At 46.5% G+C, this 72,089-nt stretch overlaps 1 protein-coding gene across 1 annotated transcript; it reads left to right on the top strand.

The window, feature by feature from the left end:
• The first annotated feature begins 33,015 nt into the window (after positions 1 to 33,015).
• LOC138568962 (olfactory receptor 1f45-like) lies at positions 33,016 to 33,951 on the top strand. The gene has a single exon (XM_069646712.1). It carries the CDS (start codon positions 33,019 to 33,021, stop codon positions 33,949 to 33,951), a length of 933 nt encoding a protein of 310 aa, XP_069502813.1. The 5' UTR covers positions 33,016 to 33,018.
• The last annotated feature ends 38,138 nt before the right edge of the window (positions 33,952 to 72,089 follow it).

Raw genomic sequence — 72,089 nt, 5'->3', positions numbered from 1 at the left:
GGGGCCTGCTGGAGGCTGCCCATGGTGGCAGGGGGGTGGGGGTGGTGGGAGACATGAGTGGGGGCCTGGTGGAGGCTGCCCCTGCACTGCTGGGGGGTGGGGTGGTGGGAGACATGAGTGGGGGCCTGCTGGAGGCTGCCCATGGTGGCAGGGGGCTGGGGGTGGTGGGAGACATGAGTGGGGGGCCTGGTGGAGGCTGCCCCTGCACTGCTGGGGGGTGGGGGTGGTGGGAGACATGAGTGGGGGCCTGGTGGAGGCTGCCCCTGCACTGCTGGGGGGTGGGGGTGGTGGGAGACATGGGTGGGGGCCTGGTGGGGGCTGCCCCTGGTGGCTGGGGGGTGGGGGTGGTGGGAGACATGAGTTGGGGCCTGGTGGAGGCTGCCCCTGCACTGCTGGGGGGTGGGGGTGGTGGGAGACATGAGTGGGGGCCTGGTGGAGGCTGCCCCTGCACTGCTGGGGGTGGGGGTGGTGGGAGACATGGGTGGGGGCCTGGTGGAGGCTGCCCCTGGTGGCTGGGGGGTGGGGGTGATGGGAGACATGAGTGGGTGCCTGGTGGAGGGTGACCCTGGATGCTGGGGGGTGGGGGTGCAGGGGGACATGAGTGGGGGCCTAGTGGAGGGTGGCCATGGTGGCAGGGGGGTGGGGGTGGTGGGAGACATGAGTGAGGGCCTGGTGGAGGGTGACCCTGGATGCTGGGGGGTGGGGGTGGTGGGAGACATGAGTGGGTGCCTGGTGGAGGCTGCCCCTGCACTGCTGGGGGGTGGGGGTGGTGGGAGACATGAGTGGGGGCCTGGTGGAGGGTGGCCATGGTGGCAGGGGGGTGGGGGTGGTAGGAGACATGGGTGGGGGCCTGGTGGGGGCTGCCCCTGGTGGCTGGGGGGTGGGGGTGGTGGGAGACATGAGTTGGGGCCTGGTGGAGGCTGCCCCTGCACTGCTGGGGGGTGGGGGTGGTGGGAGACATGAGTGGGGGCCGGTGGAGGCTGCCCCTGCACTGTTGGGGGGTGGGGGTGGTGGGAGACATGAGTGGGGGCCTGCTGGAGGCTGCCCATGGTGGCAGGGGGGTAGGGGTGGTGGGAGACATAAGTGGGGGCCTGGTGGGGGCTGCCCATGGTGGCAGGGGGGTGGGGGTGGTGGGAGACATGAGTGGGGGCCTGGTGGAGTGTGCCCCTGCACTGCTGGGGGGTGGGGGTGGTGGGAGACATGAGTGGGGGCCTGATGGAGGCTGCCCCTGGTGACTGGGGGGTAGGGGTGGTGGGAGACATGGGTGGGGGCCTGCTGGCAGGTGCCCCACAGTGCTGGGGCGTGGGGGTGGTGGTAGACATGCATTGTTGATCAGTAGTGCAAGGTGACATGTGGGTTGGCTGGGGGGCATGCCCATGGTGGATGGGCTGCCTGCGGGACATGAGCAGGGGTGCAGGGTAGTCCCCCGTGGTGTGGGCTGCCTGCAGGGGCCGTGGAGGTTGTGGAGCGTACACCTGGGAGGACCCACACGTCCAATTCACGTGTAGTACTCCCCAGAACCCCTGAAATACACATTCCCTGCTGGTATCGCGTGTGCAACTTACCGCGCACACCTGAAATACACGTACCCTGCTCGCACTGGGACAATCGTGTGTGGAACTTCCCGCGCACCCCTGAAATACACGTACCCTGCTCGCACTGGGCCAATCGCGTGTGGAACTTCCCGCGCACCCCTGAAATACACGTACCCTGATGAAATCGCGTGTGGAACTTCCCGCGCACCCATGGAATACACGTACCCTGCTCGCACTGGCCCATTCGCGTGTGTAACTTCCCGCGCACCCCTGAAATACACGTTCCCCGCTTGGCGTTAGCTGTTTGCCAGCCCGGTAGACTGGTCCAGGGTTAGCGCAGCACTTTGCGATGATTTAGCGATTTTGATGGCTTTTCCTTGCGCGAGGGCGTTCTTGGGGGCGTTACTGGCGCTGCTGCAGGGTCGCTGGGATTCTCTGCGCCACGGCTGGTTTGGAAGCCTGAAATCCATGAATACGCTGTGCGCGGAAATCGGTTTTAGCGCACGTGCCTGGCGCAGTCAATCGCACGCGGACACTCTGCGCCAGCCGCTTGCGACACTTTTCTGTGAAATTCTATGAATTACCCTGTTTATTTTTAGTACGTCTACATGAGTTGCAAAAGCTGGTGGTAACATTAGATTGAGATTAATTGAAGAGCTATTAAAATGCTATTAAAATGTATTTGCAATGTACAATAGCCCAACTAACATACTGGTAGTTACTTATGTTAACAGGACCCTGGCAGATCACCCGTGAGAAAATACATAGCTGTGAAATTATGCGCCATCAATACTGATGTACAGTTTGGTTTAATCACTTCATGGTAATTACTCGTCAGGGAGCAGCCAACACTCTGAATTTTAAATGCTCTTCTATAACAGACACTGCTTAAAAAGGAGAGTAAGAGAAAAAACACCTAGACATAAGAACTGTTACCTAAAGCCACACTGACCCATATGAGAGGGTTGGAAGACACTCACAGCAAGGCTCAAGAGAAAAACATTGAAAAACAGCATATCAATTAGTGTAGTCCACAGTAAGTACGATGGTTATTAGCAGGGGCGTTGCTAGGGGGGGCTGAGGGGGCTATAGCCCCGGATCTTTTGGCTGTAGCCCCGGATAGAAGTTCAGGAGCTACAGCCAAAAGACTAGCTAGCCCCGAGTCCTGACAGCCTGGACATTAGCTTAGCCCCGGATCTTTTCCAGACCTAGCAACTCCCCTGGTTATTAGGATCTGTGGAGCTACCTCCATTCCTGCACGTATCTGACTGTGATTCAATGTCTAATCACCTAAACATAAAAATATTTCCCAGTTGACCAGTTAACCTCTAGGAAACATTAAAAAACACTGTGCCTCTGTTTTTCAACACTGGGGAAATCAGAAACGATGAGTCACTCTGGGGTTTTCAACCAAAATGCATCTCCCTGCAGCAGGTGAGCTCCAGATATAGCAGCCTTGGGGATAAAGGAACACTTTAAGTCTCCTGCCAAGGGAATTTTTGTGTCTTTACATTTCAGGCTGTGGCTTAGCGTATATCTTCTGCATCAATGAAGCAAAGAAGGTTTATGAGGCATATCTGACAATTGCTTTGGATGTTAGTTCTGCCAGGTCCTTCGGAATGCCCTTGTAGCATGTGCTAGAGAGCGGACATCCTCAGGGCACTAATATAGAGGCAAATGCAGAGAGATGCATGCTTTATCAGCGAGAGCCTCCAGCAGGAAATGTCCCTCACTGCTTTGTGTGGCATTCTGGGCTTGAGTTCCCTCCTCCCTGCGATAGATGAGCAGCATCACCCAGCTTCTATATGCCAGCAGTAACACGACCTTGGCTCCAATTTACACTAGGCATGGATCACTGCCGCGTTCTCGCCTGCCTAACACGCCTAACCAGCTGGCAGGACTGAACACCAGAAAGGCATCTCTAGGAATGGGGGGAGGAAAGGGGGAGGTTTCCCTGCCATTGGCAATCGTTCTAAAGACACAGGGGCCCTGTATCCAAAATCCTACTTCTGCAATTAAGCAATCGGCTTGAGTCTTGACAGTCGCAGGTTAAAGAGCGACTGGAGTAGCGCAAGAGTTGCTAGTGGTTCCAGCAAATCCTGCATGACGGGTAAACCTTTCTCTTCATTGGTAAGACTTTGAAAACAATATTATTAACAAGGGCATGGCACATGACTGAGCCAGCCGGGGCACAGCCAACTTTTTTAACTGGTAGTATTTCATAGTATTTTGGCAACACGTATATGGCTGTGTTATTTTCTTGCTTGTCTAGGGTATGCATGCGTTTTGTATATATCATGTATGTGTGGGTGCATGAGTAAATATTTGTATGGTGTGAGTCTTGTGTGAAATGTATGTTTTTTTAATGTTTTGCAGTGTTGAAATGACAGCATATGCCAAGATATTGTCATAACATGTCCAGGTAATAATGATCCTTTTCATATGCCATGTAGTGCCATCATAATACTAAGTAGACCCACTAGCTGTCAGATACTGTCATTTTATGTCGAGATGTTACCATAATATGCCATACTCCTGTCATGTACCAGCTATTGTCATGATATTGCCTGCTGCTGACACCATATGCTAAGTCATACCATTGTGTGCCATGGTATGCAGAAACATGACAGATACGGTCATTGAATACCGAGGTACACTCAAACATACGCTCTGGGGAAATAATATGCTATGTCTTTCCATCATATGTCCATGTCTTTGCACCGGATTCCCAGGAAGTTCCAGCCGATACATCCTTCATATGCCATACATTGGCACGACAGTACTTCCAACATACCCACACATGACTTCATACAACTGCACAAACACGCCCACTCAGAGTGATACAGACATGCATGCTTAGATCTGTATGTATCATTGGTTAAGGGAGTAGCGGAGTGGCTGGGCACACATTCGGCTTGTTGGAAAGTTAAGCAGGTGCATGGATGCAGGTGTACGTGGATGTGTGACTGATATATGGGTGAGTTTGTTGGTGGATAGATATATATAACGATGTGTAGGTGATTTGTAGGTTGTGTGCATAGATACAGGCCCACCTGCTTAAGGTGCTTAAGAAGGTCCAGCTTCTCAACTATGAAGCTGGCCAATATTAATAAACTCTTCAAAAGTCAAACAAAATCTAATGCCCTCAACTGTTCAATAACTGCCCCAGATATTTGCCTATGCATAGCCATATGGAAGGACCCGCAGGGGAACATGTATGATCATTCCAACCTGTCCCCAGCGGGAAGAGGAAGGTCGAGGAGCAGAGATGCCGAGCAACAAAACAGGAGAAAACTCCTAACTACAAATAGAGTACAACGTGATAATACTCACATAATACACTTATTTAACGTATGTAACAATACATTGATCAAAGAATACAACAAGTAGCGCCTATCCCCAATCAGGGACCACAGAGGTGTGTGGTCACATGTTTAAATTGCAATAGGTTTAACATCCCTGCTTCCCCATTTAGCAAAAGTGCGTGATACTTGGCAAAATATTGAATCTCACTCTGAGATTGAAAAAAGGCATTCTAACAATGGGGCAGATTTTATGATTTTTAGGGACCGAATAATACACCCGTAATGGTCCCCAATCTTATTACGTAAAATGGCATTATTGTTGCATTGGCTCTCCATCAGTCACATATCACGTGATTCAATAGGCAGATATATATATGGGCAAATTATCAAAAATTAGTGCATTTGTGCTATTTTTAGAAAGGCGCAGGTGACCTGCACATTTCAGGAGGGGCTGGACAGTGGCGCAAAGATGTTATGTCCATCCTGTTTGCATGTGTATTAAAGGCTCCTACCAAGCACGTGGTTGCTTGGAGCGCATTTCACCAAGACGTGCCATTAAGGGGCCTGTCTCTGCAAAAGGTCTAAAAAAAAAAAAGCATGTCCATCCACGTTTGGGGGCTGGAAATGCTAGTGTGACAGCCACATTATACCCCGCAGCTGTCACACTTAAAGAACAAATCATGGCAAGGTCAGAAATTACCCTGCCATGAGTTGCGCCTCGCCCTGTGCCTGATTTAAAATGCACAATGGGATGCCCCACATTTCAGGGCATATAAAAGCACATCACATTTGTGAATTCTGGGGTGCACATTTAAATGCCCTGAAATGCACTTTCAAATGCACAAATTTGCAAAGGGAAAAAGGGCATCTGGATGAGCGCATTTAAGGTACGCTAATTGGATGCTCTTTGTGAATTGGGCTGTCACATTTTTTTGCGGAAGCGAGGAAATGCGCTAGTACATCGCCTCACTGGAGCCCAAACAGTTTTTAAATCTGGCCCAAAGTCTCACCAGTCCTTTATGAGGACATGTCATGGGAGGGGCGCAGAGGCTTCATCAGTACAGTTATCATAGCCTCACGCATTGAATCTGGGAGTGTACCACGGTCCATAGCCTCTTCCCACACGTTCAGCAAGATGGCGGCTAATTTCTAGTGGCATACCTTATATAGTTCCACACCGAGACCATCGGACCCGGGAGCTTTGCTGGAAGACAGGGCATTGAGTGTGCTAGTTATCTCCTCTAGAGTAATCGGCCGAACCAACGTGGATCTGACCTCGGGCGAGAGAGCAGGGAGCCCAAGTCCATGTAAATATTTGAATGTTTCTTCAGTGGATTTCTCGTCGCCATTAGAGTATACTGCTGTATAAAACTGGGTAAATGTGGCATTTATTTCTTCCTTCGGGTTCACCACCTCCCTCTGTGTTGCTTTAATACTAACAATAGGGTTTCAATAGCTTTCCAATTTCAGCATATTGGCCAAGGATTTACCCGCTTTATTGCCCTCACTGTACCTAAAGCTCTGACTAGGGCAGCCATATATTGCACCTCTCTATCAGCCAGCTTGTGAAATTCACTCAGTAGTTTATGAATGTCTGCAAGGGTATCTTTATTGTGTGTGACACTATCCCTCTGTTCAAGTTTCAGCAGTTGAGACTCTGCCTGACCCAATTCCTTCCTGACTGATTTGAGCAGCCCGGTGGTCTTGGCCATAACGATACCACAAACCCACACCTTGAATGTTTCCCATAGTGTTGCATAGGTGCTAAAAGAGCCTTCATTAAGCTCAAAGAACTCTTCAATCTCCATGTGTAGGGATTCATACACATTAGGATCATTGAGAACATCAGAGGGCATCTTCCAGCGCTTGGTGCATGGGCGGACATTGCACAGTTCAAGGCATAGGGAGATCGGAGAATAATACGAGAGTATACATGGGTGGATGTCGCATGCCGACACCTCATTTGAAAGCGAGGTAGTCAGGAGCCAGTAGTTGATCCAAGACTCAGAGTCGCCGACCGTGGAATAGTATGTGTATTGACTGTTTGTCGGGTAAAGCATACACCAAGCATCCATCAAAGGTGGCTGTAGCAATATCCGATGTAAAGTGATGTCAGCCTTCGTGAGAATGCGGGGGGCAATGGACGAGTGCAGTGTTGTGTCAAGAATTGAGTTAAAATCTCCACCCCAAAGTACTAAAGTTTTGTCCAGCAGGACGAGCATGTCCAGCACAGCCTGATAGAAATCCGGGTCATCTACATTCGGCCCGTATGTATTGACCAGGACCACTGAGTTACCAGCTGATTCCCCCCACAGCAACACAAATCTTCCCATAGGGTCTATTTTAGTATTTGTATACCGGAAATCTAGCGATGGATGGACAAGGGTAAGGAACCCCCTGTGCAGAATTTTCCATATAATATCGGAGTGGGCCCCAGCGCGCGTTGAAGTTAACATTTACTTCCTTCAAGGCATGCGTTTCCTGGAACATCAATATATGTGGGATGTGTCTTGTCACGCATGGAGCTACGTTTCTGGCCTTACCTGGGTTGTTGAGACCCCGTACATTCCAGGAGAGCAGCCTAACTGTGAGCTCGCTGCCCCTATGAGTGCTGTGGGCCATTTGTGATCACAATGCTTATCATATGTTATACATGCATAATCCTGTTCAGTACTGTTCGTAGCGACATGACTCTCACTTTTAAAACCTTTCACATCCCCAACTCGGCCCCATCCTCTGTCAATGGTTGAACATCATAAACCACACCCCCATCTCCCACCCGCACCTTCAGCCCCAACATGATGATGACATTCCCCCCTGAACTTGTGGAACCTTCCGGAGGTGAGTATGCTGCCGTTTGCACCTGCCTCAGCTGGACGCTACCGATCGGGTACAACCTTACAGTTTAGTTTGGTGCCAGAATATGCACCCTCTGACACATTCAAAGTATATTGCAATCAGCAACAGACAATCTGCTGGGTCTCTCCTCGCCTCATTGGGTCGATGGATTCTGTTCTGGTCTGCTTCATGATCATGTGGTGGTAGTGGAATTGAGGCTTCGATGTAGTCCGTTACTGCCGCTGGATTTTCAAAGAAGTGACCTCTGCCGTTGTGCTGTAATCGCAACTTTGCCTGAAAAATTAGAGCATATGGGACGTACCTGTTAACCTGCTCGTAGCATCTCCTTTGAGCCTGCACCCCTGCAGCAAAGTCTGGGTAGATATGTATGTTGTCTCCTTCATGGCGCAGGGCCCCATCTCTCTGGCCAATCTTAGGACTGCATATCTGCCTCTGTAGTTGAGTAGCTTGGCAATGATTGTACTAGGAGGAGCCTCGGGTTTAGGCGCCGGGGCCAGTGTGCGGTGGGCTATTTCCAAAAGGAAATGGTCTGAGAATGATATAGCCCCGGAAAGAGATTTCAGGATGGCCTCGATATACATCTCTATGGGTCCTTTGCAAGAGGATTCTGCCACTCCCACTATATAAATGTTATTTCTCCAGGACCTGGATTTTAGGTCGTCACATTTGCCTCGCATCTTGGCAACCTCTTCCTTTAACAGAGCAATGTTGTGGCTATTTTGGCCAATTGTGTCCTCGTTAGTGCCTATCCTGGTCTCGGCTTCGTCACCCGGGCGCTTTCCCTATCCAGGCGCGCCTTGAGGGACCCAATGGTGGAAACAATGTCATCCAGTTTTACATTGACGGATAGAAATCCGCTCTGCATGGTGGCAAGAAGATGATTGTCCCTCGAAGTATTTGTGGACATTGTCGGGGCGTCTCCGGTTGTTAGCGCCATAGCTGCTGGGGTTTGAGTGTTTGTGAACATGTCCATTGGACCTATTTTCCGGGTGCCAGAGACTTTTGTCATTGTCAAAGGGTTGCTGTACTTGTGCAATCCTGCACACTGCATGGTGGGAGAAGCTAGGTTATGCAATGGTGGATATGTGCCCAGAAGTTGAGTGCTTACTGTGACATGGTTATTCATGTGTTGTCACCCCGTTGGAGCTTCTCATCGCGTCTGGCTTGGTATAGTTAGGATAATTCCTCTCTTCCACAGCCACTCCCCAGCTTAGCCGGATGGCAGGCACCAAGTTGTCAGGGCGTAGGACTGTAGCACTGGTGGAGGGTCCTATGTACAGACAGAGACAAATGGTGGCAGCCTGGTATCCACAATGTCAACCACCGGATGGATCGGCCTTAATTCAACTCCTCGCCTGCGTATCAGCATTTCCGAATTCAGGGCGTGGCTTGTAATATGGTCAGGCAATGTTCTCCATAGGATGAAGAGCCCCTATTTGGCCGACTATGACAAACCTATTGGATATATTCTTGTGGTTCAGTCACAGTATCCCTTAATCGGCTTCCCGCTGAATCCGGTGCATTGTCTGTGGAGCACCAAAATGTAGTGCCGGCTAGTAGTTTGTTGGTCAGCCAGGATTGAGCACCTTGTTGTCCTTTTGTATGCCTCCTCTACTGCACACTGTTTGAAAGGGTGGATTGTGCTCTTCCACATCCAAAGATACTGACTGCGTCTCTGGATCAAGCACCTATATGTATACCACGTTCCTCATCCATGCTTCCCCCTTATCTGACTCGGAGCACGTTGTGCAACACCAATGTGTTTTGTACCACCTTATATCAGTGATTGGTAGCGTGTCTTTGATTGTGTCCTAGGTTTTATGCTACCAGGGCCAGGCAGAGTTTGTAGTCAGCACGGGTAGGGGCACTTACTTGAGAGCGGACAGCGTTTGACGTTGCATAGGCTCACGCAGCTGGAAGGCTTCCGAATTCCTGTACCAATGTAGAGGCATGAGCGGAATAACCCTCTACTCCTGCTGCATTCGTAGTATCAGCGAGTGGTCTTGCACGTGGCTTCCTCCATAATACACATGTGCGGCACAATGTGTTCAAAAGCTAACATTGAGTGTTAGGCGCTGCAATGTCACCAATTAGCAGTCATTGGCCATGAGCAGTCCAGCAAACATCAAAGTATGAGTATCAGTAACCACTCCGGAATGTCCTCTGTTCGGGGACCGAGATGAATTGTGTCCTCCCACGTTGTATGTCCGTCTCTGCAGCAAGCTGGCCTTTGAAGTTCATGTAGGGGATGAGATAACACCCGTCCCCCTCTGCTATCGCGGATCTCAGTCGGGCAGTGTTGCCCAACAGGCTTAGGGTCGCCAGCGAGCTGGGGAGGGCCAGTGCAAATTAATCCAGCTCACGTCGCTGGGTTCGACTCTCCCTCCCGCTTGCTGTCGCAATGGCCCCCTCAACCCTTCAGAGTAATTCTACAGGGATTAGCGGCACAGATGTGGCCGACCATTAAACAGCCAGACAGATGGCTATGGCCCAGCGTTTTCCATGTGGCCAAGCGTCTCGTGTGTGGACCAACTCTGGTTGCATCCTCACCGGGCAGTAAAAGACACAACCTCCTCAGCCGGTGTCAGCACGATGCTGCAGCCGCCAGGATGTTAACAAGCCCGGCCAGCACAGCCTTCACATGCTGGGGCCACAGGAGTGTTATCGCGGCCTCACTGCATGAGCGGGAGGTCATATCACGCTCAATTGTGAATTGGCAAACCTTCTGGGCTCATCCCTCTGCACGGCCCAAGGGTGCAACTCCCGCTGCGGGATAAAGTGGTTTTCTTATGGTGCCTGTGGCTGGCCGCCGAAGCCCGTCTCCTTCACCCAGTTCTTACTGCATGGATTTCTTAGCCAAATGTCGTCGGACTAGCTTAATTATTCCATCGGGAGCTCTTCAACACTTTACAGTTTGATATGAAGCTGGATCACTTCACTGGGTGGCTCCAAAACAGGATTTTTCACAAATAAGGATCTCGTCCGGAGCGGATCTCGACAGCTAGGCAGACATCACGTGCGTGTGCAAGAGTGCCCCCCAGGATATTTATATGTTATCATATTTTTACATGACCCAGGATTTGACTGTTGATGCGTTTTGGTGTTGCTGTTTTATGGATATTTTCTACAAATCCAACATGAACAAACTAAACGAACTGAAGTAATGCGACTGGGGTATTATTGCCATTAGCTTCCTAGCGATACATACCTGTGTGCTAAGAGCAATGGTTTTGTGTCAAATGTCTGGCCATGAGAACCATACAACCAATTATTGTACCAAAAAAAATACTCTTAAAATGGCCAAAATGGAAATGGATGGGGTGTCCCATTTTGATGCTGAGCAGGTCGGATGTGAGCCGGGGTGAGATGCAGTGGCTCCGTGGCTCATTTCGAGGTGAGAGTTGGCTGGGGAGGGTGAGGGTGGTCGAAGAAGGAGATGAGAAAAGTGTCAGTATGAGTGGGAGAGAAAGAAGATAGTGGATGAGTGTGAGCAATGTACAGCTTCATCAGCCTTCAGGCTTGGATCAGTAGACTCTGCTAGAGTTTGGGGAAACCTGATTGGCTTTCACACTCACTCAGGTTGCTAATTGTATTTTTATTAAAGGTATTACATTTGAACTTTCCACACACATGAGCTGTGAACGATTTAAATGATAATCTAGATGAAGTAACAGCCTCTGGAGTCAGGGCCATCTTAAGTACTTTTGGGGCCTGGGGCACAGACACCTTTTGGGCCCCTCTCCACCGTACCAAAGGTATTGAAAGATCCGAATATCTGTTTGTGCCAACGTCATCACGATCACTAACCATACCCATAGCTTGATATGGTGCCTATGAGAAATCAAAATTTGTCAGCAACAGAATAGGTATAGCCTCACCAGCACGCCATAAAATGTCCTGACCTGTGCTATTTATGTTTGGTGAACAATGGAACCTGACTTCTTTAGCTTAGGCAGCCTTGTGGGGCCCACCTCCAAGGTGGGGGCCCAGGGCAGGTGCCCCTTTTGCCCTCCCATAAAGACGTCTCTGTGACTGGAGTGTAAATTATTGTTGTCAAGGTCAGGCGGTCTCAAAGTAAACATTTAACTGGAGGCGTGACTGCTGCCAATGAACTGAAATACAAGGTAATTCCCGGATGCAGAGTTACATAGCACGTTTGGTGGCGAAGATGCACAATCCCTGGAACTTGTCACTCCCCTTACCACTATGGCCCTAATTGACAATGATTTGACCTGAAGGACACAGGGCGAGGCCTGTGAGCATCTCAGTTTGCACCTGCTACCTTATTCCTGATTCACATCACCCTAAGTAGGCACACATCTGGAAATGTCCAGAGAACCTCTGAGGTGCTTTAGTGAATCGGATTTGCACGTCTGCGTTTCAAAACTGTCCCAGGTATCTCCATATTTGCAACAAAAAAAACAAGAGGACCTAGTCAAGAGATGCCATTCCTCCATCTAAGCAATATGTTTCCGCATTGTTAAGGGACTGAACATGCAAACGTCTTTACTCAACCAGTTAAGATGGGTGTTGGGGGTCGCCATCCGCGCCCCCGATGCGGTCCCGCAAGCCCCACAACAGACAGCACACGGAGACACGGTGTTGTTCGTTCGGGCTTCCCGGTCGCTCTCCTGCGGCCGGGAACGCCCCCTTTATTTAAACACCACGCGGCGGCGTGACGCGTCACGCCGCCGCGTTCGCCCGTCATCGGGCAACGCCACACTCCTCCTTTTCCGGGAGGATCAACAAACATTGCAAACTCGTCAACTTTATTAACTTAAACCCACACTTATAAAAACTTCACTGCACACCCAAACTCGTGGACCCCTTTAATGACAGCCACCCCCATTCGGATCCCCAGACTCAGGGGCCATCTGCCCCACAACATAGTCACTGAGGTAGGCGGGCTTCCCACGCCCAGGTCTCTGGGGGTACCTCCGGCCTACCTCTGGCACTTGATGCCCCTCGGCTCCTTCACCTCGGATGGGAGACTCCGGCACTTCGGCCGGGAAACTGTCATTGAACAACGTGTAGGGGGGATCAGGCTCAGGGGGGGTTTCAGTTCGCGAATCACCCAACTTCTTAAAGAAACTAACGTTCCGGGTGACGGCCGACCTGCCGTCCGAGGCCGTGATCATGGAACCCTTCACCGCCACCACGTCCAGGGGGTCGGGTTCGTAGGGGAGTGAGAGTTTGCCCTGGGGACGTCTATTCCGGATTAAAACCTCATCCCCTGGCTCAAGACTCTGTGGTTGGAGGCCCCGTCGTAGATTTTCCTGCTCAATCCGAAGCCGTCTTTCACTCTCAACACGATTATCATCGATGACCCCTGGTTCCCTGTCCCCCACTTCCGGCAGCAGTCCTCGGGGGCACCTCTGGAACAACACCTCCGCCGGGGCCACTCCAGTGGCGGCGTGGGGAGTGGTGCGATACACACGGAGGAACTGGTACAGGGCCCGTTGTAGTGATTGGCCTTGTCCCTGAGCAATTCTGAATGTTTTGTTCAAGGTCCGCATGAGTCTCTCGGCATCCCCATTGGCCCGGGGCCACAGGGGGGACACCTTCCGGTGATGTACTCCACAGCTCTCCATCAGCTCAGAGAATCTCTCACTTTGAAACGGTGAACCATTGTCGGAACAGAGCGTGTGTGGAAAACCATGGGCCGCAAATATTTTCTCAACGGCGATCACCACATGTTCGAATGCTACGGACTCCACGAACTCAACCTCAGGATATCTGGAGTATTCATCTATGATCACCAGGAAATGGGTCCCCACCGATGTCGAGCCAAAGTCCGCATGGACGATCTCCCACGGCCTCGTGCCCCGGGGCATGGCCTGAATGGCAGGCTCCCGTTGGAGGGGGGATGCCGCTTGACACCACACACATGCGGCCACGAACTCGTCGACCTTCCTCTCGAGCTCGGGAAACCAAACCTTCAAACGGAGTCGCGCCTTGGTCTTGGCAGCTCCTTGATGACCATGGTGTGCAAGGCTGATTACCTCAAGAACCTTTGACTGTGGAACGACAATGCGGTCCCCCCGGAGCAGCAGCCCTGAGTTAGAGAAGGATAGCTCTTCCTTGACCTTCCACAACTGTTCCAGGCATGCTCTCGCTCCTGGCGTGCGTCCAGCCCCGGCCTCCAGCACGGACTTCCAGGACCCACTGTGCATGGCTTGTTTCAGAATTCGGAAGCACTCATCTCCTGCGGCGGCGACTTCCAGTTCTTCTATGGACATCGCGTTTGGTGTTGCCGCCTCCACGACCATGCGTATGTGACTGTCAGTTTCCTCTTCACAGGCCTCGTCCTCCTCTCCCCCACTCGCTCCAGGATGGCGGGATAGATAGTCCGCCGCATTGTTAGCTCCTGGTCTGTAAACAAGTGTTACGGAGTATTCCAGTAGGGCCAGCATCCATCTCTCGATCCTTGCCGGGGGTTTAGATGAGGACCCCGCCAGTATTGGGATCAGTGGCTTGTGGTCTGTCACCACCGTCACCGGGCGCCCCAGCACGTAGAGCCGGAAATGGCGGCAGCCCCACAACACCGCTAGAGCCTCCCGTTCGATTTGGGAGTATCTCTGTTCCGTGTCCGTGAGAGCCCTGCTGGCGTACGCCACGGGCTTGATGGTCCCAGTGATATCAATTTGGGTCAACACAGCGCCCAGCCCGAAAGGGCTCGCGTCTACCACAATTTCGGACTCCAGCGCTGGGTCGAAGAATGCCATCGTATCCTCCCTGGCGAGGGCACCTTTGATGTCGTCGAAGGCAGCTTGTTCCAGTGGGCCCCAGTGCCACAGCGTGTCCTTCTTGGTGAGCGCCCGGAGGGGTTCCGATCTTGAGGCCAGACTTTGGATGAACCGCCCACAGTATGTGACCATACCTAGGAAGCTCCTCACCTCCGTGACAGACTCAGGTGCTTTCGCCGCCTTAATGTCTTGGACTTTCTTTGGATCTGGCGATACCCCACCCTCCTTAAATATGAATCCAAAGAACTCGATCGACGAGCGCAGGAACTCACATTTTTCCCGGTGAAGGGTGAGGCCCAGCGACAGGAGACGCTCCAGGGTCTTGTCCAGTCTCTGCATGTGGTCCGCTTCGGTCCTGGCAAACACCAGAATGTCATCACTTATATTCAGGACGCCCTCCAGATCTGCCAGCGCGCCCCTGATGATATTCTGGAATACCTCGGCGGCCGATGACACTCCAAAGCTCAGCCGCTTGTACCGGTACAATCCCCGATGGGTGGTGAAGGTCGTAATGTACCGGGACTCAGGGTGGAGTACGACTTGATGGTAGCCCGCTCGGAGGTCCAGCTTGGAGAATACGCGAGCCCCTTGAACCTCCGCAATAATGTCATCAATAGTCGGTGTAAGGTGCCGCTCCCTTCGGATGGCCTTATTGGGGAGCCTCATGTCGACGCAAATGCGTACTGAGTCAGGTTGCTTGGGCTTTCTGGCAACCACGATCGGGGACACCCACGGTGTCGGGCCCTCCACTTTCTCGATGATGTCGAGTTGTACCAAATTGTCTAGCTCTTTGTCCACAAGTTCTCTGAGGTGGAATGGCACTCTGCGGTGTTTCAGCGCCACCGGTTGCACGGACTCGTCAATATGCAATCGGATCGGTTCTCCAGCCATCTTGCCGATCCCCTTGAAGAGCTTGGCATAGCGGTCTAGGAGGTCGCTGATGTCCTCTCGGTGCACGGCGTACGCAAATTTTACGATTCCCAACGCCTCCGCAGCCGCACAACTGAGCAAGGTGTTGCTACTGATTGGTGTTACGTAGAATCGAGCCTTGATGTGCGACCCATCATGTTCCACCTGCGCTATAAATGCCCCGTCCAGTGGTATGGGATCTTGACCACCAAACGCAAATATGCGGGCCCTCGGCGTTACCAAAACTGGGGGAGGCCTGAGAGAGTCATAATGTTCCCTGGCCATCACATTGACCGAGGCACCTGTGTCCACCAGGACTGGGACCGGGGCGTTGTTGATCCCTACAATACACCGTGGTTGCCTTCTGCTCTTTCCTTTAAGCATCCCCACGCTCGAGATGATGAATATGTTTTCCTCGTCCTCTTCATCCGCCACCTCCGCCTGAGGATCACCTTCACCCTGTTCCACCTGGGCTACGCTGGGCTGCTGGTATTGGCGAGGGGCCCATATCCTAGCCTGACCTCTCGGCACCATCACGGGCAGGGCGGCCCGGCACACCCTCGAGAAATGATCTGCCAGTCCGCATCTTCCACAGACCTTTCCGGCCGCCGGGCACTCCGCGGTATGAGGGAGGTCGTAGCCACACTTTTGGCATGACTCACCGGCTCTCCCTGCCCTGTCTCTGGGTCCTCCGCCTGGACGCCTCACTCCTCGCCCACCTCGCCACACGGCACACACCTCCTCCGACCTCACTGATCGAGATCCAGACTCCATCTTGACGGCCCTGGCCTCCGCTACCTCATGGCACCGGCCTAGTTCCAGTATGCGCTGTAGCGTGATACCGGGCTCCCGGAGGATTTGTCTCCTGAGTTTTCCGGAAGAACATGCTTGAATGAGCATAGTGCGCATCATGTCGTCCGCATCACCCCATGCACATCCCAGAGAGAGACGGCGTAGGCGACCATAGAAAGTGTCTAGCGTCTCTTCCTCCTTCTGTTTGGCCGAGAGCATGATAAACCTCTCATAGTCCGCGTTGGCGAGGGGGATAAAATGATTCAGGAGTGCCGCTTTGGCCGCATCATATGTGTTGTTGGCAGGCGTCAGGGACTCAAAAATGTCTTGGACTGCCGACCCAGCCGAGTACAGCATAGTGGCAATTCGGCTGTCGTCATCCGTTACGTGTGCCGCCCTGAAATACATGTCCAGACGACTCACCCATCTCCTCCATCGAGGCCCCATGCTTGAGGGCGGACCCGATGCATCAAACTCCGGGATGGGCTGCAGAGCTGCATGTGCGATGGGCACCGGGAGTTGAGCCATGATGGGGGGTGCAGGTTGACCCAGTGGCCGACCTGGTGTTGCAGCAGCAGGCTGTTGGTTGGTCAGCGGGGCAGTCACCTGGCTCTGATCCCGGGGCTGCGACGTTAATGAAGAGTCACTGTCAGCACCATCCGATTCATCCATGGACTTGAGCGCACAGGCACCCCCAGCCACAGCGTTGGGGGCCGCAACTCAGACCCACCTGATGATGAAGGAGACGAAAAAGAATGCACAGCACACTGATGATGAGGGTGATGAAGAAAATTGCATGCAGCCACTGTGTCATGTCCCTTCCAACTCAGAAAGTTCCAAAAATTAAGCCTGGAGCATTGGATTGGTATCAGGCAAGCCCAGTCATGGCAATCCTTCTCCAGGCTTCTACACGACGTGTGAGTCCCAGGAAAACTCAAAAAACCATATCACAGGTATGGGCGTGCAGATGGAGCTGTCCGCTCCTGATGTGTCCAAAAATTAGGCCCATAAAGTGATTCCGCTCCGAACCGGAGCCTTCGAAATATTTATGGCCTTCAAACAAAATGGCCGCCGGCCGCGTGTGCGTCCTCGCGACCCGGCCTTGATCGGAGCGAATCTTCGATCCGCTCCCACGAGAAAAATTGTGATGAATACATTCACCGCCGGGCCCGGGTCTCCTCTACACCTCGTCGCCACTGTTGGGGGTCGCCATCCGCGCCCCCGATGCGGTCCCGCAAGCCCCACAACAGACAGCACACGGAGACACGGTGTTGTTCGTTCGGGCTTCCCGGTCGCTCTCCTGCGGCCGGGAACGCCCCCTTTATTTAAACACCACGCGGCGGCGTGACGCGTCACGCCGCCGCGTTCGCCCGTCATCGGGCAACGCCACAATGGGGAATGTAGGAAAAACGAAAGGCTCTCTCTGTTTTCGTATCTCACCTTCAACTGGGGGCATGCAGTCTCTCTAAAAGGGACGAGTGTTTTTGAGGTATTTCACTAGTGTGCTTAGCCACATTTCCTGTGCCCAGTGTAGAGTCACTTTGTGTCACCCAATACCCATTTGTCACAAACAAAATGAAAAATAACGCTAAAACAAAAACATACATCTACTGTTCAAAGGCAGTCCTCTAAATGATCAGTTGTCTTTGTTCGTTATTAATTAGCCATGATGAAAGACACTCAAAAATCCATTAAGAGTTAGGTGGTTCAATAAAAAAAAGTAGTAACAACAAGAATAGCACCACTTTTACCATGTCTGCCAAAAGTAGATCTTCAAAATTAAACCTGGCCAAATACCGCTTGGTTTTGTGTGAAGAGGAAATGTCTTCCTTCCATATTACCACAAGCATTGACATGAAACCCCCAAAAGAGACAAGAACCAAAGCCTGCAAACCCGCCCCCCAACTAGGCCAGCACCCCAGCAGGGGTGCATGGTGTCCCCCTAACTCTTCCCAGCACCCTCTCAACATGCGTACCACGTATTGTAAAAGTCGTCATTTTCCAGTACACATGCGTGCAAAACCCTGTAAACTGTTCCTGCAAACTGCTATACTGCTTACGAGTAACCCCAAGTACGATCGTAACACCAACTATGTCAACACACCCCGAAATCCGATACCCGATCTTGCCTCTGTGCGGAGATTCCTATGCGCAAGTGTCTGTATGCCTGCCTTCGATTGGCGGATAGATCGAGTGCATTGTGTGGCCATTTCCTTGCGTAGATAGATCCATGAATACTCTCAGTTATGAGTTTTTGTGGGCGTACGATGTACTGCCAGGGCTCCGTCCCCGTAACACCCACATGTTCCCTTGTTCTTCCCCATTTATCATATTCCTACCCCTACTACGTTCTATGCAGAGGCCACGCCCATGCCTTGCAAGGTGACTCGTGCAAGGCACTCGGCCGCTCGCAGAGATGTGCCGAGCCTGCACGAACTCCGCACAAAGTACAAAAAAGTCCTGCGAAGATGATTCCATGAAAATGCAGGCACTATGGTACAAATTACCAACCAACATATACTTACATTGGAACGTGGGCAAGGGCCAATGGCTAGGACATGGGCAAACATTGGCTTGGTGCAGAAATGCATTGAAATTATATGTTTTTTGCACAAGGACAATATTTTTCCCTAGTGAATATTGCACTTGCCCCGGTGCAAATTATCTGTAATACAACCCTAATACTTTCAATTTCCTGCTGATATTCCTTTGTTTGCTCCTCTAATTTGCTTTTGTGGGGCATTCCCCTAATATAATTCAGCTCTAAAAGCAATAACAAACTGTGGGTTCATCATTGCTCTGTACTGCTCTCCAGATTTGCTCCAGGTTTAGGCTTTGTGAATAAGGTGTATGGTATAATGTAGCAGATGCAAATGCTGATTGGCATCCTCGTTGGTCTCCATTGCAATTCTTGGGGAACCAGGCCTTATTTCTATTGTACGGATACAGCTTGAATACATTTTTAGTAGGCACAAAACAGATCATGGAGAACACTGGGGTGAGGCCATTCCATATGGCAGATTTGCTTCAATGAAAAATGTTGCTGGTGGTTTTTCACACCTGGGCTATGTGAAGAGGCATGTGCAACACTAGTTGGTTGGATAAAATGGACCAACATAGATTATTTTTCTGAACACGTGCATTCAAGAAAACCTTTCTGAGTCTGCTGGATTTCCCATATCCAACTTGGCGAATAAGAATGAGTAAATACTGGAGGGTTCTTTTTTAAATTATGGAGCAGTATGCATATACAACATGTAGATTTATAACATGAGAGCGGTTTCTTTTGATAATAGTTCTGACTTTTAAACAAATTGCTTGAATTAAGTGTGTAATTGGTACAACCATAGAGTTGAAGATGTATAATGGCTTGCTTTCTGTTACTAGTACAATAGCTAGAATGGGTTTAATCCTGAGATCCTTGGGAAGCAAATTTATAATATAAGTGTTGAAAAGGCATATCAAGTATTCAGCGATTCTTGAGTACAATAAATATACAAACATGTTTTGGTAAATGTACGTGGGTAGTTGTTCTTGTCCCTGGTGGAAGAGTGGTTGTACAGTAATACCCTGATTCCATATAGCCAAGAGTGATTTAATTCTAGGCAATATACTATGAACCATTCTATTCTTTTGTTAAGAATGGTAGAAAAGTATGATGCGGCTAGATAGTGCCAATTATATGTAGCCTTCTGTTAGCTCGCTCATGCATTTGGCTCCTTGCAGAGAGGACGTTTGTGAGTTTGGGTGTGGATCGGGAAATATTGTCACCTGTCAGAGTCGAAACATGTGGGTTTTAAGTGAAAACAACACTAGGCCTGAGGTCATACCAGGTGGGCACTTTCCAAGCGCTACTATTAGATGACCCTGCCTGTGGTGCACTAAAAAGGCAAGCCAGATAATTTAAGCTTCCATACCAACCAGGATTGTCCAATTACACTTCTGAGCTTCACAGACCTAACACTACTCAATCTCTGATTTGCAATAATCCAAAACTGCCTTGGAATCCTAGTGCCGATATTAGCTCAAACCAACTCTTTTGTGTTGCCCCTCTCTAGAGAAAGGTCTATGTGTAATGGATGAACACATATTCATACTAATGCAAGAATTTAGCACAGACCAACTCTCTCCCTGCGTCTGCAAACTACTTTTCCTCATTCTCTACCTCTTAATTCACCTTCACTCATGTTATGCTTTTCAGAAGACTATGGCCTAATGACTGCTGGTGGGAGCACATTATCCCTCTAGCAAGGATTTGGCACTTTGAAAGCTCTACTGTGGTGATTTGGCACAGTACAAAAGAAGAGTAACGTAACATAAAATAACGTACCATAAGAAAGGCCATGCCCCGAGGACCCTTGAAATGCTCGTTTGTTTTTATTCAGCTTAGTTGTGGGCAGAAATGGAAAAGGCAGCACAATTCTAGAAGTCACTTGTTTTGCCTAAATCATCCATAGACCCTAGTCTGATAAAAGCTACTTATCTTTATCCCTAAATAATTATGACGGCAAAATGTATGTGTTGTGTTCTTAGCCTTGCGCAGTTTTCTCCTTTGTGTGAACGCACATTCAGATTCTGGAATTGTTATGTGTGAAGTGAGTCATTTGCCCAGCGGACCAGCAGCAGGTGCTGCGCTCTGCAGGCTCCAATGAAGACTTGCCAAACTCTAACCTTGCAATCTTTTCAATGACAGCGAGGATGTGAAATTGGCAGACGTGAGGAGCTTGAAGAGAAACCCCTTCTCCCACGAGCAGCAGCTGCTGGCCACCGGTGCTCTGTGCCGCCAGATAAAGGCGCAGGGAGAGGGTCGATAGCAGCCCACAAACTCAAGAATCACACCCTCCTTTAGCTGTGCTCGTAGTATGCACAGCTCTCCTTGCAAGGTAAGGAGAAGAACTCCCAAAGTGGCCGTGCGGTGGGTACGGAGCAGTGGTCGTTGCACATGGAGGCTAGAGAAAAGGACTCCATGACACACTTGGTTGCACACACAGCCCTTAGTAACCATGACGCATTGCTGGGATACCAGCATTTTTGAAACCGTGTATGCAAGCCTTGGCTTAGCCAGAAGGAAGTCACCTATTTTCTGGACAGAAAGGGACATATAAAGGAAAGACAGAGCAGCAAGTGACAATAAAAGCAGTACAAGGATTAAAGGGAATACATAATGGCTGCTGCAGGTATCCCTCCTCCCCCACCTATTCTAGCTGAACCAAGTACTCCCCCAGTGAAGTGGGATAGGTGGAAGAAAATGTTCGAGATGTACCTGTTTGCCACAGTGGGAGATACATTTGCACCTGCAAGGAAACAAGCCCCACTGCTCCACAATCTAGGAATAGAAGGATGTAGTGTTTTTGATGGCTTACCAGAGCCTGATGGTGTGGGTGCTGGCGATCTTGATGATTTTGCTGTAGTGATTAGTATATTGCAAGAACACTATGAGCCAAGGAAGATTATAACATGTAAGCGCCAAACATTTTTTCCAGAGACATTAAGAATCATTTGACCCTGTTGAGGGGTATGAGGCTGTGCTTCGCACCCTCAGTCATACCTGTGAATTTGGTAATTTAGCCAACTCTCTAATTAGAGATCAGCTTGTGAGGTGCACTAACAGCATTAAAGTTGAAAAAAAATTGTTAGCAAAGGATCTTTCCCTGGTGCAGGCTCTGGAGCTGACTCGCAGCATAGAACAAACAGCTCACTATATGAGAGACATGACATTGGAGCAACCAAACAGCGCGATATGTGCCAGGAGAAACAGGAAGAGTAATGAGCGAAGGAGAGAGATGAGGTGTTTCAAGTGTAGCAATACCAGGCATCTATCTTCAAGTCTGTTCTGCCCAGCCCAGAATGCAAACTGTATGATATGATATGATATGGCATTTATAATGTGCCTATACACAAGTGTTCCAAGGCGCGAGGAGGCAAGGGAGGAGGAACAAAGGGAAGACAGAGACAAGAATTTTACTTAAATGCAAACTTAATTTAAGGGGCATTTTGGTTGGGCTTGTAAGGAAGGAGGAGTGAATTCAGTAGAGCAGGATCCACTTAAAGTGGAGCAAGAGGTGACACAGCTATCGCAAAGAGAGAACAAGCCAATCAATGTCTGACACGTTTTTGAAATTTTTGCACTAGACGGAGGCAAGAGAGGTCCATTAGATGAGTTTTCTATCAATGGAAAAACATTGGGACTCATTATAAGTGTGTCAGTTCTGGAAACAATGGTTCTGGTAAGCTTACCAACACTGTTGTTTCTGGACCGGCACACTACAACTCTGCCGGGCGGGTGACCTCCTGCCCGACAGGTCAGACCTGCCGGGCGGGATGGCACCGACCCACAGAGGTTTCAAGGATGCACCAACCGTTAACAATGGTGCCGGTGCTTCCGTGGTCCCAATCCCCATTCAGCAAATTGTAAGACCCATTCCCATAGAGTCCTATAGGACTCTATGGGAATGGGTTCTTACAATTTGCCCACACCTGACTTTCCAGTCCGCCGGGGTTGTAAACCCCCAGTGTTACTGGGAAGTCAGATGCTAGTAAATAGTTACGGGTCTGGTGGCAAACCGCCGGTATCACCAGCACAGTTACCACCAGACCCATAATGAGGCTCATTGACAATGAAAGTTGACAGTGCTTCTCCTTGGACCATTGTCTCTAGTGAGACTTTTACAAATGTCATATGCAGAAAGGTACAGGATCTCATGGAGCATGGCATCCATCCTCATGGGTATGGTGAGGAAGAAATAGAGATTTTGGGGAAGTTCAAAGCTACAATAGTTTACAAGGGTCGCAGTTGTGCAACTGAAGTTTTTGTGGCAAGAAAAGGATCGTCCCTCCTTGGATGGGATGAACAGGTGAATCTTGGCATTCGCATTCAAGCCAATTTAAAAGTGCCTGTGTCAATTGCGGAAGTTCAAGACAGGTGGGCCAGTGAGTTTCAAGAAGTTTTTTCAAATAAACTGGGAAAGCTCAGGGATTTTGAACATCTCCTTAGATAAGCAAATAATGCCATGCAAGTCATCCATAGAGTTCGCTCTGTTCCTCACCATCTACGAGAGCAGTTGAAAGACAATCCACACATGCTGCTGCAAAAGGGTGTGATTGAAAGAGTCAAAGGGACAGAAGTGGATGTTTCCAGTGGTCTTGACGGCAAAAGCAAATGGAAGTCTGAGATTGTGTGTAGATCTCACAGATCTTAACAGGAACATCTTTGTAGACCGGCATTCATTGCCAGTAATTTTGGAAGTGTTAACTCTTTTAGGAGATGCCCGGCAGTTTACAGTTATTGATCTCTCTGTGGTTTACCATCAGCAAAAGAGTGTCAGGAGCTCACATCTTTCATCATACCAGAAGGAACATTCAAATATTGCGGAATGCCTTTTGGTCTGGCTTCAACAGCTGCCATTTTTCAATGGATTATGGAAAATGTTCTTGAGGGTGTGAGAAATATAATTATATTTCAAAACGATGTGTTGATACATGCCGGCTCAGTTGAGGAACATAATAAGATTCTAAGAGAGGTTTTGCACAAGTTGAAAGAGGAAGGATTTACAGTTCAAAGGAGCAAATGTAGGATTGCTGTACAAAGTGTGGAATATTTGGGTAATTGTATTTCTGCTGATGGAATTATTCCAAAGCACAGTCTGGTTGAAGTGATTAGTCTGGACCCTGAGCCCAAGGATAAAGAGCAATCACACTCTTTCCTGGGTTTGTCAGAAAATGATCATACATTTGTAGATAATATTGCAGTTCTGTCAACAGTTCTCAGTTTGTTGCTGAAGAAAGGCCTGAGATACATGTGGCCTAAGGAGTGTAAAGAACATTTAGGAGAGGATTAAGAATGCTCCCTCTCTAGGGACATTTTCGTCTAACAGCAAGACATTCCTCACTGTATATGCTAGCATTTTAGGGTTAAGGGCTTCATTGACCCAGGGTTGCGGAAAGGGGGAAGAACATTTAGTGGCATTTGTCTCCCGGCCATTAACGGGTGCGGGAAGCAATTACTCTGTTGTTGAGAGAGAGGCATTGACTGTGTATTGTGCAATTCTACATTTAAAAGATTTTCTCTGGGGCCATCATTTAATTCTAAAATCAGATCACAAGCCGTTAGTGCAGATGATGGCTAGTCGGGGTGGAGCAACGGATCCCCCAGAATATCGAAGTGGTTGTTGGGTCTTCAGGGGTATGATTTTTGCATTTGTTACCTACCTGGTAAGAGAAATTCTGTAGCAGACTCTCTATCAAGATTACCAGGGAGCTTGTCTTGGCGGGAAGAATCTGATTATGCAGACAAATTGGTGGTATCGAGTATTGAGCAAGTTGCCATTGGTGAGGATGAATGGGAACGTGCAGTTGCGGAAGGTGTCATTTTGAAGGCAATTGTGGAATGGACAGTCATTGGATGGCCTGACAGGGATGCGTTGGATAGAAAGTTAAAGTATTATTTTGAGGTTAAAGATGAGCTATCTCTGGTTGGGACCAGAGTTAGGAGGGGAATGAAGTTTGTGCAGCTGGAAAATATCAGGAGGAAGTTAATAGAATTAGGTCACTGTAGTCATTTAGTCGTAAATGGCACAAAAACGAGATTGCGCCAGAGCTATTCGTGGCCTGCCATGGATAGTTCATTGGAACAACAGGTGGGTGATTGTGTGGAGTGTGCAATGAGCGACAAGAATAACGTAGTGTGTGAAACTCCTTCGATTTCCATGAACGTACCATCTCAGCCTTGGCAGAAGGTGGCTGTGGACGTAATCGGACCGATTCAAGGTTTAGGAGATGATTTGAAATTTTTGTTTGTGATGGAGGATTACAACTGTAAATGGGTAGAGTGGGTAGGTTAAGGGAAGCTATCATGACTGAATTGGTCAGGTTTCTAGAAACTGTGTTTTTCAGGGAGGGGTTTCCCAGAATTCTGGAACATATAACTGAGTGCAGTTCTCCTCTGAGATGATGAGGAAGTTTTTGAATGATTATTCAATATCATATATGTGTACAGCTTTGTATCATCCCAGGGCAAATGGCCTAGTGGAGCAGTTGAATAGGTTCTTCAAAGGGGGTTTGTTTGTTTGTTTGTTTTATTATTTATAGTGCGCGCCAGACCCGAGGGTATCAGGGTGCAGGGAGAAACAAGAATATGTTCAGCTTGGTTACAGCGCTAAACAACAAGTTAGAGTAAATAGTACTGTACAAATATAATCAGTCGGGTGGGATCAACCATTCCGAAGGAAGGTCAGGAGGTCAAAGACAACAGATAGAGTCAATAATTACATTAGGTATTATATACAGACAGAGGTCAAAATAGGTATATGGCGACAGATCTTAGGAGATATGAGCAAGGGCGGTATGGTGGATCTGTCCGGCGATAGGTACCAGAGATGAGATAATATATACAGAAAGGGCCTGGGGCGCTCGTGAGTTAGCGATCATTTTCGTTGAACCAGTTAATTATGTTGTGTCTGAAGTGAGGGTATGTTTGGTCTGCCCTTATGGCATGAGGTAGGGAGTTCTACACCTGGGCGGCTTTCATTGGGAAGCTGCATCCACCTGTTTTTGAGCGTTTGAACCTGGGTACTGTTAGGGTATTAGAGTTGGCCAGTCTTGTTGGACGGTTGGATGAGTGTCTCTTAAATCGTTCTATCAGGTAGTGTGGGGCGGCATTGTTTAGACGCTTTTTTAGTAAGAAGTTGTCCTTGGTAGTGAGCCAGTTGTTCAATCTCCTTGTCTCTGAAATATGTTCTTTTTTTTGCCATACCCAAGGCTGCTCTGAGGGCATTGTTTTGGAGAATCTGTATTTTATTGGTGGTATACTTGTTGGCTCCCAGATATAGGGCGTTGCAGTAGTCCAGTTTCGAGAGAATAAGGGCTCTGGCCAAGGTGATGCAACTGTGCGTGGAGAGGAATGGCTTGGCTACTCTAATAAGCATACAGGTATAAGCCGTGGCAGAGGCCATGGAATTGACCTGTTTGGTGAGCGATAGGGTGGAGTCTAAGTAGGAACCTAATGTTTTAACTTCTTTGGCGACTTTGATGGTGTTGGCATCGATGTTAAAACTGGAATATTTATGGCCTAGTTTATTGAGGTTGAGGGTGGAGCCTAGGATTATGAGCTCACTTTTGTCATCATTCAGGCATAGACCATGGGAGGCCATCCATGCCTGGATGATGAGGTACACTTTGTTCACCAAGGCCAAATCCTTATCATAATCTCCCCTCAGAGGTATGGGGATCTGGGAATCATCTGCGTAGTTAGTGTAGGTGATACCAAGATCATCAAGATCGTCAAAAAGGGGCTAAGTGAATATGTTGTACATGGTATGGGAGACACACGAGCCCTGTGGCACCCCACAGGTAATGGCGATGGGGTCGGCAGATGCAGAGGGTGAAAAGCCTGCATAGTCCTGTTATTCAGTAAGGATTGTATCCAGCCTATTGCTTCTTGTGAGAAGTGCACAGCCGAATCCAGGTGATTACAGAGGACTTTATGGTCTACCAAATGAAAAGCAACTGAGAGGTCTAGTAATAGTAGCATGGCCGTTTTCCTGTTGTCCCTGAGTGTTTCAATTTGGGCCTTGAGGTCTATCAGCGCTGTTTCTGTCCCATGTATACTGTTGGCTTTGAGAGCTGCTCTTCCATGGCACGCAATGTTGAGACAGATTGTTTGGGGTTACTGCACTACACCACACTCAGTGACAAAGAAATCTCCTTTTGTCTCATTAAAGGGTTGTGAGCCGGGGAAGGAATTGTGCCCTGGTTGCTAGGTGTGGCAGTTCCGGTTTGGGATGACCGGGTGCAGCTGATGAGGGTGATGAAGAAGGGTCAGGAGCATTACCAAAGGGTTTTTGATGTTAGTCATGGGATAAAGGATTGTACAGCATGGTCTTTTGGATATTTGGTTTTTGGATATTTAAGGTGGAGTAGGAGGCTGTGGGCATGTCTACAGAAATCAGAGGCAGCTTCAGGGTGGAAAACGAGTAAAGGGTAACATGAATAGGTTAGGGACTAGAAACATGGAACTGTAGATAAAGAGTAGAGTGCAAACATGCGACTTATAGGCCTGGAAGAAAATGATGAAGCCAAGAAAAACATGAATGAATTCTTGGTCTATCTGCTATCTGAGTTGTACGGTCCCTCAGTGATCAACATATCATACGTGGATTTCGCATACAGAGCTGGCAAGATCATTCAAGGATGGTCATGCCGTCGTGATCAGTGCTATGAAAGGTAATGATCTTGGGATGCTCTGCGGAATGCTGTATCTTGCAAATACTGAGTTTCAAATTGCCTGGCCTCACCTATGATTTTTCTTGGCCTAGTATGGTCATAAGGCTTTTTTGCCCATATTGGCTTCCTATTATCGGTCTTACGGGGTCTTTAACATTAGGTTCGATGGGCAGATTTCTCTTCATATGGAGCGATATCTCATACATACAATGCAACCTGGTTTTTGGCATGCATTAGTTCTGATTACATACTGGTTTTATTTTTGCTAGTGAATTTCCCCGTTAAAAAATGCCAAGAAAAGGAAGTTTGCTTTGTTAATCTATGTATCCGCATCTTTGTCTAATACTGTGGCTGTCATGTTGTGCCATTCATGTTATGTGTAATTGGATTAGGTAGGGGGGAACGGTATGGGGCGTTGATGGTTGGATCTATGGCTATTGGTCTCGTTTAATCTATGCTTCTTACAATCCTTTTTTTCAATTTCAATATTTATGAGCATATGGCTTTCAGGGGGAGGGATTGGTAAATTGGGATTGCTACCAGCTTTGGGTGCTGTACGATACTGTCCAATAACTGTACAAAAAGGCATGTTTTTTGCTTTTCGGGAACTCATTTCATTTCTTTCATTAATGATAGACACATATGCATACAAAATGACTACTGTAAACACATGTCTCTTGGAACATAAATGGGTTGAACTGTCCCATTAAACGGAAGAAAGTGCTTACGTCCCAGAAGAAAATGGATGTTGATATTGTGCTATTGAAAGAAACTCACCTCACCCTAGATGATGCCCAGAGGTTGGTTAGGATTGGGTAGGGAAGGCATTTGCATCAGCATACAACACAAAATCACGGAGGTGGTCATATTAATTAGGAAGAACCTACCCTTCACAGTGCAGAGCTATCATGCGGATAAAGAAGGGAGAGTGGTATCAATCAACATCCGAATACAGAGCACCGATATGACTATTTACAATGTATATTCCCAGCCTTTGGGAGATGGTTCATTTTTTTATACGACAGCTCAGCAATTTCAGGAACATTTAGTGGGAGATAGTCTTTTGCAGGGGTGGGGGATGTTTCAATGAAGTATTTGACGCATTGCTTGATAGAAGCCAACAATTCAGAGACTGACAAGATGCAAGAATAGGCAGGCCCGTAATGTCTTGCTTTTGGAGTTTGAGGCAGGCCCCGTAATGACTTGCTTTTGGAGTTTGATCTGATAGATGTGTGGAGACTGGCACACCCGACAGAGCAGGACTATAGCTTCAGGTCAGGGGTAAATAATGTGTACTCACGTATTGACTATATACTGACCTCTGGTAGAATGACTCAAAATGTTATGAAGAGTGGTATTGGGGCATTGTTGGGGGCGGAGCTACCCACTGATAACAACAAACCCAGCGCAAAGTGGTGTGCGGAGAGCGGAGTGGAGACAGAGTGGCCTGTTGTGGTACAAGCCTTTCCACTCTGCGCATTGTTGGAGGCGGAGCTACCTTGTGTTGCACACACTGATAACAATGAACCCAGCACAAAGTGCTGCGTGGAGAGCGGAGTGGAGACATAGTGGTCTGTTGTGGTCCGTTGGCTACCAGCTTGATTGGTGACCAGTCTCCTCATTTCACTCTCCAGTAAGAGTGATTTAAGCCTGCCTGGTACTGAGCCGAACATACTCCCTCCTCTCTTTGCTCTTGGTTGCCAGTGTATGGTGGGGTTGCGTAAAAATATGATGCCGGGCAATGCTACATGGAGTGCTCCCCTGGAGATGGATGTCAACCCCAAGGGGGCAAGGGAGTGGCACTGAATAGTGAAAAACTTGTAACCTCCTTGTCCCCTCAGGGTACAGTGAACAAGAGCCTGATTACCACATACTTTTAAGTAGGCACAAAGCCTGCACAGAGGTCAGCGGCTACTGAACAACCTGTGAGTGTTGCTAGAGAGGGAACACAAACTGCCTATCCTTCGTACGAAGACCATCAGTCCTCACTGGGGGACATGGATAACAATTCCCTCCTTGAACTGTGTTACTAGTTATGCAATGGGGGAAGTATTGCTCCACCCTTAGCAGATGCACCAACTAACTTAATCAAGGAGATGCCTGCGGCCCTGTCATGAATACCTCCCCCTATGAACAAAGCGGGCCCGAGTCGAGGCTATCTAATACCCCGGATCTGAGACCCCCCCTTCTTGGTTGACTGTGAGTTGCACTGCCTCAGGCCCGTTAACTAGCACCAATGATGGAATCCTCAACAGTAGCAGCCCAAATACAACGGCGGGAACTGGGGCTGAGTTGAACAACAAAGTCCTCCACTTTGCAATAAAAATCCTGCTGAAACTTTGCGGCCACATCCACAATGACATTGCTAAACAGGGGGTAGTGATTGACCAGTTAAGTGCCTGGTCTAAGGATAAGATCCAATGGCCCTATCCACAGGCTGCACCACCCCCTATGATGTGTACCGCCGAAAGGGTGCCGGCTGCTAGTAATGATATTGTGATTATTAAGTCTGAGGATGTTCGTCAACAAGTGGAGCCTCTGGCATCCTCTTTACTGTAACCCCTAAGTTACCCCACAGGGAAACAGTGATGCCTGCATAAGCGCAAACTAGCAACTGCTGGGTCCCTAAGGAGGATGCACAGAGGTTATTGATATCGTCGGACCAGCCCTTGAACTCCACAAACCTACCTGAGGTACCTATAATCCAAAAATCTAAGAAGGGCAAGAAGAAAGAATCACAGTGGAAGAAATGACAGCAACTGTCATCTGGAACCCTCACCAGTTGACTTCCAAGGGAGACCACCCTCAAGCTTGCAATCCATGAGAAATCAGATACCACTATTGTAAACTGGGAGGAGTGTGGAAGTGAAGCTGCTGTGTCACCTGCTCATGAGGTCACTCATACACATTTAAAATCAAGGGGCACTCCTAACGCCTTGACTGACGAGAAGACTAATCCTACTAGGTCAGTGCAGAAGCTACCTATAGGCACTTTCACAATTGGGGCATTATCTAAAGATAGTACAGGGAAGGTCCAAAACCGCTCATCACTCTTAAAACTATTTACCAAAATCCCTGCACGTCGGATCCTGAACTCATCTGACTTTGACTTTGTTGAACCTTTGGTCAAAGAGCACAGTAGCCTGAATAGGATTCACTGCTTTCTTTCAGCAACGGCAACCTTGATTTGTGCACAAGGAGACTCACTAGTTCATTTGGGATATGAGTTGGACAGGGAACCAGAAGGCAGAAAATCAGTGGAGAGTTGCTGCCACTGTACAGGGCAGCCAAGAACGGCGGCCAGAGCAACACACAAACAAATTAAGGAAAATAAGGCATTTAACAGGTATGACATTGTCAAGGGCTGGAACTGTCTGAAGATCTTAATACCTGGTGGGGAGTCCCTTGAGGGATGATCTTATAAAGTGGCCTTGTGGAACACGAGGGACCACTCTCACTTTGTGTCTAAGGGCAACTTGTTGAACTGGTTAATTGATCACCATATATACATGCTCCAGGAAATCTGGCTGGTGACTCATTTTCATTTGGACTGTTTTGTGATCTACCAGCAATATGCAAAGAAAGGTACCTTAGGTCGCCCCTTTGAGGGGTGTTGATAGGAGTTAGGCATGACCTTAGCTCCACTTTGGTTACTCCGATCGACGGCTCAGGAAATGTACTGGCGGTGGAGGTATTGGACGAGTTCAGGGATGGGCTGAAAAGACTGTTGGTTGGGAACCTTTATGACCGCCCGGGCGCAAAATCCTAAGACATACTTGAGTACATAGATCAGACTATTACAAAATGGGGTTGTTTTGCTGAAAGTGATATGATATTTCTAGGAGGTGACTTTAATGCGCTCTGCAGTGAGACATCTTTGTCAGCATCTCACCCACACATGTTGGCTACTAACAGTCTGGTCTTGAAATAGTCTAATACTAGGGGACGGCAATGGGTCAGATTCCTACATGAATGGTAGCTTGTCATTTAAAATGGGAGGACCAGGAGTGACATCGCTCGGAAACCTACGTGGCAGGCGGGGAATAAATAGGTGTCCCTTGACTACCTTTGCAGGAATAATCAGCTGGTCGATCAGGTTTGCGGTCTACATTTATGCCCCAATACTTCTAGTGACTATGCTCAATTGAGTTTGCATCTGAAATGGGAGAATAAGTGTATGGAGTATAGGGGCATGGTACCGTAGCAAATCAAGCTGGAAACCGACTCTGCTGGTCCCAAAAGAACATAACTAAGGCCTGTAATGCACTCAGGGACATGCTTACCTCCGGCCCTGATGCATAATGGCAGTTCTCTGGGGATGAAATTGAAGCATGGCTTTTCACAACTGCCCACCGGGTAGGACACATTTGTAGGAGGAGTCCTCTAACTGTAGAAAAGAAGAGGTCTGTCCCTTTCCATATCGAAATTCAAGCAGCAAAACGAGTACTCCGCTGAGCAATCCAACATATTAAGACCCCTGAGGTACATAGGGATTGTGTTCTCACAGAGATAAAAAAGGCCAGCAATAGTAATACAAACTGGCTAAAATGAAGGAGGGCGGTAGGGTTAACTGCACAGTGGCAGTCATCACTACACGCGATCCAAAGTCAGTGCCCGAGAACCATGTGGTGAGTGCTTACTCTGGCGAGGGGCCGGAGCGATGCCAATATGTTGAACCCCATCACAGAGTCTTGCTGGAAAGCTATTCTTGAGCAAAAGCTGGCCTGGTGTTAGCTGCATCATGCAAACAGTTTTTTTTGTCCTCTTCTTTTATAGTGTTGGAAGATCAAATTGCAGTCTCAGAAATAGGTAGCAGATAGTGGGTCAAACACCTGAGACTGTTGTTGGCCATAGGCATTGCATTTATAACAACTAACTGGAACACATTGGTGAAATATATTAAGCTACGTGGTGGCATCTAGTTTGTCATATCAGTCGCCATGAACCATCTACTTAATAGTTTGTGGGCCCCTGTTTCCATATTTCAAAATGGACTCTCATCATTCCTTATAAATAAGAACTGTATTGAATGAACTCAACCCTGCTCTCTTGCGTTCACAACTTTACTTTACTAATTGTGCTTCTGTAGCATCTAATCTACCACTTCTTGGTTTGGTATGAGCTGCAATTCATCATGCAGGATGTGGTCTGCCAGAGTTTAAGAAGCTGCACAGTCGCCTTCTGCTCCCCTCCTCTCTCCCTCCATCCTTTCCTACCCCAGTCATACTAGTTACTTTCCAGGAGCCATCCGAATGGGACCTTGCAGAAGGAAATGGACACATCATATCCAACCATTTGACTTAGGGGCATCACACCTGATTCTTCTTCATTTGAATACTGTATAACTCTGGTTAGCTTAGGTATACATTTAAGATGGATAGTGGTAACATGCTGCTGATTGTGCTGTACACTTATGATGTTTTCTTTTCCTAGAAAGGTTCCTAGAAAGGTTGGTATGTCGGTCATTTCATTGTGTTGTCTGTTCTTTAATTTGCTATGCTAGATAATTGACATAAGCTCCACCTACTGTGCATGAGGCTAGTAAAAAGTTCCAATAAGCTACAGAACATGTCACAACTATCATATGCAGCTACAAAGGTTATTATTAAACTCCATGTATGTTATGTCTTGCAGATTCCCAGACTAAATGTGATGGAAGGAAAGAACTGGACCTTAGTGACAGAATTTGTCTTGCTTGGATTTTCAGATCACCCAGAGTATGAGTCTCTCCTCTTTGCCCTTTTTCTAATGATTTACACCGTGACAGTCCTGGGGAATCTGGTCATCATGTTGGTCATCCTGGCAGACGCTCAGCTTCATATCCCTATGTATTTCTTCCTGGGAAACCTAGCCTTTGTGGACATCTGTCTCACCTCCGTCACCCTCCCCGAACTGCTGGTCAATCTCCTCTCAGAGACCAAGACCATTTCATTATATGCTTGCATGACCCAGCTATACTGTTTCATCGCACTCGGCAACATGGAGAACTTCCTATTAGCTGTAATGTCCATTGACCGCTATGTGGCCATCTGCCATCCATTGCGCTATACTGTGGTGATGAGCAGGAGGGTGTGTCTTCAGATGGTGGCCAGCTCCTGGATACTGGTCAGCTTGCATTCTTTGCTCCACACCGTGCTGACAGCCCACTTGCCTTTTTGTGGACCCAGTCTCATCCGCCATTTCTTTTGCGAGATGACCCCTCTCTTTGAACTCTCGTGCTCTGACACAAGCACCAATGAGCTGGTCATCTTTACTGAGGGGTCCTTATCTTTGGCGCTCCCCTTCTTGTTAATCTTGTTCTCCTACCTTCTCATACTGTCTACGGTGCTGAGAATCCACTCCCTAGAGGGGAAACGCAGAGCCCTCTCCACATGTGCATCCCACCTGACTGCTGTAATATTGTTCTATGGGACTCTATTCTCCATATACTTCCGCCCATCTTCCTCTCATTCCCTTGACAAGGATCGAGTGGTGAGCCTAATGTACACTGTCATTACCCCCACGCTGAATCCATTCATCTACAGTTTACGAAATAAAGACTTGAAGGAGGCCTTAAGGAAAATCATACGCAGAAACCTACTTTGAGGAAGGACCCTTTTTTGCATGAAACCATTGATCATTGGCCATATTGTCTAACGTTTTGCATCCCTCCACATTATAGAGGAAGTACATTTTGGACTGCCTTTGCTTCATAAGCAACAGAAGGAATGCTCGTCATATTCACCCTGGATTTCACAGCCCAATTGCTTATAGAAAGACTATAAATTAAGCCAAAACTTTCCGCAAAGTGTGTGCTGGTTACATAATCATGAATGAGTCAAAGAGATTGTTCTTTATTTTCCAAATGTTAAGCGGGGGGTTAGCCTCCTCATTAAACATGTCAGTACATTCTTGTTTCCTTATATCTTATTAAATAAACAGCAAAGGAAAACACACAATAAGGTGCTCAATTTGTTAGCATTGTATCACTGCCAGCTCTGTCACGAGTGTTGACACTCTCCTCCCCAGCCCTAATCTTCTCTGAGTGGATTCCTGCCTCTATCATCTCCACTCAGACTTACTCCTCTTTTGAGTGCCTGGTCTGTAGGCTCTCTCTCTCTCCTAGCCAATCTCTGACTGTTGCTACTCTAAACCGGCCCCCTGGTCAAATCACCTCTTTTCTCTCCGTGTGGGCAGACCATTCAACTCCTCCTCCTTGGTAACCTCAACATCCATCTTGATTCTCCCTGTTTCTCATCTGCGATCTTTCGCGACCTCTGTGACTCACTCTCCCTATCTATCCTTCCCTCCAGCCCGACACACTCTGCTGGACACACACTTGATGTCCTGATCTCCTCTAGCCTCCCCCTCTCTACTCCCCTCACCACCGCTCTCTCCTGGAGTGATCACTGCCTCATCTCCTCTCATCTTTCCATCTCTTCCCCTCAAGCCATGTCTACCCCAAGATTGCCACCCACCTAATCGGACATCCGGCCCATGAAGCGTGTGTCAGTGGAGAATTTCGCTGCGACTTTCTCCCCTCTTTCTCCAACCCATGCTGACTCTCACCCTGACACAGCCCTGTCCAAGCTCTACTCCTCTATTTCTGCTACTCTTGATGCTCTTGCCCCTGTCGTGAGGATCGATTGAAGTCCAAAAACAAGTGAAATTCCTGGTATGACTCTGACCTACTTAAATGTAAGTCTAGGGCACTGAGAGGAAATGGAGGGCTTTAAGCACATCCTCTGACAAACTGGCCTGCTGCCTGCTCCAAAGACAATACCGACTCGCTGTCCGCACCAAGAAGAGAGTCCATATTCAAGCCTGTCTCTCTGCAGCATCTAACAACTCAGCTGATTTCTTTAAAATCTGCACGGAGCTGGCCAATCCTGCGGCAGTCCCCACCCCTTCTCTTGCTTCCCATGCTCTTTGCAATGCTCTTGTCTCTCACTTTATTTCTAAAACCCAGCACATCTTGTTCACCCTCTCCTCTGCTCACCCTCCTCTCCCCTCAACTCCTCGGCTTGCTGACCTTCCCTCAGTTACCCCCCTGCCTCTTTCTGCTCCTTTCCTCTTTTCTCTCCTGATGAAGTTGCTACACAAGTCCGATTCATGAAAGCCTCATCAAAACAGGTCCTTCCCTATTCCTCTAAAACCATTAAGGACCACATCGATACCCTTGCTCCAGCCCTTGCCGATTTCAGCAACCTCTCCTTTGCCTCTGGATATTTCCCCTCCCCTCTGAACCACTCCCTTGTGCATCCTCTCCTCAAGAAACCCACAGCTGATCCCTCTTGTCTGGCTAACTATCGCCCAATTCCCATCACTCCCTTTTTGGGTAAGATCCTGGAAAAGCTGCCCATCTCCCAGTTTAACCTTTATTTCAACTCGGTTGGCTCTCTCCGTGACCACCAATCAGATTTCAGAGCTGTCAGAAGCATGGAAACTGCCCTCCTGAACATCTGTGAAGACCTGCTATCCAACCTCAACTCTACCATTCCCTCTGTCCTCCTCCTACTTGATCTCTCCTCTGCTTTCGACACAGTCACCCATACCACCCTGCTCAATCATCTTCATGGCAACCTGAGTGTCACCAATCAGGCTCTGGCCTGGCTGACCTCTTACCTTTCTAATCGACCCTCCCAGGTCCAATTTGGGTCCTTCCTATCTTCTATCTCCCTCTCTACTTGTGGTGTTCCCCAGGGGCCTAACCTCTCGCCCTGGCTTTTCAACCTGTACCTGGCAGCTCTTGCCTAGTGCATTTCCATTTTCTGCTCAAGCTTCCAGTGCTATGCTGATGACACTCAACTCATTTTCAGGCTTCCTTCAGCCACCTCCTCTGCTTCCCTCATCTCTGATTGTCTAACTGCCACTCAAAATTGGTGTGCCCCCAGCGATCCTTGTCTAAATGCCAATAAGACTGAGATCCTCCTCATTGGTACAACTTCTCCATCCTTTCCCCTCACTCTCTGGCTGACCTGCCTTGGCCTTCCTCCTACCCCTATATGTGAGGCTAAGAACCTCGGGTCATCTTTGACTCCAAACTTTCCTTCTCCGCACACATCTCTGACGTCTCTCAAAAGTCAAACTTCTTACTGTACCACCTCAGAGGTACTCTGCTGTTCCTCTCCTTCCCTCAGAAGCTCACTGTCTCCCAAGCTCTGGTTCTCTCTAGGTTGGACTACTGTAACAGCCTCTTTCTAAATCTACCTGCCTCCACTCTCTGCCCTTTACAACTAGTCCAGAACAGGACTGCAAGTCTTGTCCTTGGCCTCCATTCCTGGGATTGTATCTCTCCAGCTCTGAAATCCCTTCATTGGCCCCCAGTGGATGCAAGGATTGCATTTAAAACCCTCTACATTGTCCACAATGCTTTCTGGGGCCTTAGTCCAAAATACCTTCAACTATCCCTCATAAATACCTCCCCTCTCGAGCCCTTGGCTCCTCTACTTCTAAGTCCCACAAAGTCAGTCTTTTCTCAAAGAAACGAGCTGGGGGCAGATCTCTGTCTTCAGTAGGGGCCCCCTTTGGAACAGCCTCCCGGCCTCCTTGAAACTTGAGGAGAACCACCTCTGGTTACGGAAGCACCTCAAGACCTTTCTCTTCGCTTCTGCATTTGCCCCTCTTCTCCCCTGCTGATCTGTTTCTCTCTCGGCACTGTGCACCTGGCCACCCTCTGCCCTTCAGGCCCAGGTACCTGCTCACCCTGCCACCTTCTTGCACTGCCTGCAGACCTCCCCCGCACTGGGGTCTGTATCTGTACCCATACAGTCCCCCTCCCACTTTTCTTCTACACTTATCAGATAAACTCTATCTGACTATTCTAGCACTTGCCACTTGCTGGCTGCACTTCCACTTTTCATTGCCTTTATTTATTTATTTTACTTATTATTTATTCTGTTTGTTTCCTCTTTTCCGCACTGTCCACTTCTCCCCCCTTCCATGCACTTCCCCCTTTTCCGTTTTCCATTCACTTGCGCGTTTTCCATGTCACTGGGCCTAGTAAAATTGTTGTTTTTGTTTCTCCCTTGTTCCACTCCCTTTTTCTGGTCACGCTCTGAAACACTTGAGTACGAGCGCAATATAAATAAAATATCATATCATGTATCATATCACGCCCTCCTCTGTTGTGAGCTCCCCGCTCCCTTTTTCTGTGTTCTTCCCCCAATGATCGTAAAGCACTTGGTGCACTTCTCGAAGCTAGGTCAGCGCTCAATAAATACCCTAATAATAATATCAGAGGTTGTTCAAGGGGCAGGTTGCTGTCTTTGCTCAAGATCTATCACACAAGTAAATTCATAATGTGCTTGCTAGTACAGCAATATGTGTACGTGCCATTCCATTTCCAGGAGTGACAATCATTGTGCAATATGGAGTTGCACCATTTCTGTCCTAGTTTGAGCAGCATGTAATTAAAGCACATTTCAGTAACATCTCAAGCCTCAGGGTATTGATTGACAGGTGTGTTACCATCAGAGGGGCACATTAACTTATATCATTCTCGAGTGACTGGCCTTTATTATACAGTCTGTTGAACATCTACAAAAACCAATAATAATATAACACCATGTTTTAGAAGTGTCTTTCTCAGGGGCAGCAAAGTGGTTTTTCCTAGTTCAAGTTACTAAAGGTTCAGGACATGGTACCAGAATACGAGGGTGTTCTAATGTAAGGGGGTGGAGCATGTATGCATCCTCCTGACCTCCTCACCCATTTATCTCTTGAAAATATCAGACAAGATGCAATGGGCCTCATTACGACCCAGGCGGTAAGTTACCGCCTGGGTCGTACCTTTACCACCATGGCGTAAACTACGTTTACGCCATGGTGGTTGGCGGACTTACCGCCCCATTCCGAGGTTGGCGGGGCGGTAAGTCCCCAATCCCCATTTACCCTTCCCCATTCCCATTTTTGCCCCATAGGGCATAATGGGAGTGGGGAAGGCGTTAATTACGCCACCGTAAATTACGGTGGCGTAATTAACAACATGGTCCCTTAGCGCCATGAATTTTAACACCTGCTAAAAGCAGGTGTTAAATCCGCCATGGCGCTAAGGGACCTCGGAATCAGGCGGTAAGGGTCGGCGCTGTTTACGCCGCCGTAATCCCCTTACCGCCTGGGTCCTAATGAGGCCCAATATCCATTTTGAAAACATGTACTAATGTTCTGATTAAAGTCCTCATTACAACCCAGGCGTTAAGGGGTTAACGGCGCTGTAAAAGGTGTCGGCGCCGTTAAACCCTTAACGCCTGATTACAAGGTCCCTTTGCGGGTTGCACTTTAACGCCTGCTTTTAGCAGCCGTTAAAAAACCAACCCGCAAAGGGACCTAGGAGCTAATTACGGCACCGTAATTTACGGTGCTGTAATTAGCACCTTCCCCATTTCCATTGAGCCCTATGGGCCAAAAATGCGAATGGGGAAGGGCCATGGCGGCATGGGGAATTACCGCCCCACCAACCTCGGAATGGGGTGGTAATTCCCCATTCCGCCATGGCTGAGTCGGTAAAATACCGGCATGGACCATGGTGCTATTAGCACCATGGTCCAACGCCTGGGTCGTAATGAGGCCCGATTCTACTCACATGTTATAACAACATGTCATGGCTACTCATCGCTACTGACCTGTAAACCATTGTTGTTAGTTTTGTATTATGACATCAGCATTCCTGCTGCTGGATATAGACGAAATACAGCCGTAAATTGACCATAATTGAAACGATGACTATCTGTTCAGGTTTCTTTCTTCTAAAATGACTTTCTGTGACACTTCACAGCTATTGCTTGATAAGGAACTGTTTGCGATAATGTGTTGTGCACTGCTGGACCTTAGCACAGGAGAGCAAGGATCTAACTGCATGTAATCACTTCTTTCAAATCACAAATAGTTTTCAAATGCATTGAATTAAACGACTCAAAACATGTTATCTAGTATATTAACAAATGTGTATTGGTGGTTTTATTATTAAATGCAAATACAACTTCAAGATGTCGTGCATCAGAATAAGCACAATAGGAGCCATATCTCAGAAAGTTTGCTTCGGTGCAAGTGTAGCACTTTGTTATAATTGCCACATTAAAATAAACATATTCCTTCAATGCATGTGTGTAGCAGGCCCAAGGACTGGGACTAGACATGCATTGCCCTGGCACTAAAATGTATTGAAATAATAGATATCTTAAACTTGAGAAATGTTTGCCCGAGTGCTAATTACACTTGCATCATTGCTAAGTTTCAGTAATACTACGATAAGTACACAGGGAGGGGATCAGATTGCAAGGAGTCATTGCAAGTGGGCAGGGAGCTAACAACGAAGGCAGGAGTGAAATTGTCAGCAAGGGGTCTACAATCAGGGAATAAAACCTCCGAGAGCAGATTGCCCAGTCTTGCCCAGTCTCAGAATATGTGGGGAGTGGAAGGGATGTGGACCTAAGTGCTAGGAAGGAGTGAGTCCTTGAAGAAGAGTATCTTGAGATCTTTCCCTAAATGTAGAAGGGCGAGGGTGAGTTGCGTGTTGACGGGAAGGTGGTTCCAGAGTCTAGGGGCATAGTAAGAAAGGCCTCTCTTCTGGTCTTTCCTTGAAGCTCTGGATGATGGTGTGGTCATGCATTATAATAAATAAAATGCCACATATTGCACTGGCCAGGGACATATTTACAATAAGACTGAATAGGCCACAGCCTAGAGTGCCAGATTGCAATGGGGCAGCACATTTGTTACTGTATTTAGCATTTGATACTTGGGACAGCATATGTTTCTATGAATTAAGTATTTATTTTTCTTTCATGGATTTATGAGAAAGCACGCACACGCAAGATACAAAGAAAGAAAAGGGGGGAACCAGTCAGGAAATGCACAGGAAAACCCAGATAGGCCTTAGAACCAGGGAAGAGGCACACAAACCAACCCAGGAGGGCCTAATCAGCAGAAGCCTGGGGTCCGAGGGGCATCCGAAGCATCAGAGGCTACAGAAAGTGAAGGAGGAGCCAGCCAGACAGGCCCTCACCCAGAGGGGTAAAGAAAAGAGGGGCATAGCAGCTGCACTCACACTAGAACATGCACGCCAAGGCCACATAAACGAGGACACCGTGCTTAGGCCACACCATGGCCCTCATTACAATGTCCATGCCGGATTCCGCCATGGTTGCCCTTCCCCATTCCCATTTTTGCCCCATAGGACATAATGGGGATGGGGAAGGCGCTAATTACGGCACCGTAAATTACAGTGCCGTAATTAGCACCAAAGTCGCTTAGAGCCTTGGACTTTAAGGCCTGCAAAAAGCCTTAACGCCTGACTTGTAATGAGGGCCCATGTCAGATGAGGACATACCAGCTACAGTCACAGTGACACTCAAATCCATACCAGGCGAGGCTTCAAGAATCCCTATTGCTACAAATCCTGGAAGTGTTTGACCTGACCCGAACCAGCAACATTGGTCCTAAATGGGCCAGATGAATAAAAGACTCTGAGGTGTATGTTGACGAGCTGGGTTCTCTAGACGACCATCTGCTCACTCTGACAGTGTGTGTGGCCACAGGAGACATTGTATATGAAGTACTTGAACACACTGTTGACACATTCAGAGGCCTAAAATCAGCCATCATAGATTCATTTATTCCACACATGAATGTTGACTATAAAAGGCATGTGTTTCACACCACGACACAAAACAGAGGTGAGGAAATGGATGCATTTCTGATGCGGTTAAGAGCATGACTGAAACACTGTGCATTTCACAATTACTCTGACAAGGAGACCATGAGGTCTCAAATAATAGCAGGGAGCGAGTCCACCAACTTAAGAAAAAAGCTACTGTAGAAAAACAAGGTAATTGGAAGAACTTCTGATGCTGGCTCACTCACAAATGGTGGTGGAACTCCAAGTAGAATCAACGAGCAAGCTAAAAATGCACTTGGCCTTCCTAGCCACAGTAAACAAAATCTCAACGTTTCCACTGTTGCAGGCACAATTAGAGCAATTCTGATTTAGATGCGATACAAGTTCCCACATGAGGTAATGTGTCTGGCCATTGGCCAGATGCGCTCAGTGTGTGGGAGGCGAACCATTTCAAAGAGGTATGTTGGACTTCCCGGAACCCACCGAAGCAGTGTCTTCCGCTGGTTCAAATAACCTGTTTAATGGGATGTATCCCACTCAGAAATGTCTTCAACAATGTTTTAGCACACTTTCCCTTTCACAGAGGTGAAATATCCTACCCAAAGAACAGATTGTTTGACCTTGTCTGTTCTCCGTAGAAGGCCTCCCTCACCTTTGCAAATTCTGTAATCATTGGGTTTAACTCTAAATTACCCATGGCAACCCACACATGAACCTCTTGTTAACTGTGATGAGAGAGGCACAGCTTCACCTCACAGAGGAAGTCCAAGAAGACTGAAAAATGTGTCTGGGGTTACTGTTGCTACTCTTGTTGAAAGTGAATTGCCTAGCCTTTTAGTGCTGGACTGACGAAGTGGATAGGATCAGACTGATCTGCAAATGGTAAGTTCTCCTCTGTGAAAGGTACAGTGAGCTCACACATAGTTGTAGACCCTCCTCAGTGGGAACTATGATGAATCCCTAGATGTTGTCACTTCTCCACAAAGGTGAGCCCCTTCCCATGAGGCCAGCTTGGAGAGGCTGCTATCAGATAATATCCCTCGGGGTGGTGCACAGCAGGGGGATCTTATGGGGGGAGACTCTCCCTCTAGGAACAAGGGAGAAAATCTTGCGAGAATGTTGTATGCCAACCCTCCACCCACACCCTGTACACCTTCGTAGCCCATAAAACCCAACTCCACATCCCATACTTCATGTATGTCTGTAAGTCTGAAAATGTAATAACTACTGAGTTTAGGAAGATCAGAGACTACCAAGGGTGACCTGCTTAACAAGTACTGGGATAAGGAGGAGGTGTGCAACAAGGAAGAGCAATGGTGTGAACTTGAATGAACAGTTTAGTCTTCTATGCCCGCTTATGATAAAAACAAAAGAAGGACATACCATGTTGTCAAGCCATCACTGGAGGAGCCACAAGCATGGGAACCATTTGGCACAGAGGACATAAGAGGCTGGGGTCCGGGATGCTGGCATGAAGGCAGAGGCGTCCCAATCCGGTCCGCTGTGGAAGGACCAACTGGAAAGCTGACAAAAGCAGAGGTTCAGGTATGCAAGGAAGCCGGACTGCATGGTCGAGTAAAGACATGCATCCTATGAAGAACCACAGGCTGCGTAGATGCTGTGGCGACCCAGATCGAGTAAAGACGCAAGAAGCCTGAAACAATAGCCAGAAGAACAAGACTGATCGAAGGATTCAGGCAAGAAGCCTACAAGTAACAGGTTTGCAGGGCTGAAACAGAGTCATGGGGGACTCTAGACCCACAGAGCAGGGGTGTAAATAGAGCCCCTGGGGAAAAATAAATATTGAGAATGTCAAAGACAGAAATAGAGAAACACAGGTGAGGGACCCACATCCACAAGAAAAAAGAAGTACAAGTCTCTTTTCCTCATGGCGGTAACTGGCAGGAGAGTGAACCAGGTCTGCCAAATAAAAGCAGTAGATAAATACAGGTCTGGGACCCACAAGAGAAGAGAAATACAAACCATCTTCCTCAGGGCAGTACATGGCTGGAGATTGAACCAAGTCTGTCCAAGTCTGGAGATGGGGAAGTAGGTCTCGGACTCTCAAAATGAAAGTCTGAAAGTGTTGAATTGTGAAACCTAAGTGAAAGAGAGGCCAGGGGAAGGAAGTCATTGCCCATGGTTTTGTTGAACTGTGTAACGAAGTGAAAAGAGACCAAAGGAAGGGAGTCATTCCCCTGGTTGAATTGAAATCTGAAGTCAAGATACCAGGAGATGGAAGTCATTCTCCTGGTAATCAAGGCAGGTTTAAGGGTGGCATCCCCCTGATTGTGTTGAACTGTAAAGTCAGGGTACCAGGAGAAAATAGTCATTCTCCAGGTAACCAACGCCAAGGGAAGGGAGTCATTCCCTATGGTTGTGTTGAACTGTAAAATTAAGATACCAAGAAAAGGGAGTGATTCTTCTGGTAACCAAAGCTGGAAAGACTTTCTGATACAAACTATTAAAGGATAAGCAGTGTGCATACGAAAGAAAAGTGCTGGAACTTTGTCTTTTGTGTTGGAGGACAATGTTGACCCAGGGGAGGGAGTAATTCCCCTAAGAAGAAGTCAAAGCCTGGAAGTGAACTTGTATCCCAGTCCAGAAGAAGGAACTCATTCTTATGGACAAAGAAGGTTACTTTATATTTAGTTAAGTTTTAGGTTTGAGGGACAGAGGTAGGGATTGATACGATATGGTGGACTAATGATTTACACAGACATTCTGACAGAACGCTTAGTGTTTTAGTTGAGGCATGGAGACCTCTCTTAGAGATAGGGAATGTTAGCTTTATCCTTGACTGATACAAGTCTATAGCAATCACCATTCCTCCTGTGTATCAGTCCCATCTTTCTGCACCCTTAAATAACCTACCCATAGAACAGTTTACTTGGCTGCATTTGTTCTCATTAGAGGGTACCTACACCTTTGCTAATTTTGCAATACTTGGGGTTTAATCTTAAATTACCCGGGATAATCCAGAAATGGACATCTTGCTCACTGTGCTTAGAGAGGCACAGCTTCACCAACAGGGCTTAATCATGTGTCAATGGTTGCTGATGTTACTCTTGTTCAGAAGGGAGTTGCCAAGAATGGGGGAGGATGGACAGACTGCTATGCAAATAGATATGTCTCCCGTGTGAAAGGAGAATTAACTAAAATGTGGTTGCAGACCCTCCTGAGTTGGTATAGTAAAGATTATTTGGCCATGTTCGTTCTTAGTAGAGGGGTTCCTACACCTTTGCTATTTTTGTTAATACTTGGGGTTTAACTTCAGCAAGGTATTTTATGGTATCTAATTTAAGGTATCTTCATTAAGGTATCTTCATGAAGGTATCTTAAGGTATCCTATGTGGTGTCCCTTTCAAGTAATCCACAAACATAAAGCAAACAACCCAATAAAAACTCAGTAGAGTGATTATAATTTAATCAAAACAGTCCATCCATCATTGTTTTTCTTGCCAAAAGTTACCCAAATGGAATGGGTATGCCTAGACAGAGGTACACACTTTATGTCCATAGAGTGCCAATCTAAACCTCACTGATGATGCCCAATTGGAAGAAGACATTTGAGGTTGCATGTGAGCTCATGCCGAAGGAATACAATCTTGCAGTCTAAGCTGAATTTTCCCTTCGTGCATGACACAAAGTCCGTCTTGCATATTTTTTCACCTTCTACAATAACAAAGCAGCCTGGAAAGTGATTGCTTGTATGGTTACCCAGAGAAATGCCAATGGAAGGGATTCATTCATATCTCTATTTGCCAAGCAAACATTGGGAAATCTAGGTAGGAACTACCCAAAATTGTACAAATACTCATGTATCCAGTTATGCCAGAATGTGATGGTCCTTGTGACTTGTATTGCTCAATACCTAAAAGGTCAGCAATTTCTTTTGAATCATCATTATTAGTTTTATTTTACAAAACATTACTTAAATGAATCCCATTTAGATGATCCATGCATTACTTCATCATTTGATTTAAAACCATCCATTGTCATATTGCATGGTAAGCTGTATCTATGGGTCAATGCCAGCATGTTGGCAGTACACAATGCCAGCAACATTCTGCCTGCACAGTGTATGCTATTCCCCTTGGTCAGATGGTACATTTCCAGCTGCTTTAAATGGCACTGCCGCCACAACAATGTTCATGCTGCTTTTGTGAGGTCCCCACACAGCACCCCATCTTTTTCACGGCTCCCCTCAGCCCCAGTAATAACGCGACTCTGAGTTCTTCCCACCTTTAAAGCCCCTTGACCCACTATAAATGTTCACATTTGCTGATTTCCGGTAGTCGTCCAGACAGGCAATATATTTTTCTGGTTGGGGAGTTTCTTGCAGTCTTCCTGTGCAGCATTTTATGCTCCGGTTGTCTGGCTTTGCCATTATGCACACTATATGCAGCCCATTGTGTTACATATTTTCACAATTTCATAACTGTAATTTAGTAGTAGAAGGAGCCTCCTTTTGCCTCATGTTAAATTTTGACAAGTGGACATGCCCCCTGTGTCCGGTCTTAGTCCCGGCCTGTTTTGATGTGCTTTAATATAAACTTAATATACATTTGATGTAAAAATTATATCAAATATGTTTGATATCGATTTTAAATAAAATGTATATTTTATAGGAAGTGTTTTCTAATGTATATTAGATTTGACTAAAGTAAATGTACATTTTATATAAAACCTATATAAAGATGCGAGCAGCGCTCAATGATGTTCCTAAGTCGAGCGCCAACGGCGAAGTGACCTCTGAAGACGGGAACTGTGAATCTAGGGTTTTGCAGAGTGATGCGTTGCTGACATCTCAGAATGGATTTGCCCTGGAATGATAGGAAGCGGATATACATTTTATATAAAATTGATAAGCCCTCAAGTTTTTGATAGCAATTTTATTGAACTGCAATAATATTTTTTGAACTTTATAGGAAGCAGAAAATGATATCAAAACATACAATATATTATTGATACAAACATGTTATGTAAAAATATTAAAAAAATGTTTTTGGTATATCAATTTATATAAAATTCAACATAAACAATCATATTGTTGGATATCTAAAGGAATATACAAGTAATGTTAAATATTATATTTTTGATATATATACATGTATATCCAAATCAATATAAAAATCATGTCTTTGGATATACAAATGTATAGAAGTTTATATCAAAATTAATATGTTTTATGTAAACTATTCATCTAAATTTGTGATATAAACTTCCCTGAAAATGCTGATTTCAAACATTTTTTATATCAATGTTGATATAAAAATGTATCCCAATTAAATATATGAACTGGCTTTGATACAGAGTTTAAATAATGAAAGCCACTTCATTTTATAAGTGAAGTGTGCTTCCCAGAGCCTGTGCAAAAGTCAAACTATTGTGTCTAAGGTTCTACAGCATCTTATGCGCTGCATACATGTGTCCCTCTGTGACCCACCAAAGAGCTGTGAAACAACATTGCAGAGGTTTTATATCTATGACAGGTCTGGGGAATCCTAGGAATGCGCTGACACACACATGGGTATTCTATCCACATCAACAGAAAGCACAGATGGAATTTATATTTACCTAGCCGGATTACAGGGTGTTTGTGCCATCTGCATAAGATACCACCCATGTAAACACACATGAGTAATGTTGACAAACTAAAACCAATGACAGTTAGCAAGGCTATTTTTAACTTATGACTGAAGGCCATCACAGAAAGCAGCTGCAGGCTGAACTAAAATTGTAGAAGTTGTTATAAGGACAAAGGAAGCCAACTGTTTACAAGCTACTCTGACATTCGCTAATTCTTGCAGTGTATGCAGGAAATAGAATGCTGTGCTTCTGTTGATGAGAAAATGGCACTGGCCCCCAGGAAACAGCTTGGACACATGAAACAGCTAAAATTAGATTTGTTACAAAACCCATACATGAATTCAGGAAATCTGTGTGTGGTGATAAGAAAAATGGCACTGGTCCCCAGGAAACAGGCCGGACACAGGAAGCAGCTAAAATTATATTTGTTACAAACCCCATACACTAGTTCAGGAAATGAGTGTGTTTTGAGAAGAATAATGGCACTGGCCCACAGGGAACAGCCAGGACACCGAAAACAGCTAAAATTGCAAGTGTTACAAACCACTGACAGGAAATGGTATATGCTTTCACCTCTTCAAAAGGACCCTTCTGACTCCAGCATGGGGTACTGTCAACCACAGTGTCAGAGCCCTGGATTGATGCATCCCTGTAGACATGGCTAATTGACCTGGGGCAATTGATTGCAACTTTGCAGGGTACTGCGCTTCTCGGCTGGCTTTGATTGTGATCCTGTGGACAATTGGTGAAACCCTGCAAAGCCTTTCAATTGGAAGCTGGGCCTGCTGTGTATTCAGAGTTGTATTTCAACAACAGCAAAAAGGTGAGTTTGGGGGGTATTTCAATACTTTAATGTACTGTTTTTGTATTTTTCTAATCTTTCTGGCTCTTGCCATGAGACAGGCCCTTTCTGAGACAGGCTGTGCAATTTTAATTAAACAGTTGTATGCCTTTAATGATGTGTTTGAAAATCTGTAGTTTACTTAGAATGCTCTTGGTTATGCATTTAGGCTAGGACAGCACATAGATGTTGGTAGCGCCAGATTCTATTTCTCTGTGTGTGCGTGTGGTGTATGAGTTTTTATTTTTTAGATTTTGACTACAACACTTTGGAAGAAGTTGAACATGGGTAAAGGGTTTTGCACCACTCCACAATCCTTCAGACACTCCCATAATCAATGAGACAGTCATAAAATCAATGACACTCACATAATGAATGAGACACTCACACATTCAATCAGACACTCACACAATCAATGAGACACTCACATAATCAATGAGACACTCATACATTCAATGAAACACTCACACAATCAATCAGACACACAATCAATCAGATACTCATACAATAAATCAGACACTCATACAATCAATCCGACACTCACACAATCAATCAGATACTCACACAATCAATCAGATACTGACAAAATCAATCATATACTCATACGATCAATCAGACACTCACACAATCAATCAGACATTTCAATATTAATGCTTGGACCCCAACCTTATAGAATTTCCAAACATTAAATTAACCATTAAATAAATCCTGACTGCACATTTGGGGCACTTGTCTTTTTGTGATACAACATATTTGCATGCGCACAATACACTTTTTTAGCTTCACAGCACAAATGAAGTTGATGACATATTCTTAGCGTGCAATGTGACTATAGTATTTGAGTTTTTGCCAAAGATCACACATGTTGCGCAAATGGTATAGCTGTGGTTTATTGGGACAAAGTACTAGAGTTAATGACATTTTTAAGGGTGGTAAGTGCCAGGGTGCTACATTTTACATATGTTTGGGGATGTGTAAACATTGGCTTCTGTGCCAGTACATGTTTTAGATTGTGCTGGATTTGTTTTGTACTTCCAAATAGGTGCTACATTTGATTTTATCCGGCATGCAGAGTGGCACACAACAAAATGTGTTGCCACACATCTTTACGTCGTTTAAACTAGTGCTTTGTTAATTGTATGCAATTTAAAATACAGTCCTAACTTTTGTAGTGGTTTATGCAATCTTGACAATGCATACAATTTTATGTTAAGTTATGTTATGTTACTTAGCATTTATATAGCGCTCTGTACATCATCGGTATGACGTCAAAGCGCTGATAGGTTGTACACCCTCAGGAACCATAGTTCTGGTCAGTAGAGAGAGAGATATAGTGTCGTAGGTTTCGTGGGTGCACCAGGCATGTGTGCAGCTGATGTAATTGCCGGATGGTAGCTGGATCCTAGCGTTAGGTGTGCTGCTGAAGCTGTCAGTTGGATGTGTGCAGTCTGGTGGGTGGACACCCAGAATGGGCTCTGGCTGCGTTAGGCCTGAAGGACGCATATGTGAACAGTTAGGCCGAAATGTGCTCAGCTAGCTGTGTTTTATTAGAGTGATGAGGAGTTCATGGGGTCGTATTCGCATGTGAACAGCTAGGCCGAATTAGTCAGGGTTATAGCTGTGTTCTAGTTGAATGATGGTGTATAGTAGAGAGTAAGCGTAGTGATGTGATATGATGGTTATCTTTAAAGCTCCCGAGACTAGGCACGTGAACAGGATGGCAGGGAACAGGGTGACACACAGACACAGAGGAATGGGGCTGGGCTTACAGAAACAGGAGGGGGGATACGGATATGTAGCAACAGCATAGGGAGCAGGAAGGCAGGGTACACAGTGATACACGAGTGAGGCATGTTAACGTTTACATTCACATTTCTATCCAGATGCGATTAGGCTAATGTTCACAGCTCCACCCAAGTGTGGGACATCCCAACATTTGCATTTCTATCAAGAAGCGACTCGGGCTAACATTCACAATCCTGTCAGGGTCTGGCGCAGGCTAATGTTCACAGTGAAGTTAGTATCTGAGTATGTGCCAGAGATCATACATGCTGCGCAAGTGTTAAAGCAGAGATTGAGTTTATCCAAACTGCCAGCTTGACAGATTATTTTTTAAGGGGACATGCAGTGAGGTGTTACTCTGGGCTTGATATGTTTGGTGTTGTTCCATGTATTGATGGAGGACTGTTGTTGTGTAAAAAAAATGTTCTCTTCTGATTGCATGTTCTTTCTATTTAGAACAGTCATGTCTTCCAAAAAACGGATGGCACAGCTGGCAGCATCTCTGGATGTGGGTTGTGGCAACCAACAAGCGGCAGCCATTGGATTAATGGATCTAGGGTTAACCATAGATGTGGATTGTGGCCCCCACACTCAACATACGCTGATGCTATGGAACTATGGCTGCACATGGATAGGGCTAAAGGGCCCTTGCAATCAAGGATGGATGTATGCAACACAGTTTTGTGGAATGCCCCGTTGAAAGGGGCCTGTTTTTCGGGATCTTCAAGCCACACATGTTTGGGGAGGCCAGCAACAATGGACAATGGCTATTGGGGTACTTCAAGGGGCTTCAACAACTGTTTTCGTGGAAATGTCTTGAGAAGAGAGCAGGGTTATTAGACTCCATCACTATCCGCAAACACAAGGTATAGCGGGGGTGATGCATCCATTGCTTTGTCATAGCGAGGGCGTATACAGCGAAGGAGCATTGGATACCATGGCTATAGGGGCCCACTGGATGTAAATTGTGTCAACTGACAACCGGCAGCCATTGGATTTATGGAGATTGATCATGCCGCATCTGTTTCTGAGGCCAGCAAGATCCAAAGGATGATGGGGGTCCGCCCCCAGTTACAGAAAGGCTCCTGGGGCATTTTAAGGTTGTCTCACAACCCACAGCATGGAAATACATGACAAGTGGCAGTGGTTTTGGATGCCCTGACTATTTATGAGCCCAAGAGCCTACAACAGCGGTTACTGATTTGTCATAATCAGAGGACATACAGCTGGGCCCGGTGCCACAGCCATCAGGGTACCAATCATGGGGTGTTGTAGGTATTGCGCTACAGTTTTTAAGTGTGAAGCATTGTCCTGCAGGTACCTGCAGGTACCTTGGGGTGGGGCAGCCATATGTTGGATGATTCTTTGTAACATCTAAATGTATGTTGTCTATCATATACAGTGGCTCTGTGTTTTATATAGTCTATGTTGTCATATTGTTGAAGAAAAAATGCAGAAACCATAATTTGTTTTTATTTGCTGTTTCTTGGAATGCTAGAGAAGACCAGGCATTTCATTTGTAGGTATTCACGTGATGCTTAAACACCAAATATAAATGCCAAGATACAGCAGTGTAACCAACCCCTAGAAGGTTGAAAGGCTAACCACCGGCTGAGATTTTTTAACCTCACCCGAGGTACTAGTGGTACATGGTTTGTTAACTCTCAAGTATTTTTCATTATGGACATCCTTTCGTGTGTATGCTGGCAGGACTTTCCAGCTGCGGCAAGTGATTTTTTTTCCAGAAGTTTAAACACCTTCGGTTTGTAGAGGTATGCCCGACAGTCTCAATGACGATCATTTACTTCCACCGAGCATGGTGAATATTATCATTGCGGATGATTTATTTACCGACCGGGCCAGAACACTGAGCTAGAAAAAGTCTTTACTCAATACTCCCACCACTGCAATCTAAGAATGTGGTACATCGTGCACAACTTGTTTAATAAGGGCAAGAGCAACCGATCCATAAAGCTAAATGCTAGTTATATAGTGTTATTTAAACCCCCCTGGGATAAACAACAGCTAGCCGTGATAGCCTGCCAGATGTATCCATCCAAAACACGTTTTCTTCTGGAGTTTTTTGAAGACGTGACCAGTAAACCCCACGGATATCTCCTGGTTGATTTAAAAACAACCACTCTAGAGGATTATGCATTGCGTACCAATATATTCCCATCAAGACATCTAAAAAAACAATTTTAATCTCATTATAGCATCAGTTGCCGGTCGTGCTTTCACCTTGTCGACACGCATATAGAGAAACATCGAGCTGCTCAAAATGCTTGTATACGACACCCCACAACAATGCCAGAACATTCTAGCCATGGCCTCTGATGATCTGGTGGCTGTATTTCTAAGATTGCTCACAACAATTAAAAAGTGACTCACGCCCCTAACACACCGTCGCAAAAGTGTGTTGAAAAAGAAAAAGAAGGTCAGTGTCATGATGCCTACCCCCGGAAGCAGGCATCATGCCCTCGGGTAAAAGCCCAGCGGCCCCTTATAGGGGCTCTTTGGACTCAGTCCTGGTGCCTTTGGCACCAGGCTCATGTTGGACATCAGTCCTGGCGCCATAGGCGCCAGGCTCATAAAGGGAGGTGTTTTGTGCACTTACCTGATGCAGACCATGCTGCACGCTTCAGGCCTCCCTGAGACCTGAAAGGGACTATTTTTTCATAGGGACTATTTTTTCACTCGGGCATGGCCAGGGAAGGATACATACCTAGTTGGGGAAGGATACATACCTGGGACTTCTTTGGAGGGTATTTAAGCCACGCCCAGACAGCAGCTCATGCTTCGCGTTGTTCTGCTTCCTGCAGCTTAACGCTCACCGTGTCTGCTCCTGCACCTGGACTCCAGCCACGCCCGCCTCGAACCTGGAAGACCTGCAAGGAAGGAAGAGAAGAGAAAGGTGAAAACCAAGGACTATTTTAAACTTCTTACCTGCATCCGGAATCTTCTCGCCAGCATCCCTGAAGAAAGACTTCCATTTAAAAGCATTGCGTTGCTCGCTGCAGCGCCACCCTTCACTCACCTGTCCTCGAGACATCTCCTGGCTCCATCGCGGCTGTCAGCATCGGACGCCACATCTCTGCAGAGAGGAAGAAACAAAAGGTGAGCAGAAGGAACACAGAAGGAAAGCCTGATTAACAGCCATAATACTTACCGGCTTTTCTTCCACATTTCGGGTCGGCGCCGCCCCGTTGGCAGGTACCGTACCCCGGCCCCTATGGGGAAAGGACAAGAGACATTTCTGGGGAATGATAAGGACATTTAGAGGGATCGCCCTCATCACTACTCACCTCGGCAGTTTAACCCCTCGACGCATCGCCTTCATTCTGCACCTGAAATAAAGGACAGATCACAGGTTAGAAAGACAACATAAAGGGGGCCTTACTTGAACTTTGAACTTTCATACTTACGGCGCATTGCTCAGGAAAGTCAAGTGGATTTTGCCAGCGCCATTCTGAAAACCAGTGAAGTAACTGGACGAATGCGCGCCCCTGCACCAGAAGCAGGATGGAGAGTTCATCCTTACAAACTATAAGGTGAGCTTAAACCGGGGTTTGGAGGAAGTTAGAGAGGAACGAAGGGGGAAAGGAGGGAGCTAGCACACTATTCTGCAGACTGTTAATCCCCTTTCTCATCTGCAGAAGGATATTCCTACGGGCCAGGCAAGCACGATTTGGAGGTCCTGTCCAATCAGTGTTCTGGGTCCTGCACATCACGCTAGAAGAGGCCACAGCAATCCAGACTAGACCAGCGCCCCCGTGGGAACCAGGTGAGCGTTACAGAACGCAAAGCCTTCCTACAAATTCCCACCCAGGTGCTATGGAAACTTCCGAAACTGACCAGTTGGCCCAATTACTGGGGGAATTACGGGCCGAAGTACACGCCGCTCGTCAAGAGACTAGTGCCCTCAGGAGGGAAGTGATTGTAATAAAGGATAGAGCTGATGACCTGGCTAGACAGCTTTTGCAAGGTCAAGCTGGACAAACTCCTTTACCCGGTTCCGGGGGGAACCCCGCTCCTGTGGTTTCCAGTAACCCGGTGCAGATTAATCTACCTGGAAACATGCCGCTGGCCCCACCTGAACGCTTTGCTGGGGACCCCAAATGATTCGCCGTATTCATGAATCAGTGTCGTTTGCACTTCCTATGCAGACCTGGGGCCTTCCCTAATGATCCGACCAAGGTAGCCTTTGTGTTGTCATATCTCAGCGGCTGTGCTGCCGATTGGTCAGTCCCACGGGTAACTCAAGATGACCCGATTCTTCGTGATTTTCAAGGATTTCAAACAAGCATGGAAAGGTTATTTGCTCGACACTCCCAGAGACAGGCTCTGGATGACGAACTTCTATCTCTGCGACAGGGCAATCAAGACCTTCTATCCTACATTTCAACCTTCTATAGACTAATTGTGGAAACTGGTTGGCCAGAGGATAAAAGAATCACGTTATTCTTACGAGGTCTACGCGGAGAACTTAAAGATGTCCTGGCACAAGTTGTAAATCCGCCCCAAGAATGCACTGAATATATAGACTTAGTGGTCCAATTGGATCACAGGCTGCAAAACAGAAAAGCAGATCGGTCCAAGTTTGAAACCCGGGTGTTGGCCAAGACCCACGCTAACCCCAAGGGGGCTGATGGCTCGGAGTCTATGCAAATCGGAGGGGTTATAGGACCCCTAACTCAAAAAGAACGGGAAAGAAGACGACAGATGCAATTATGCCTTTATTGTGGGTCCTCTGGACACTTTCTACGAGATTGCCCGGTTAAGCCGCCCAAGAAGGTGGTAGGAGCCGCTGATAAAATCCATGGAAACTTTGTATCGGGAAACGACCACGCCCGGCAAGCGTAGGGGTCCGCTTGCCGAGCTTGAAAACGAACTCTCAGACCTCGCATTTCATTGTGCCAATGGTCCTCGAAGATCCGGAACAGCCTAAACGGTTGCATGCTATAAAGGCATACATCGATAGCGGGGCTATAGGAAACTATGTGGATCGAGAATTGGTCTCTAGGATAAACCTCCCTCTGCGTCCTAAAACCAACAAAGATGTCATCACCACAGTAGATGGAACCGAAATTGCCTCTGGACCGGTAACACATTCCACAGCTGAGGTGACACTTGTAGGTCCGGATGGCCATCAGGAGGCAGTTGTGTTTGATGTAATCAAGGCTCCACAGTTTCAGCTTATTCTCGGAATCCCTCGGTTAGAGACACATAATCCTCGAATTGATTGGCGAGCGAAGAGGATAACCTTCCCGGATTGTGCACAAACCTGCTACCCAAAAAATCCAAAGATTAATCTAGCATCAGTAACCTCTGTCCCCGTGCAACTAACTCCAGAGTACCAAGACTTTCAGGACGTCTTCCAAAAGGAACATGCCAACACGTTACCTCCCCACAGATCGTACGATTGCCAAATCGATCTGGTGCCCGGTGCACAACCCCCTTGTCGCAAGATTTACACCCTTACTGAACCAGAGAATCTGCATTTGAGACAATATTTAGATCAATACCTCGACAATGGTTTAATTCGCCCGTCAAAGTCCCCGGCATCCTCAGCTTTGTTCTTCGTGCCTAAAAAAGAAGGCAACCTTAGAACTTGTATCGATTACCGCGCATTGAACCAGATAACTGTTAAAAATCGTTACCCTCTGCCTCTGATCCCTGAACTCCTTGACCACGTGAAGGACGCTTGCGTATACACCAAGTTAGATCTCCGGGGGGCTTATCATCTGGTACGAGTAAAAGAAGGCAACAAATGGAAAACGGCCTTCCGTACAAAATATGGACTATTCGATTACCAGGTGATGCCTTTCGGGTTGTGCAACGCGCCTGCAGCCTTCCAATTCTTCATGAACGATGTCCTTCGGGAACTCATCGATGTCTGTGTTGTCGTGTATATTGATGACATTCTTGTGTACTCCTCTTCGGAATCTGATCACAGAAAGCATGTCAGGGCCGTCCTAGAGAAACTGCGCCAGCACAAACTGTTTGCCAATCTGGAAAAATGTGTTTTCCATACCACCGAGGTTGAGTTTCTCGGATTCATCCTGACACCTAAAGGGGTCCGAATGGATTCCCGGAAAGTGGATGCCATCCTCAAATGGCCATCACCTAGTTCGGTGAAAGGTGTCCAAAGCATGCTTGGTTTTGGCAACTTTTATCGCAGGTTTATCCCAGAGTTTTCACGTGTGGTGCAACCCATCACTGCACTCCTGCGAAAAAATAAACGTTTTGAATGGACCGAGGAAGCCGAACAGGCCTTTCAGGAGTTGAAAGCTAAGTTCACGTCCGCACCTATTTTGAAGCACCCGCGTCCCGATCTCCCATATATAGTCGAAACCGACGCGTCCAGCTTAGCCATGGGGGCTGTCCTGTCTCAGAGAGACCCTGAAACCAACCAACTCACCCCGTAGCATTTTGGTCCAGAAAGTTCTCGCCTCCGGAGATAAATTATGCGATCACCGATAAGGAACTATTAGCCATTAAGTCCGCCTTTAAGGCTTGGCGGCATTATCTCCTCGGCACCCGGCATACCATCACCGTGATCACTGATCACCGAAATTTACAATATTTAAAAACTGACAAGGCACAATCGTCTCGACAGCTCCGATGGGCTTTGTTCTTTGCTGAGTTCGATTTTGTAATCACCTACCGCCCCGGCTATAAGAATGGTAAGGCGGACGCTCTATCCCGAATTGGAATGGAAGAAATAGACACAAACTCAGAACCTGTGCCAATAATTCCCGAACAAAGAATTTTGGGGATAACCACTTTACAAACCCTTGAAGACATTCAAGCACAAGTGAAACAATTCCTTGACTCTTCAGCCTTGCAGGATTGGATCAAAAGGGGCTCTAACTTTTCAGTCAAGGATGGCTTACCTTACTTCCAAGGACGCTTATTTTTGCCTGAAAAGGAATTGCAAGAACTGGTTATTTCCCGTCATCATGATACCCTGATGGAAGGACATCCTGGCATTGCCAAAACAGAGGAAAAGGTTAAACACCAATTCTGGTGGCCTTCCTGGCGAAAGGATATTAAATCTTTCGTGATGTCCTGTGGAGTTTGTGCCCAAAACAAAGGTCAAAAGACAAGACCCGCCGGTCTTCTTCAGCCCTTAGACATTCCACCAGCACCTTGGCACACCCTGTCACTAGATTTTATCACGGACCTGCCCTCTTGTAATGGTTACAATACTATTCTGGTCGTGGTGGATTTATTTTCCAAAATGGCCCACTTTATTCCGTTGAAAGGATTACCTTCAGCCTTTGTTCTTGCCAAAGAATTCCTCGAAAATATCATCCGTTTGCATGGATTCCCGTCCATACTAGTCTCCGATCGGGGAAGCCAGTTTATTTCTCATTTTTGGAAAAAGTGTTGTCAACTGGCACAAATCGACGTAAGACTCTCGACCAGCCACCACCCATAGACCGATGGTCAGACGGAGAGAACGAACCAGACCCTTGAACAATATCTACGATATATGTTGCACCAATCGGAGGGTAATTGGAAGGACATTTTATGGGTGGCTGAATATGCATACAATAACTCGATACACTCTGGAACTGGTCAGAGCCCCTTTTATACCCTATATGGACATCACCCTCGTACTTCAGACTTGGACTCACCTCTGAGCCTTGAAATGCCCGCAGTGGACCATTTGCATTTTACGATTACTCAAGGCTTCAAGGATGCAACTGCACATTTGCAACATGCAAAAGGGAAATACAAAAAGAATGCGGATCTGCATTGAAGAGAGGCGCCTCCATACCAAATAGGGGATCAAGTATGGTTGGCTACCAAACACCTATCACTCAAGGGGCCTCGAACTTTTAATGCAAGGTATTTAGGCCCTTACTCGATCAAAGCTATAATCAACCCAGTGGCAGTCAAGCTCGATCTACCAGCTAACATGCAGATTCACCCTGTTTTTCATGTGTCACTTTTGAAACCAGTGCACCCAGGAACCAGATTAACAAAGCCACCAGAACCGATTCAGATAGATGGGGACCCTGAATTCGAGGTGAAGAACATTTTGGATTCTAAGATCTCAAAATCAAAACTTTTCTATCCAATTGATTGGAAAGGGTACGGGCCTCAGGAAAGGTCTTGGGAACCCAGTGATCAAGTACATGCACCTCGGCTGGTAAAAAGGTTCCATCGGAATTTCCCAAACAAACCGAAACCTCCAGAAGGAACGACCTTGGGAGGGGCCTTGGGGGGGAGTGCTGTCATGATGCCTACCCCCGGAAGCAGGCATCATGCCCTCGGGTAAAAGCCCAGCGGCCCCTTATAGGGGCTCTTTGGACTTAGTCCTGGCGCCTTTGGCACCAGGCTCATGTTGGACATCAGTCCTGGCGCCATAGGCGCCAGGCTCATAAAGGGAGGTGTTTTGTGCACTTACCTGATGCAGACCATGCTGCACGCTTCAGGCCTCCCTGAGACCTGAAAGGGACTATTTTTTCATAGGGACTATTTTTTCACTCGGGTGTGGCCAGGGAAGGATACATACCTAGTTGGGGAAGGATACATACCTGGGACTTCTTTGGAGGCTATTTAAGCCACGCCCAGACAGCAGCTCATGCTTCGCGTTGTTCTGCTTCCTGCAGCTTAACGCTCACCGTGTCTGCTCCTGCTCCTGGACTCCAGCCACGCCCGCCTCGAACCTGGAAGACCTGCAAGGAAGGAAGAGAAGAGAAAGGTGAAAACCAAGGACTATTTTAAACTTCTTACCTGCATCCGGAATCTTCTCGCCAGCATCCCTGAAGAAAGACTTCCATTTAAAAGCATTGCGTTGCTCGCTGCAGCGCCACGCTTCACTCACCTGTCCTCGAGACATCTCCCGGCTCCATCGCGGCTGTCAGCATCGGACGCCACATCTCTGCACCTAGGGGAGAGAGGAAGAAACAAAAGGTGAGCAGAAGGAACACAGAAGGAAAGCCTGATTAACAGCCATAATACTTACCGGCTTTTCTTCCACATTTCGGGTCGGCGCCGCCCCGTTGGCAGGTACCGTACCCCGGCCCCTATGGGGAAAGGACAAGAGACATTTCTGGGGAATGATAAGGACATTTAGAGGGATCGCCCTCATCACTACTCACCTCGGCAGTTTAACCCCTCGACGCATCGCCTTCATTCTGCACGTGAAATAAAGGACAGATCACAGGTTAGAAAGACAACATAAAGGGGGCCTCACTTGAACTTTGAACTTTCATACTTACGGCGCATCGCTCAGGAAAGTCAAGTGGATTTTGCCAGCGCCATTCTGAAAACCAGTGAAGTAACTGGACGAACGCGTGCCCCTGCACCAGAAGCAGGATGGAGAGTTCATCCTTCCAAACCATAAGGTGAGCTTAAATCGGGGTTTGGAGGAAGTTAGAGAGGAACGAAGGGGGAAAGGGGGGAGCTAGCACACTATTCTGCAGACTGTTAATCCCCTTTCTCATCTGCAGAAGGATATTCCTACGGGCCAGGCAAGCACGATTTGGAGGTCCTGTCCAATCGGTGTTCCGGGTCCTGCGCATCACGCTAGAAGAGGCCACAGCAATCCAGACTAGACCAGTGCCCCCGTGGGAACCAGGTGAGCGTTACAGTCAGCAAGAAGCTAGTCAATAAGCAAATATTGCTAAGTGCTAACAGAAAAGCAGTTTCACAGGCTGGCTGATTCAAAGGGTCTTTGATAGGCATAGCCCCACCACTAATCACCAGTTTGCTAGTGGGTCAGTGATGGAGCACACCCATTAACTGTATTTGGTGGAAGACTAGCAGTTAGAAATTCTGAAGACCCCCACGCCCGTGCCGGATTGGGATATATGTAAAGTTGCCACCATGATTCTTTACTCGGAAATGAAGGATGTTTTAAACAGACCAGATTTATTGGTGCATGATAAAGCGGTTTATGTATAGATATTCTGCATAAATACACAAACCACATCCGACAAACTAACTTTATAAATGCCGCAGAGGAATCTAACAGTGTGAAGGCCCCACCAGGGCCATATCCGGGTTGAGGCTGATTTGTTGAAGACCTTTGCCTATGCTATAAACCTAACACAGAATTATTGCTATATAAAATGGAACTTGCAAAGGATGTGGCCAGCTGGACCGATATGAGCAAATTTATCTACAGAGGCAGGGTTGTAAGGAGTTTGAACCTGCACAATCTAGTATGGGGTCTTACGAACTAACAGCCCACATCTATAATAAATGTCCCCATCAGCTTGAAAGAGATCATGCAGACAGTCGCCGATTTAAATATCCCAACATCCACTGTGGGTGATGTCGCCCATCGACACCTTCCAGAGCGGCTAAAAACTGGTGCCCCTGTTACTCCTCGTCACCAACCTAGCCCTCTAAGATAGCCATATGAGCAGAACCTGTTCCCCCAGTCACGGTGACGGCTGGAGTACCAGATGGTTTAAGGACTCTTTAGCCACCCCTCACAAACCTATGACACTCCCATCAGCCATATGCTGAACAGTCTAGGCCACACCAGAGAGGCGTGTATATGTTTATCTGATTACATTACGCCCCATCATTGTCTGTATGCATACATTTCTTCTTAGCTGTATTGGCATGTTTGTGGTATAACTTTCAATCTTTCCGTTTTAAGTATGTCCTTTTTATTTTTTATCAATAAATGTTTTCAAATCATAAAACCAACAGGTTCTTTATTACATTGCATTATTTATTATGCGTAATGACACACAACGCTTGGTGAATTTAAAAAAAGGTATACGTGTATCAATGGCTATATGAGCCGCATTTACATTTTTGACACACTGTGAACATTTTGTGACATCTATACATATATACATATTATGTAACGTCTTGTTAACAAATATGGTTACCATTTGATTGTTTTGAATGGGATTGCTCGAATACATTTTCAAAACAGCCGACAGCAATTTCCATTCAGACAATTGACTGGTAAAGAATATACAGTGGCGGCCAAAAGTCATGGCTTTAAAGTCTTGAACTGGCACAGTGGTATAACATAAATACTTTGCGAGGCTTTTCACATAGTCCATTAAAACTAAGGCATATATGGGGTGTTGCAGGAAGTACTCCAAGCTATCAAGCATCCCCCACCAACCTCAAAGCTATCCAATGTGTTCCACCACGGGTCTGAGGATTGATATTCACCACCAGGCTAACCGGCCAATTCCTGGGTAGACGCTTGGGAAATGTTTTCCGAGCGTGTCTATGCTTACGCAAAAATCTTTTTATCTGTAGTGTATCCATTACATATTGAAAAGTATGTTTCTTTGTGCGTTATCTCAAGAACGCTATATATATATATATATAACCACTGTATGTAACCACTGTAACCATTGCTTCCAAGATATGCGCCCGGTAGCCTCCGGGCCTGTTCTGCGCTATACAAATAAAATACATACAAATGCTATCAAAATCTCTCCACACTAGCAGCCAGTGTGTTTGTTTCAAACTTTGTTCCAGGGCATAGGTTTCCACTCCTCATGAGGTTGAAATTACCAGCTGATGCATTGTTGGATCTTAGATTGAAGGCCATTAGGGTATAGCCAAGAGCATACACGTAGCGTGTGATTGAGATTGGTGCATCAGGCATGTGTTCCCCGTGAAAGCCACCAGGTCCATGTATTCCCTGATTATGTTCGGAACTTCAAAGTCAGGAGTATATGCTTTGGCAGGGATCAGGACACCGTCCTTATGCAGCTCTGCAAGGTTCATATTACAGCGTTTGAAGTCAAAGGGATTTCGATCGTATGCGTCGGTCATCGATACTGTTCCACAATACCCATGATGATTATTTTTGGAAGCAGTCAAGTTGTCTTAACTGGTACCTCATATCCGGTAGGAATGCTGAAGACTTTAAGGGGTTACTCGATCTACAGGATAATTCACAATAGATATCTGCAGCGCCTTTGCATGTGGTAGTCTAATGGTCGGCGAGACGCTTACACGTTTGTCGAATGAACTAGCCGATAGGATGACTAGTTGGTATTGTTCAGCGTCTCAGCTAATAAGACAGAAAGCGTCCGTGTTTCTGGATAGTTTCACTTTAAGGTCAACGCCATTCATCAATAGTTTATCCTGAAAGGATAGGTCAGCGTGTAGACAGCCTCGTAACTGAATACTCTACTGGTTCTGTCGTGAAGGGCTCTCTTCACAAAACCCTTGTTATCGCCGTCCAGAACGGTGTTGTCGAAATGACCCACAATGTCGCGATAAAAGAGGCATGCTGAGAGCTGCTTATCCAGGACATTGTGGCCATAATTTAATAGGCTCTCTATATAGGCCCTGTAGGCGTATATATTATCACTCTGCATTATCATTTGATCACCCAAGGTCATGTCCACCTGGTTGAACATAGTGGCTGTTGGGTAGGCGATCATGTCCACTCATGCTGTACCCGCGATGTCGGTCGCATCCGCCTTTTTTATTTTAAAGGTTAGATGTGGCACTGTGTTGTTCAAATCCAGATACATGTCAGTCAACCCTGATACAAAGAACTCTATGGGAGCAAGAGGTGATAGAGCGACCAGAGGCAATACTTCAATGTAGAAATTGTTATTGATGCTTTTTTTGGGTCAGGGTTACGGAGAAGAGATTGAGCTCTGATTTCACACATTCTGCAGATGTTCAGTGTAAGAAGGCCATTATTATTTAAAAGATATCACCAACCTTGTGTCTTCTAGTAATAACACGCTTCTTCTACTTACATGGCTGTCCACGTCAGGCTTTTGATCTGCTTTTCTTGATGGGTTTTGGGAGGCCGCGCAGCAGGGGCACTGACTTCTTCCTCTTAAGGTTCCTGTGTGGTTCATAAATGAGTCCTGCTCTGTCCTGGCCTTCCTTTTTCTGTTTGGCGAAAACCGTATTCTTCATACTTCCCATGAGGTCTTTTGCAATATTGGTAGCTGCGTTTTCACGTGCAGTTTAGCCAATTCAAAGCCACGACATAGGAAGGGCATTGTGCATCTAAAAATAATTTTTAAAGATACCGCCAAGCTCCACACCATACATTATGGGGGTTCTGCTAAAATATGGCTGATCGCTGTAACTGGCCTGGTAATATTCCATATAGGCACCAGGGTCTCCATAGTTCTTCACCACAGCCATTATAATGTTGTTTTATTAGCCTTTGAGCCGCAGCGGTATGAAATGAAACCACAGCCAGATATTTCCATATTTAAATGATACAAACTCCCCCTGGTCGTCTTTTATCTGTATGTTGATGGTGTTGAAATGTTTTTTACACACGGGGACGTAATTGGGCTTGTTGTATTGAATGTTCACAATATCGTTGTTCTTCCCTTTAATTTCCATTGTCCTAAGCAGCTGGGGATAGCTATCCCCCACCTTTTGATACTCCACGATATCGCTGTAAAACAGTAATCTATAAACAAAACCATTTATGTTGGCGCAGGTATTATCCCATGTTTTTTTTCTTCCAATGTGCTGCACGCTTCCCAATATCTTGCGCAGCTTTCCAGCTTTTGAAAACCGAACCGACGCATCTGGATCTTGTAAAAAATAAATCTGCTAACGCGGGTGTAGGTGTAGCGTGGGTATGATTGATATGACTATGTTGTTGACTCTGACAAGTTCCTGTATATTTGGCTAATGCCCCTTGGGTAACCTACCTGGCCAGAGCCTCAGAGGGTTTGTTCATTTTATGATACAAGTGGCTCCCTCTGGGGCTAAAGTGTCTCACGATCAGACATACAGAACCTCAGTGAGTGCCACCATCCATTGTCCTTGCAAATGTACAGGTTTGGTCAGCTTCACAGTAAAGTTGGATATTTTGTTCCCTGTGAATTTTTTGACTGGAGCATTGCTGGGGAGCACAAATATAGAAAGGGGCAGACTCCTTGCCACACTATTACACACCCATGGTCCTAGGGTTTTGGCGGGCGCCCAACTGTTGAATTTGTCAGGCCACCCTAGCCATTTGACTAGATACTGTTTCCTGGCTACACAACCTGTACTCTTTATGACTTTTTCGATTCTATAAGCTCACTGTTGGTCTTTACTGACTTTCTGGATCTCCTCTCTGTAAAAAGAAACACCTCGAACACCCTCACCTGAATAATCAATTAGTGTGTATATGTAGAGGCCCTCCCTTTGAGTCACTCCATCTACGATAAAGATCTTGTCACTGTAGTTCTATAATAGCCCTTTGTATAGACGATTTTGTGTTTTGAGATCCGCACATGATTCTCCTTTTTAAGGGGCATATGTGTCATCTTTTTAAAAAGTCTTTCACGGTACAGTTTTTTCCTGATCTCTAGGGAATTTAGCGGTGTTACATCAGCGGGGGTGTTTTTAATGTATCTATGATACGTGTTGTTATACACATTTATGAAAGTGAGTTACAGCTCAACATATCTATGGATGTTTTTAGATGTGACAAATTGCCACAGCTCGGTTTTAAAGGTTCCTACAAAATGTTCTAAAAATGGAGGCTTTAACTTCAGAGTGCATTACAAAGTGATGCATCCCGTGTTTATTTAAAATCTCTTCACCAGCGTCCATCTGTAGTTTAGGGGGGGATCAGCCTTTGTTAAATATGCCTTTAAAAGCCATCACCACTCTGTGACCAGTCTTGTTCTTTAAAGCGTCAACATGGGCACATTTGATAGAACCTTGATGGTGGCTAGAATGTAGCGTAAACCGTCGTTGTCTTCGCAGAACAGGCTCAAATCCATAATATCTGCCTGCCATTGTTGGTTGACGTCAGATACCACAGTTGTTCACCATTTATAATGTTTTCAGGCTGGCTTGTGTAGTGTGTAGGCCCCCTCACTGGAAAGCCACGTCTTGTTCGCTCCCTGTGACATCTTCTCAATATCGGTACGTAGTTTATGGAACAGGCTTTCAACCCCACCATAACTACCGACACCTCCTTCATCATAATATATTTCCGACAGCTTCAGGCCCTACATGTTCGCCCATAACCACTCAACATAAAGAAGCAACCAGGTTTTATAAACAACCGATATTTGTTAACCTTTAAACCATGTATTTTATTAAAAATGTCTTTGCATTAAAATACTAGAACAATTGGTACTGCTATAGGCTCTGTAGTACATACGATTACTGCACAGACACATTGCATGCTGCCACCTTGATAAGCAAACATGTCGACAACCCATTAGGCGTTCAAATAGATATCCTTTATCCCTGCACCCTTGGGAACTGTTTTCTCGATGAAGTTTCTAACAGCCATCAGACACATGCTTCTAAACTGCTTCATTTTCAAATGGGGTTTTTGCTGATCTATATCCCATAAGTTTTTAGACACGCATTGGGCAGTCGCTATGCCAACTCTTATCTGTGTCAGCAGCTATGTCAAGCACAGCAAATCTACTAGACATTTAGGGCTCAACATGCAACACATTTTAGATAGTGAATTATCCGCCTAAGATACTTCTAAACATTTGTGAGCATCCTGTTGGGGGTCAGACATTTTACGTCTGTAGCTCTCTCTGTAAAAGAGCTGTTTTAAACAACGCCACAACCATCATGGCCGTAAACCCTTGTATGCCCTGTAAATCAACCTGGGAGGGAGCCGCCGGTTCTCCATTGGTCTCCATTAGCGAAACATATTCCTTACATAGGCAACTGTCAGGTTCCACAGGGTTTTCAAGTTGGTTTGAGGAGCAAACACAAGAAATATTGACAGTCTCTGGTACAGCATGGTGCTCCTCACACCCGCACACAGGACGCTGTTATTCATCAAGTCCTGAGAGGGGGCCTAGATCAGTTTCCGGCGGGTTGCTCCAAAACTAAATTGTTGTTGTTCAAAAACTCTTGAGGTTCAAAGTTGGCAGTTAAAACCTGGGTATCTTCCATCCCATCATACACCGTAAAACAATCAGAAATATGACTATCGTCATAACTGCCGGGGCTTCCAGAGGGTGTTTTCCCCTTGTTGTAACTGTAGATGTTCATAATTGTCATTTCCTGAATAGCCGCTGGAAAGCTGAAAGAGCACCCATGTTTCCCAGGCCTACCACAACGGCTATATATCTGGGTTGTGAGCCACTCGCCTTACACCATCATAGCCTTAGGGCTGTCCCTTTAGATCAAAATTTCTATCAAACATTCTTAAAACATATAAGATTTACATAAAAATGGTGGGGTTCAATAAAATTGCTATCAAAAACTTTGGGGGGCTTATCAGTTCGATATAAAATGTACAACTGCTTCCTTTCGCCCTGGGGTGGAAAACCTCTGGGACATTAGCAACACGTCACTCTGCAAAACTTAAGATTCACAGTCCCCATCTTCGATCTCACTCCACTGTCGGTTCTCAACCACCTGTCACAATTTAACATGAGACAAACGGGGGCTCCTTCTACTATTTACTTCCATTTAGCTTAGCCTACATTCCATTATAATAAATCTGTATATGGATTGTTCTTACAATTCTTACCTAAAATTCATTGAAATCAATGCCTGATTGTTACTCATCCTTTAAACTCCACATGTTTCAGTTATGTCTTATTATCACTACATTTTATTCAGGTGTTGCCTGTGTGTTTAGTGGACAGGACTATTTATTTTATTATAGGGGGAAAGATGTTTCTCATACTTTGAAATGTTGCCTCTTACAGACTACTGCAAGATCATATAATAAAACGGATGTATACGGTTTGGCTGTGGCACAATTGTTTGCAGCGTATTGACCGTGGTCAATTTGGCCACAAAGCCAATTTTGCCGTGTTCAAATCTGCCCAAACTAAAACCCCCCATTGACCCCCTACTTACCTTTTTGCTGTCTGCTCATCTTCTAACCCTGCGGCATCAGATCCATCCCTTGCCTCTAGAGGATAGCTCAGGAGCAACGTGCTCAACTTGGAAGCAAGACGACGCAGAGTCACACAGGCTCGATCCACGGGTCGGCACTTAGAAACCTCTAGGTATTACGCACGTTATAAATATCCTACGTGGGTCAGATTCGATTCTGCAGAGTCTGCTTTTATTTATTTTTTCTGGCCCTCTGCCTCTAAACCTCAGGAGGCGGGGGCACCCACACTGCTCCCAAAAGCCATCACTACCAAACATGAGGAGCGGGGGACACCCCAAAACCCCTGCTTCCCATGTTTGGTAGTGATTACCCAAACTCATCATTTAGAAATGATAGAATGGTACTGCCCAAATTCAGCCAGATTTACCATACGATCATTTGTAAATTATCAATTTGGGTAATACCAATAAAACAACTATTAGCAATTGCATGCTTCTTCAAATTAAGGGTGCTTCTATACTGCACCCCTGCTTTACCCTACACTGTATTTAAATACAAATGGTAGACGTTCTCAATCTTAATTTATTTCCTGAGATTTCTTTAAGGTTCATCTGTTGTATCAAGGGGGAATCCAATTTGACTGCAGGGACACAGAACTGGGAGAAAGGACACATGTCTGTTTTATCTTTCAGAGAACTATATGTATAGAAAGAACAACTTCTATGTCTTATTAACTCAAAGGTCCTGCTTTTCCCATGCTGCTTACCTACTGTTTTTCTCATATGTTGTGTAATTTTAAGGTTGTCTTGCGTGTATATTGTAATATAGTTGTCTCTTATATATTCTTTGAGTACCTCTCAAGAACAATCATGAAGATAGTTTGCATAACACAGACATCATCCCTTTTGCCCGTGATACACTCACCATACTTGCAGCTTTTTGTTCCAAAGTCCAGAATCTCTCCATGTTCACCGAATGCCCACCCCACATGAGGTTTCCGCTATATTTGTGAGTCGGTCTGGATTGGCCATGTAACGTTATGTGGTAACATATTCACTCTGGTAGATGAATACATAGTTCAAAAGGATCATTGTGTTGGTCCTAGTCATCTTCAATTATTTCTTCATTGCATGCACCCCTTTTCACATTAATAGGCCTTAATATGACATTACCCAAGAAGAATCTAGGACAGCCCATTTGATGTCCCTTATAATATTACTAATGCATTAATCTGTTGTCGGGTTTGAATGATGATAACTTTTCTTTAAAATGTTATTTTCATAAGTCCAGTGGATGCTTTAGGAGTGGGCAGTTAGGTAATTTACCACTAATAGTCACATAAAGTAATTATTCATTGCCAATGCCACGAAGCTCACAAAACAAGGATGTCTGCTGTTATGCTAATCCTCCCTTTTAGCTACTAGACTTGTGTGTTATTTGTAAATTCTGTTCCAACAGGGGTAATGGATATCATGCAGGTCTGGGATATATCCTGGTTGTTAGTCTCCATGATGATGTCAATCTGTGCCACTTTGTGTTTTCATGAAGTAATCTCGTGTTGCTCTTTGTAAGAAACGATTATTCCTGTTTCCATCCAATTAATTTATATGCAGTGTTGTCATTAACTCTACCCTTATTTCTCTTTGTTCTACTACAGTCCATTTACAATTCACAAAATCAAGCTTCATAGCTACAAAATGCAGATCCTGGCTATTGCCGTGACTGTATCTCATCATTGATACAACTCACCCAAACTGTTTATAAACATTTCTAAGCCCTTGAATGGCCAAGTGGTGTTTTAAGATCCACAAATGTATGTCAATTTTAGTAAGGGGAGACCAAATTAGATCATTGAAAAATAATACATCTTATTGGTTTGTGGCTCACAAGCATTTTCCAAATATCTGTCTTTGTTGGTCACAGACATTGGGCCTCATTCCGACTTCGGCAGTAAGGGGTTAACAGCACTGGTAAGGATGCTGGTGCCGTTAACCACTTACAGCTGCATTTCGAGGTCCTTTAGCGGTTCCCGTAAGCGGTAAGACCAGCCGCCCTTAGCGGGAACCGCTAAAAGACCAGGGAGCTAATAACGGGCCCGTTACTAAACGGGCCCGTTATTATCTCCCTTCCCATTCCCATTAAGTCCTATGGGGCTCGAATCGGAATGGGGATGGCTTCCCTGAATGGGGAAATACTGGGTCCTCCAAGGGTGGAATGACCCGGTAAGTCCCCATTAAGGGGACCCGGACCCAAGTTTGGAGGCAGCCATGACGCAAATAGCGGCATGGCTACCTCCAAACTCGCGAAGAGGCCCATTGTATGGGGTCTGGTCTATACTGTGCTTCAAACGTTTTTAAAGGGGCATATAGCATTCCTGGGCCAATTCATTTGTCCTTGGAAGTGTAAGAGGGGTTCAGGTGGGTGGAATATGGCAGAAAAGTGAACATTGACAAATACCCAGCCTGGGTATGTTGAGGAGTGGGTAACACACAAGGCTATATATAGGTCTGACGGATGTTTTGAGTACATGGGCCTACAGCTGGTCCCATGGATTCAAGGGTAGATGCCAGTGAGATTCCCGCTTACCCCAACATACATAGGCTGGGATACCTCAGTGAGCTGTGTGGCTACTTGTGACCCACGGACGAGCAATGGGTGTAAGTGGCTAATTGACCAGGCCCAGCAGCCACAGTGGGAGGATGCTATGTCCCAGGCACTAGGGCCACTGACCATGGCGATGGGCCAGTAGTCAGATTGGTGCACATTGTGGGACCTGAGGCATGGATAAAGGCAATCCACTGGAATCGCCAGTGCCCCTTTTTTGGGTAGTGCTATAGGCCAGGGCCAGTGGCCACTTTAAATGGCTTAGACTTGTGCCCTAACTCAATGACCACAGGGCATGACCTGAAGGCAAGTTGGGGTGGGGAACCAGAGGGCTAGTGCTGATTTTGTGTTAGTTTAGGAGGCCAAGGGATGACTGAATGCCAAGCAACTTGACAAAGTATCATGTGTCCATGGCCACAGGTTACAATCCTGTCAACTATCAGTGTTTTGAGGACAAAACGCAATTATCTGGGCAAGGTGACAGATGGGCTGGGCCAAATGCGATGGGCAGTGCCCATTATGGAAGGCAAGTGTCCCCAAAGCATGGCAAACAACATGCCCTGATAGCAGTGCCCTTTGGAGACTCTCAGTATGATGGTGTTTATAATTCCAACAACATTTACATTCAGTGGGAACATTTTGGCTGGACGAATCTTATGGATAAGTTCCCTAAAAAGTGTAATTCTGTAATGTGTCTTTTCACCAATCTTTTCCCCACTGACCATTTCAAGGGGTGAGTACCTGGGTCCACGGCCACTGGCTATTAGGGGTTGATTTGTGAAACCTTGTGCATAGCCAAAGCGCAGGACACTGCTGAAAGTACATCTGGCAGCATAGTCCTGTGGGTGGCATAGAGGGGAGCAGTGGCCACTGTGGATGGGTTTGGAGGGCCTAGGGAATGGCTGAAAGTAATTCAGTGGGCAACGTACCCACTGGACATGGCAATAGGCAAGTTGAGTGTCCACCAGAAGTAGGTTTGTGCGGCCTAGTTCATGGCCGAAGGCCATGCCCCAGATATGATGACCACTGACCACGGCTGCAGGCTATGGCCAATGCCACTATGGGTTGCTTGGAGGGCCTGAGACATGGCAAAAGTGTATGCCACAGTGAAGCGACCAGTGATCATTGCTGCAGATCATGGAATGGAACACACCCAATATAGCATGCTTGGGGTACCCATGGCATAGTTGAAGTCCAAGCCCAATCCAAATTGACAATTGGCAATATCTGCAAGCCGTGACTATCTATCACTATAGGTGTATTGGTGGGGAGGGGTATAGCTATTTTTTGGGTGAAAGGAACCACCGGCTATCGGTTCTGGCAAAATCTAGAGTAATATTGCAACTGGCTTGTCGTAACCTAGGTGATGGATGAAGGCAAAGTGACCACTGGCCTTGATGGCAGGCCATGTGTACTGCCCACTGCAGGTGGCTTGATATGGATTTTGAACAGAGTGACCACTGGCCATGGCCTCCAGCGGTTGCAGTTGGAGAGCTCTGAGCATGGCCAGAGGCCATGCCAAGCTGAGCTCCCAAAAGTACAAATTCAGTGAAAAGTTATTATGGTTTATGATTTAGTTTCCTAATTAACATTTTCAATAGAGTGCAAAAAATGGGATACCTGGAATTTATGGTTGCAACATAAAACAATGACACCTAAATACGTGCCAGATATGGTATGGCAACAACAAGTATTCCACCTCCTTTGATAAACACTGCAATGCACTGCTCATGATAACTCATTTAAAACAAGACAGATAACATGCAATACAGTACTAACCTAAACGTGTTACGACAACTTTACATTTAATGTGATTATCAAGACCAGGCCTTTCCTGGGCATCAGAGTCTCCTTTTTACTGAGAAAAATCGTTCTACCATTCTCGAAGCATCCTCACTTCTTCAAGACAAGAGTGGTGCACTCTGAGAAAAACACCTCCGCGGCGGGGATAGCCCCTAGAGTCTGAGCGTTATGTAGTCATGTTAAACCCCACGTTAATTGCAAAGAAGGGTTACTCTCCATGAGCACGTTTGCGCAAAATGTCGTATTTGCGCAATATTCCTACTTTCCACTAGGTGGCGGAAAATTGAGCAGTAAAATAGAGGCAAAATCACTTTTTCTCTTGACTTTTACACGCCAATAGTGGACGAGTGTAAATGCTGCCTGTAAAATGTGCTTTGCAGGCAGCTTTCATATTGGGTTCCTATCCGCTTTCTTTCACCTGGTGTTAATTCCGAGCTGATTCCATCAGAATACATTGCATTATCACCAACTTGAACTCTATGCCGGTATTAATGCCCCCACATTTGTAAAGCACACCGGGAAAGTGAAGCAGGCGCTTTATCTGCATCACCTTTGCCTTCAGGATTAAAGGTAGAAATTAAGATATCATGTTAACAGTGAGGTGAAGCACAACGGCACGCTTTCTGGTGAGCAAAGGGTGAAGGTTAGGGCAACCAAAACAACTGCAGTGCAAGAAAGAACAAAGAAACAATAAGAGTATGCACTGGAGAGAAAGATATGAAGGCAGCAGGGGACAGCAGCAGCAAACAAAGAGGATGGAGAAGCGAGGTTGCAGAAGTATCTGAAGTTAAGAATTCCGAGGAGCAACAACACAAATGGATACAATATATCAGGAACATTGTGACAACTCACATACAGGAATGAGGCTGTTAATGACCCCCCCCCACTGAGCTGGGAACAAATGCTACAGGCAAGCACTGTCCGCCATCTTAGAAAGGATACTCTAACAGCATTGCCCACATCTCACTAGGACTGTTCTTTTGAGTGGTCCAGGAACTGGGACACCAACGATTCAGCCACCAGAACTGTCCTGCAATGGTGCATGACGCCCAAGGCAACTCAATGCCACCACCAGCCAATCAGCTAATGATGACCATGATGACGTGCTTTGACAGTGATGGGGAACACAAACAAATTATAACTGTAAAACCTAGATTGAACCAGATTTCCCATAGGGATCAGCACAACGAGCAGGGGACAGCAGCGGACAGCAGCGGACAGCAGCAGACGAGTTATGAAGTTTTGAAATGACAGTGATGCCTTTTTAAAAATCATTTTAAATGTTTTTTTTTTACAATGCAACCATACCATATGTCCCTTTTAACTATGCTTTTCTCTGAATTACACACACACACATAAAATAAATATGTATTCAGTGAAAATACATAGTACAATAATATAGTTGAGAGTGGGTTAAGATGAACCAATTTAACCCAACAAAATCCATGCATGTCCTTGTTGATCTCATTTTTAATCCCTTCTGTGAGTTCATGTATTTGCTCAGGGGCAGAGCAAAGGGGTTAACTCTGTGTTAAGGCTGTAGACACTGGCCACACCTGCTGCTTTGTCAGAGGTTTTGCTGCGATAAGTTGGGCCATGTTACCTGTCTGTCAACTACAGTGTTTTCACTGATGTTCAAGGGTTTTGATATGCTGTATCTTCTCCATGAACCACTGGCACAGTAATTCAGCTATGGCCTGTATCCACTCTGCTACAATTAGCATAAGGTCATGACCCCTTCCCCGTCATGA

Source organism: Ambystoma mexicanum, chromosome 2q (assembly GCF_040938575.1).
Source record: "Ambystoma mexicanum isolate Mex_15411 chromosome 2q, UKY_AmexF1_1, whole genome shotgun sequence".
Lineage (NCBI taxonomy): Eukaryota > Metazoa > Chordata > Amphibia > Caudata > Ambystomatidae > Ambystoma > Ambystoma mexicanum.
This window is presented reverse-complemented; position numbering and strand designations above follow the sequence as displayed.

Excerpts from the sequence above, each read along its gene's own strand:
- LOC138568962 (XM_069646712.1), top strand. The coding sequence starts at position 33,019 with ATGGAAGGAAAGAACTGGACCTTAGTGACAGAATTTGTCTTGCTTGGA.